At 42.5% G+C, this 51050-nt stretch overlaps 3 protein-coding genes across 6 annotated transcripts; 1 reads left to right on the top strand and 2 right to left on the bottom strand.

The window, feature by feature from the left end:
- Positions 1-1073: 1073 nt before the first annotated feature.
- GPBP1L1 (GC-rich promoter binding protein 1 like 1) lies at positions 1074-36148 on the bottom strand. Of its 4 annotated transcripts, XM_086463102.1 has the most exons (13): positions 36078-36148; positions 34678-34768; positions 18645-19534; positions 17666-17780; positions 16327-16456; positions 15685-15968; positions 12837-12909; positions 11478-11671; positions 7487-7627; positions 4123-4281; positions 3239-3363; positions 2252-2354; positions 1074-1998 (listed from the first exon to the last, which is right to left on the bottom strand). In XM_086463102.1, exons 4-13 carry the CDS (start codon positions 17723-17725, stop codon positions 1852-1854), a joined length of 1416 nt encoding a protein of 471 aa, XP_086319228.1. In that variant the 5' UTR covers positions 17726-17780; positions 18645-19534; positions 34678-34768; positions 36078-36148; the 3' UTR covers positions 1074-1851. The 4 variants fall into 4 exon arrangements, with proteins under 4 accessions (XP_086319228.1, XP_086319225.1, XP_086319226.1 ...); XM_086463099.1 differs by lacking the exon at positions 34678-34768; XM_086463100.1 differs by lacking the exons at positions 34678-34768; positions 36078-36148 and adding an exon at positions 21508-22459.
- Positions 36149-37520: 1372 nt separating this feature from the next.
- Positions 37521-39302, top strand: TMEM69 (transmembrane protein 69). The gene is made up of 2 exons (XM_009951245.2): positions 37521-37572; positions 38183-39302. Exons 1-2 carry the CDS (start codon positions 37528-37530, stop codon positions 38906-38908), a joined length of 771 nt encoding a protein of 256 aa, XP_009949547.2. The 5' UTR covers positions 37521-37527; the 3' UTR covers positions 38909-39302.
- Positions 39303-42834: 3532 nt separating this feature from the next.
- On the bottom strand, positions 42835-50091 carry IPP (intracisternal A particle-promoted polypeptide). Its single transcript, XM_086462031.1, has 8 exons — positions 49797-50091; positions 49247-49678; positions 48768-48923; positions 47864-48031; positions 46940-47077; positions 46510-46632; positions 45606-45826; positions 42835-44662 (listed from the first exon to the last, which is right to left on the bottom strand). Exons 1-8 carry the CDS (start codon positions 50089-50091, stop codon positions 44438-44440), a joined length of 1758 nt encoding a protein of 585 aa, XP_086318157.1. The 3' UTR covers positions 42835-44437.
- Between the last annotated feature and the right edge of the window lie 959 nt (positions 50092-51050).

Below are 51050 nucleotides of genomic sequence, written 5' to 3' on the forward strand. Positions count from 1 at the left end.
CCTTTCTTGACAGCATTGCAAATATATTTCCATAATTTTTCACTTAAATGGATGTAGGAAGGTAAATTTTGAAAACAGGGATAAACTTTTCCAGACCAAAGCCCTGTTTGATGGAACCCAAGTGGCAGGACCTTCAAAAGCAACAAGATGATCAGTGAAGTGTCTCCCAAGAGCCCAAGCACATCCCTCGGCATCCCCAGGTAGACCCAGCACCTGGAGCTTAGCCTCCAGCCAGCAGCAATGAAGAAATTCCCCTCAGCCCCTCTCACGCCAGGGGGTAACCACAGTGCCAGCAAGAACTAAAGGCAGAAGTATGAGTTACTCCCGGTCTCACCAAGTGCATTCCCTGGAGTCCAGGTGCAAAGATTCATGGCCAGACATAAAAATTTTATGACACATCTGCCCTCTCTGCCTGGTCAGGAGGGGATTAGAAAAACCCAAGCAAGACCTCAGGTGAAATTGCCCCAGGTCAGCAAGACCAGGGTTTCGTACTCAATGTGCAATTCCCTCCAACCCACTTGCAAACAGTGCACCACCGTGCGAATACTTTCCAATCCAACACGTTTGTGTACAAGCTGAACTTAAAACAGACACTGAAATAGCTTAGGCCACAACCGAGTTGTTTGTAAAATCCTTTTTAATCTAATAGAAATGTTTTCATGAATTTTTAAAAAAGATTTCAATGAAAACAGCTTTGGATTCAGACATTCCCTTGCCACGTTGTGAACATAAACAGCAGCATTGCACTAGGAACAAGTGACACCGACCAGTCGAGCTTCACGATTTTGTATGAAGCGGAAAAAAAAAAGCAAACTGCTTCAGTGGAAGATAATTCGAATTTTTTTTTTTTTTTTTTTAAAAAAACCAAACATGGGCTGTCATCTCACCGTTGTTCTCCCTCTCCCTTCTTAAAGGAAGAGTTTAGCTCCTGCAGTCTGAGTGCTACAGCAATGTTTGCCAAGTGGAAAAACACAGCGGGAGAAGAAACTCTTTATCCCCAGTGCTATTAAATCCCCAAAGTTGCAGGTCCCTTTAAGAGGAAAGCTTTTCTTACATAAGAACGACAATTAGAATTGGCAAACTGATGCAAAATATTTATTCCAAGTTAGTTATTTTTGATGCAGTAGTTTTTCCCCCTCATACAGACTCAATGTGATAGTCACTTTTTTAAATCTGTAAATAATGTTATCAAAATAATCTTAATCTTTGAAATCTCACAAAAAATTTATATTTTACAATCCACCCTGAATATCAAGGCTGCAAGAAGAAGAACACAAACAATTCCTATATCCAAATATTTTACAGCTGTACCCAAAAAAAGAAAACCACAAACGCCTGGTTAAGTGATGAAGCTCCCCGAGCCGCCAAAAAAAAATAAAATAAAATAAAAAATTCATGTTATTAGCATTAATTTAACATAATTAGAACTTCAATAGCCATTTTGTCATTGACAATGATTGTTTTAGCACACTGTTACCGCACGGCATTATGTAATGCGGGCGGCACTGTTAGAAGCTTGTTGTTGCAAAGATCAGTCAGCCACTTGTATCCTGCTTACAAGACTGAACTTGTGCACTGCCCCACAAGGGATTTCTGTCAAAATTTGCTAGCTGCACAAACTTCTATTAAGCATTAGGGCAAAACCAAAAGAAAAAGCTAAAGAAGCCAATTTCTCTCTTCTTTGGGATACAATTATTTCCCTTGTGCATGAAGTATCAACAACAAAAGAAAAAACTGAACAGACTGGAGACAGAATAAACTGTTTAGTTTATACAACCCCAAACACATGTTGAACTATGAACTGAGTTTATTGGGTTGGTTTTATTTATTTTAGTTTTCTTGTGCCCACTTTCAGGCATCGTCATCTGACGTTTCGCTGCTACTAGTTTCTGTGTCTGAGTCCTCAATCTTTGTCTTAAAAGTGCTTCTCCAGTGGAACAACAGGCTGGAGCCGCGGCCCTGAAGAAATCCATTCTTCCCAAATCCATTTCTTCTTCGCTGTAGGAATGAAAGCAAGTTTTAAAACAAGCAAAAGTGCTGAGAGTAACTGTCACTAACCATCTGTGGACACAATTTACACATTTAACTGCACACACATGCTCTGCACAGATAACGCAGAGTCAGTTGCACCACAGTCTCACTTCAATTCTTTGTCTTCTCCAACATCCTTAAGAATTACACCTCAGAAGACCTGTGCATGAGAAGGGAGGAGGAAAAGAGCAGTCATATGTGGCAAGAGCTGTAAACATACCTGCTCTGATTTAATTTGGAACTCTTTGAGCTCATCCTCCGTGAGGGGAAGATAGTTCTCATCATTTTCAGGATATTCCTGCCATCCCATTTCTTTCAATAACCTGATTTGCAGAGAAAATAAAAGGGTCATGGGAATTAAGCAAGGAAACAATGGCAAAAGAGAGAACATTTTGTCCATGAAGCACAAGGTTTTGTATTAAATCACTCCCAATTCACCAGGGAATCTTCTATATCAGAGATCACTTCAACAATGCTTCATGTTTATCCAACATTTTTAATACTAAGTGTCTTTTGCAAATATTTAATCATCAGCAGTCCTGTACAATGGGTAAATAACTAGATTGGCAGAAGGAAAGCAAGGCAGAGATTTGAAATTCTACCCAAGGACACTGAAAAAGGACATGAGGCAATCAAAACAGTATCACAGCTCGGGATTCTCCTAAAACTTACTATCTGCTTACACCAGACGCTCACACACTGCTTGCTTACTGAACCAAGATGCAGGCTGAGACACTAGGCAAGTATTTTCTTAACTCTCCCTGACTTTTACATTATTTAAAGCAGCACAGGAGTATTTTAAGTGCAAAGTGGTGTGCCCATGTGAGGGCGTATCTCCAGCCTTCAGACCATTCCATTTAGGACACCTGCTTGTAAATTACCCACAATCACATGAGGTTTGTGCTCACCTCTAGCGTGGGCAAGTAAATATCCAGGCAGCATTAACACACAGGGATGTGGCACTAGAGGAGCGCAGGAATTTAATTATAGACCTTGGCAAAGTCTTGGCTCAGCTGTCATCTGTGTCTTGTTTTATTTTCAGTAATGCTCCACCCAGCCCAGCACTAGTCACAAAGCCCACACACCTCTAGCTCAGTACTCACAAAGCTACTGCTGCTTCCCAGAGGCTTCTCTGTGAAAGTTTCCTCACACAGCTCAAGGACTTGCCCTCCTTTACTCCAGAGACTTCATTTTGCCGTTTACTCACCTGTGTTCCGCCTCCAATGAATGAGAGAGGTTTTCTCCCTCCTCTGGCAAAGGGAGAGAAAGGCCATTCTGATGGCAGTTCTCTTCCCAGTTTTCCTTTGGTTCTGGTGTGCTGTTGCTCTCCATCTAAAGAAAAATAAAAGCATCAAAGTGCGCTTGCACAGACCATGACAATAGCACAGTTCCAAGCTCAAGCTCCTGCTTCTGGAAGTAAAGAAAAGCCTTTCACCTTGAGTCGGTGTTTTTTACAAAGCCCGGACCAAAAATGGTTGAAAGCAACTTCCACCTGGCTGTGACAATACTGTACGAACAACATCTGGCAGATGGCACTTGCGTGTTAAGGGAGTAAATGCTGGCATTACAAAGCCACCATCAGTGGCTTCAGAGTGAGGGTAAGAAAACTGTGAGAATGAAATACTCCCGAGGACAGCCTTTACGTACACGTTAAATCACAGACCTATACATTTAGAAGTCTGGTCCAAGCCTCTCAGGCTTGAGCCACTACCCTGCACCTTTCACAGGCACGAACTCAACCTTCCTGTGGATGTAGTTCAACAAGGAAGTTTGAAAGCAAATTAAGATGTCAAAATATGGTATTGTTCCACTCCTTAGAGAATCCTTGCCAAAATCTAGATTACCTTCACCATCTGTGACCTTCCCATCCACCACATTATTACTTATCCATTTGCATTTCAGCATGTTATGTATCTCCCCTCATCATGGTGCTGTGTGCTACTTCTGCTGGCACGTGTGCCAGACCAATGGAAGTCATTCTTTCCTCCTCTACACCCTGAATTATACACATTGCTCTGGTTTTTTTCTAGTACCCAACTCCTTAAATATATAATGTCATACATATATACACAGTAAGGACAGTGATCTTACATCATCCAGCTTGTCACACTCCCTGTTCTCTGTTATCTCCCCATTCCTATCATCCTTCAGTGCCTTCAGGAATTCGCTCTTTTTATCAGTGGTACGGCGCATCAGCTTCGTCAAGCGTGAAGAGCAGATCTCGATGGGAGGGGTGGTGCTGGAAGGACTCTAGACAAGGAAGGCAGAATATAGAGACTTTCAAGCTGTATTGCTGCCAAGATGGGGCCCTCTTCAGTGTCTGTGCTTACACCTTTTAAACACCCATCAGTTCTTTGGCTGGCTCTTAACTCCTCAAAAAAAAGAAAATCTAATGTCAAATTCCCATCAAAATATTGAGTGGTGTTGCACATTCACTTCTTCCCTCACCAGCACATTGTCCTCCCACCTATCATTATCAGCTCTTAATGTTTTTCTTCCCCTAGGAGTCAACTCACACGGCCATGAAAACGTTCATTTTGTTCCTCAGCAATGCAACTCTCAAGCAATGCTGGAGCCTACAACAGAATATTAAGGCAAAGAACTTCATGCAGGACTCTTACCCCCCCAAAAATTAAAGAGTTAAGGAGATTAGGCTCAGTTCAAAGTTGCACCTGAAGCCATCCTGACAAACTCTACCCTGAAATTAAGCTATGGGGGGCAATCTCCTTTCAGGGAGTGGTCACATCCTTAACTAACCACAACTGGATGCGAAATAGGTAACCACAATCTCAGTATCCTCCCCTGGAGAGCATGCTGCCAATTCCTTGCTACGTACACTCACAGCCCAGATGAGACAGTGTGGAGCAGTCACAGACAACCCTGGAGCCTGTGGCAAATCTGCTCAGCTCAATTCATGAACCCAAGGTAACCTCCCACACTCTTCCACAGTGTTTAAGCTTTCTTAACTATCTCAAACACGTGAAACAGGTGTAAGGCACAACAGTTTGCAGATTAGCAGTACCTCAGCCACGATACTGCAATAAAAACATTGCTAAGGAAGATGAGCTTTCAATTTAATCTGGTTCCATCATTTTGACTGGACATACAAGAGACATCTAAGAACATGTTACATGAAAGTTCCTGATATCTTAACCTTCTGCTCATATAAGGAGTTAAGGTCTGGCTGCTCTAAGACAATGAGGAATTTAGTCATCAACATGGACACCTGACACTAGAATCTTGCATGCAAAACTACTGCTTTCCTTCACTTACTCGCTTTGATTTTTTTCCCCCCTCAATATTAGTGTAAAATTTCCTGAAGTCTGTAGTGCTTTTTTTTTTAAGCTAGGGTGGGAAGGTTGCAAATTCAGGCTCTTCAAAATTAAACTCCTTTGCAAGCTATTTTTATCATACAGTGCTCTGAGCAAAGATCAAAGGAAATAAAATATTTAGCAAAACAAAAAACAAGGTGGCAACTGCAGCTTATATTTCTAATGCCTGCTGCACATGAAACACTGGTGTGAAATAATGCCTTTCAGGGAAGTGCCTCCTGAAAGTAATGCCTTACAGCAAACTTTTCTCGGGTGGCCTTTTCAAGTTTTGCCTAATTCAATACAGTAAGGAACAAACCAGCAATTGCAGCAGACTTAACAAGTGACTGTGAATATTAGGATAAAGAGTAATGAAATTAAGCTCTCAACATGGTAACTAGTTTGACTGCAGTGCTGGAAGGTAACAATAAACACCGGAGACTAAAAGTTGGATGTCTTCTGGTAATTTGGAATACTCCACTTGAGCCCTTTGCTAGTGCATTATCCCCATTTCAGAAATAAAAAGGCAGAGATTACTTGTAGCAGGCCTGGGGAGCTAGGATTACAGCAGTATTTACTGGCTGTGGTCCTTTGTTTCCATACTGCAAGTCTCCAATGGATTCAAAGAAAAACGTATTACAAATGTTCCATTCAGTTGCGAAGAATTTTTAAGCCCTTTTTGTTCAGCTGATTGATTCTGGCAATACAAGAAGCATTCAAGGAAGTACTGCTCGTTCTGGGGAAAACCCAGCTGCCTACTCCTGCTGTCAGATTAGTACCCAACATCTCTGCTGACCAAAGTTTCAGGGAAGACCTTCCTGGGGGGCTGGGTGTGGGTGAAGGAGACAACTTGTGTTACTACTGTGTGATATAAAGTGAATGCCCATCTTGCTACCTACCTGGAGGTGAAAGCCTATTTAAATTCACATATTTATGCTGTAAAGGTGTCCATATTGTGCTGTGCATGACACAAAAAGGAAAGCTGTCAGAAGCACAAAGGACTGTCTAAGAACAGATAAAAGCAAGGTAAAGGAAAGGAATAGAGCGTAAGATCTCTTTGTCAGTAACAGGTGCGTGCTTGTTAACCATTGCTTTTGGTGACTGCTTTTATGCTCAGCAGTGGCTAAAGCAGAAAAGTACAGGCTGCTGCAAAGTAAAGCCTGCAAAGCAGAGAATCGTAAAGATGACAAAGGTCTTATTTTAGAAGTAAGATCTGTAAAGGAATGGGACAAAGGCACAATTAGAAAAAAAACCCCAACCACTGTTACACCTGAAACACAAACACACTCATTTAAAATTCTGTGAATATGTCATTTATCACAGTCAGTTTTATTCCTGTTCTTTTTACATGTGATCACAAACCTGCTGAATTTTGATTCCCAGGTGCGGAGAAAAGTTATTCAGTGCCACTTTTCTATTAAGCTTTGTGGAATTTCAAGGTCCAAACCAGCATTTTGTATACAAGCTATGAAGCGAAGCATAGGAATGCTGGCCAAAATGTGTTATGTCACAGTTACTGCTGAAATGTTAACAGACTTACATTCCAAGGTTCTCTCCATACTTCACACCAAAACCAGAGATAAGGCAGTTTCTACCCCAGCAGATTACCTCCTTCCAACACCAAAATTAAAAACAGACACTGCAGCAGAAGACACACGTACACATACTAAACTCCCTCAACCCCCTCGGAGCTCATTGCTTCTGGTGGTGTTCTATAGAAAGGAAATAAGGCAGATCACCCTCCTTCCCTTTCTTTTCCCATACTGAAGAAAGCATGGGAATCAATTTTCCTATCTATTCACATCAGTTCTTGGTATCTGCACTCTGGTAACACCAAGTCTACGCATGTCTAGTTATGCAACATTATTTAAAGCATTAGATTTTTTTTAATTATTATATTGGAGGGAAATTCTAATACGTTTGGACACATTGGTGTTCACCAGTGTCTTTACATCTGGGTAAACCACATTTTTATTTCTTTTAGTGTATCAGAGATGTGGCAGAATAGGCTAAGAATGTACAAGTGAGTCATTCTTCAAGGGTGCAAAGGTAGGTACCATGTACAGAGAGGACCTTATCGTGTTTAAGCAATAGTAGGTGATAGTGGTAAAAGTTCCCACCCTATCCCCAAACCCAACCCTTACCTCTTTGGGAGAGGTGAGGACTGAGCCACTCGCCAGTACCGCTGGTTTGGTTACAGACACTGGACTGGTAAAGGCAGAGTCACGGCTGGAGGAAAGTGAGCCTGGTTTATGTTCATTTCTGTTGGCTTTCCATGGACTTGGCTATATTGAAGAGAACACAAAATACTGGACAGTAAATTGTAACGCACAAGAACGGGTTGCTTGCGACTAGTATAACAAATAAACATTATGTTGGCTGTTTCTTTTTCCCTCCCTCTCCAAGAACAGTCTTAAGTTTACCTTGACATCCATTATTTTTTCCCTGTCTTCTGTTTTTCCCAAACCACACAGAATTCTGCTTCATGGGCACCTTCCTCCAATAAAACACCATTAGAGCTCAAAGAGAAAATCCTTCACTGCTCTTCATTAGTTGGAATCACCAAGTAATGCAATGCATCTTACAGCCACCCACAGATGGAAAGTAAAAAATCCCAATTAAATTAACATTTCATATGGGAACCCTGTATGCCACAAAGGAAAGGTCTGTATTGCTCGAGAGCAACTTCCCGTGTGGGGGAGAAGCACATCAAGGACTATTTCTGTCCAGACTGAGAATGCAAATGATTTATCTCCTAGGGCTCTGAAAACATTCACCATTGCACTAATTTAGCAACACCACCAAAAAAAAAAAGAAAATAAGAAAAAGCAGCCAGTTTATTGAAGTGCATGAGCTCTTGCTGTTTTGCTCTGGACACTTTCTGCAGTATCCCTTCAAACACACTGGCTATTTGGCTGAAAAGCAAAGAATTCAAGGTAAGTTTTCGTTACTTGGAATGTTATTCTTGAGTCTCCCTTATCAACCAAGGGCAAACACTGTGAAGTGACTCTTTACAGAAAGGATCCTAACAGGAAACTTGTATCAAGTAGCGTGAGAAATACAACTCTCGGAGCATTAAAACACACTACTTCCTTTGACCCATTAGACTTCTAAAGCCAACTTCAAATCATTAGCAAAATAACTCATGCACAAGTGGGATCCAGTTAAATCTGAGAGGCAAGAGATCTTGCATTTGCAAGCAATGAGAGCAGAAGCCATCATTTCAGTACTCTCTCACTCTCCATTGGGTCATTCTATTAATTTTTAAATAAATAAATCAGTAGGGGAGGCCGTCAGCATTACTCTTCCACTCCAACTTAAAAACAAGAGCAGTCCACATTATTGAATGGATAACTGCATTCACAGCACACATTCCAAACATCCCCTTCAAACCCAGAAAACACCCTGATCTGCACAATATTACCTGGTACTAAAATTAGGGTGTAGAATTACTACAACAGAGAGTTTCTCTCTGCAGATCCGGTGGTCGCACTGTTTAGGTACCCAGCTCTTAGCTGCTCATTGTTGTTCTCCCAGCTTCAACAAAGGGGAGTTTAGACAGATCCCTATTGCTTTCCTAGGGAGGCTACTAGATTCAAGCACAACTACAGATTAATATCAAAAGGACTCGTTTGCAGATTATGACCATGGATTGCTTGACTGTAAGCAATTAGCCATCTCAATTAGCCAAGAAAGAATGCACTTCCTTCACTGCCACCAGTTCTCTTTCTTTCAACTTACTTGGTAGAACAAAACCATTTTTCATTCAGTTTGCCTGTGACAGCTTTCCAATACCGTTGACTTTGTCAAAAGGAATGTTTTCACCCCTCTAATACTTTATGCACTGCAATTTCTGTACAACTTTCTAGAAGTCTTCAGAATAATGCATCCCACCAGAGCTGCTTTAGGCCTGTACCTTTAAAAAGAGGCATCGTGCACACAGTTTTTCTGGCTAAGGATATGCTGATATCCCACCTTTTAGCTTTGCTAATGGTCACCATTCATTAACAAACGCGCTGTTGATGACATCAACAGACAATTCTTCCCTGTTACAACCCCCACCGCTGAGGAGCACCGTATTCCCCGAACAAGCACAGCACCATGTCAATGCACACACACTTAAAAATTAGTATCTAAATCACCAAGTACATACTTGTATCCTGCTTAACAAGACTGATCTCCCGGGCTACATAACAAAGGTCAATACCTTCTCCACTAGTCAAATAGCTTTTCATGTGTTATCAATACTGTAATACTTCAGGTACGAATCCAGGGGTAATCCAGGCTTACCAACTGGTTCAGTACAGTAAATACTTCATTAAACACAATTTAGGCAGCTAGCACTACATATTGCCATAATCTCTGACTTAAATACAGATACACAATCTGGAATGCAAATGAGCACTACGTAACATCTAAAACAAGCCAACAAAAAAGCCCTAACATTTTTGATGTAAGCTGAACTTCCACAGCACAGTCACAAGGCTGTTTCAGAAAAACAGATCATATTTTTCAAATTATCTATACAAATTAAAGAGATTATTCCAACTTTGAGCTCTTCTAGACAGATTTAATGAAAAACCTCTGACCATGGGCTTCAGAAGTGGCCAAAACAAATACAACAGTGACTGCAGAGCAAGGAATAACGGATAAACAGATTTTTTTATGTCTAAATTCTATGATTTCAAGTAACAGGTATACCACAACCAGCAGTAACAACAGATATTTACATAGCTTTCAGAAGCACATCTCAATCTCCATAGTTGGTACAGCACTAACTTTCAGACCTTGCAAGTTATCTTTGCACATCACAGTAGCCAAGACAGAAAAGCTGTATGCATTCCGGTTCACTAAAATTCTGTTTACTTTGAAGTAATCAAAGAGACAATCTAACAGTCTGGACAGAAACTGTCTCTTTGGCTTTTTGTTTTAAAGACCACTCAAAACATCCAGACTAACACCAGGTAAGACTATATATACATATATATCAATCAAGCTGTACAAGCAAAAATAAAAGCCACAGCACCCTCCGTATCCATGAGAAGCTGCAGCTTGTTTAACTATTCTAAACAAATACGTACATAGACCGAAAACTGTATGTGGAATGAAAAACTTATTAATAACGGGCCGATTTATCCCATCTCGCCAAGAAGGAGATCAGTTGTCAAATTAAGGGTTTACACAAGATTATTTGATAAACATCTTAACCATCAGGATTTTTCCTGTAGTTAGCAGAATTTAGCCTGAATTAAGAGAAACTTACAAAAGGAAAAAAGCTCTAAATTTGCTTTCTTACAAAAAAAGTTGTTAATCTTTCCTATTTTGCTTTTATTTTTGAAGTGTGTAAGACTGATCTACTCTAATCACAGGGAAGACTTTTTGGAAGGTCACAGCCAACATCAGTAATCAGCAAATTTTAGAACTCAAAGTATTTGGAAGCTTTTTTAAAGGAAAAGCTAGCCAATAATTTTCTTTAACTTCTTAAATACTTTCGCTACCAATCCTATAAAGTTTCTAGGCATCTATACATGTAGATTCTCTGGAAAAAAAGGCAAGATAAAGCCTAGAACTAAAAAACTGATTGTTTTTTCAACATTCCTGTATTTCTTTTACTGAAAGAGTTATAGCACAAACCCCATTACTCTTCCAGGTTGCCTTTAAGGCTCAGCTAAATTAGAGCTAAATTGCAGGATGTTACAACCTAATCTGATTTTAGCCTCAACTGTGTTTTACACACATCCAAGTATTGTAACCGAATAAAGATTTTTCAAGGTAGTCATGTGAACAATTAAATGAACAATTCAAGCACATCCTCACACACATTCCATTTCTCTAGCATTGCTTGTTTTGTCTAATTAAGGTAAGGATTTGTCTAATGCATGAGAACACACCCATTCAGATAGATGTTAGTACAGTCAGAAGAAAGGCTAGTTCTCTCTTGTACGGACAAGACCAAACAGCATTTTAACAGGGAACAACAATTTTAGTAGAACATAGACATCTACTGTAAAGACCACTATCCCAGAAACTACTGGATTCCAACTCCTACTATTTGCTAGCGGACTGATTCCCTTGCCAAGGGAGAGAGTTCTCCCTTGATCTGCATTTCACTAACTTTGCTGGAAACCCCTGTACCTTGGAAGGAGGAGCTGCAGGTTTAGGAACCAGATTTTTGTAGACACTTGGGACAATGGTGGTGGCTTTGTTGCCATTTGCCAGGTGAGAAACAGGTGATGTAAATGCAGCTGAGAAGGCAGCAGCAGGATCCTCTTTTGAAACCTTTTTGATGACCAGCATCTTGGTAGGTTGCTTGGCACTAGGGGGATTTTCTGTAAAAATAAACCAAGAGAGATTCTGAGATACAAATGTTCCATTTCTTAATAGCTTCAGTATACTGCTCCAGTTTCTCCCCTCTCAATTTTAGATGCTACACATCCAATTCTGAGTCTGCTATCAGCTGTTCCTTTGTTTCAGCTTTGATCAAAGATACTGGATAAGGATATCAAAGTCCAATCTTTTTTCATTTAACCACAACAGCTCCCTTGACACTGAAGGGAAAATCCTACAGCGGCATCAGCTAACAGCTTTCCATTATACTTCAAGAATCCAAAGGTATATTAGCTTTTTTTTGAGCAATCACAGATCAGCTTTGTTAATTCAACAGCACAGCAAAAATACTTTGCATAACTCAAAAGACAGTGCTTTTACGAACCAGTACAATTAGTATTTCTTAGGTCAAATCAACACATTTGCAAGAGCAGAATAATTTAACAACAGTAATAATATAAACTGCTAAAAGACCCATAAATGCGAATTGCCATTATTTTTTGAGCAGAACAATAGCTACCTGACAAATGTGCAAAAAGCCATAGTACTGGATTGTATTCAAGAAGTGTTTTTGATTTTTTTTTTGTGTATCTGTACTATTTACAGTATCTATCTAACCCAACTAATCCAGCTACATTTAAAATAGAGATAAACAAATCTGTATTTAGTTGCTAGAACTGGTAGTTTCACTTTTTTTTTTTAAAGGCATAGATTTGCATACCACAGTCTCAAAAGCAAGCCTGTTCTGAGTTTAAAGAAATATGAAATAAATCCGAATCACAGAACTATGACAGTTTTGCTGTCTTTCTAATATGAAGATCACAAGTCGGGAACTAACGTCTAGCTCACTCAAATCTGCTCTGCCCTTACCCAAGTGATGTCTGCATGACACTGTAACCACAGTTAAGACAGGAAGCAAACGCAGAACGGTGATGTTACCGCCACCAGCAGGTTTTTTTTATGACAAGATGAGCACAGTTTCAAGTAGGCAAAAAGGTCAAGATTAGTGAAGATTGTTTGAGGAAAACAACAAAGGAAAGAAAGCTGCAAACTATCTGTTTCACTGAAGTCCTTGAGATCTTTTTGAGTGAAAAAACTAGCATTTAAACATCGGTTACAACTTTCTGCTTCAGCATTCTGTACAGTGATGTAATCACCTTTACCTACCCCATACTCCAGAAGGTGTCCCTAAAGGTTTGTTCTGGTTGTTGTGTCTTCCAGCTTCTGGATTCAAAGACGGCTGTAAAAAGACAATGCAAATGAGTACATAATTTATATTGCATACAACAAAAAAATATCAGTATTAATGTAACACTATGCTTCTAGGAACCCAGAGTACAGGTAGATTTCTTTGAACAACACCTGAATTAGAAGAGAGCGCTTTGTCACAAGACATCTAAAAATCAAGTTTGTACTCTCCTTGGCTTCTGCTGTATTTCCAACAGAACTATCAGAGGGTTCAGGATAGGCCCCCTAGTCTTTCTACTACACAAGTAGATTCCACCAACCAATACACACATAAAAAAGGTTCAGGTATTTAATCAGCAGCTCAAAATACAAAACAGAATCCACATAAACGGTATCTGAAGTATCTAGTCTAATTTCCCAAATATTTTTATACAATAATTATGCATTAACCAATTAAAAATACCAAACAACAGCAATACTAGGCTCCTAATGTAAAGGAATAATGAATACATATACATTTACAGACAAGGAAGCTACATGTAAATTTATGTCAAGCTATAGATTCCACTTTCCAGGACAACAGTGCACATAGACTCAGTGCTCTCTGCACTTACCTTTGATTCAGTATCAGAATTCAACTTAGTGGAACCACTAATGACATGCCCAAGCTCAAAACGGGGTACAGAAAGTGTCAGCATTCAACGACAAGTGTTCCTGATCAGCTATTCCTCTTCCCCGTCCCAAATAACTTCAGTTCAAAATAAAGCCATCTTTTTCCTCTTTTTAATGAATCCTTCACATGTTGGTAACTATGGTGACAGTGTAAGTCTCTAATAATGAGCTTCTGAAATAGTAGGCATTCCTGTTCTATAAGACTTACGAAAAAATGTCACACCATAGCATAAATTCCTGCCTCAGACCCTAGAAATTCCTCTGTTTCAGTGCTTCATTTTTTAGTTACAGGTCAGTTTTATAGTAAGGGTGCTCCCACCACAGGAGAACTTAGTCTAACAGCCTGTTTTGCAGACCTTCCAGGAAAAATGTTGCCATCATCAGCCACACAGGCCTAACAGCTACATACTTAATCACAGTATACATCAGTTTCACCACTATGGCAAAGACAATACCCAAATTATTTAGCAAAGCTTCCTACTAGACAGTGTGTGGTATTACCATCTTAAAAAAAAAAAAAGTAATTTGGGGAAGTAATTACAGAAGTAACAGCCATGTAGTGAGGGAAAGGCACACATCAAGGCACTGAAGAAGAGAATGAAGAAGTCCATGGAAGAAAGACACCAAGACAGACCACAACAGTACAGTTGCAAACGTTTCATTAACTTTCTCCATTTCAACAGGCTGTTGACAGTCTAAAGAACAAGCTTATAGAAATCCTGAATTACAAGTATTCTTGAGAGATCAGATTAACTGAAATCTACACACAAGCTTTATCACTGTGCTCCAGGTGTTAACCACCCTGTGATGCAGGCTACCATTCCCAGCAGAAGCAGTTGAACAAGAGCATGCAACCACTCCCCAGGGACTTCACTGAAAAAACCCAGCAGCTTAAATCAAACTGGCTCCTGTGGCAATTTAAATGTAGACTCTAGACTTTCACCTGAAGCAACTGTGGGCTTTCATACATCTTACTCCAACTCCTCACTTCCTGAATAGAAGCAGTGCCATCAAACTGCCACAACAATTTCAGCTGTAAACAGCCTTTTGGAGAGAAAAAGCTGAATAAGAGAGCAAAAACCTCAAGATGGTGATACACTCAAGTGTGCACACTATCACTAGAAATTCTCATTACTGGAGGCAACAATGGCTTTAGCACTGAAGACGAAGTCAGAGGAATGGCGTTAGGTGAAGGGACTGAGTTAACAAAGCCTTACAGACAATATTGACCTCATTTCACTTGTCAAGAGCCTAGAGAGATCAAGAAACAAGATGCAAACAGCAAAATATATGGTCTGATAACAATAAAATCCTCATCATGAGACAGGAGAAAAAAATTAAATTGGAAAGAGAGAGCAGAAAAGGTGCATATCTCTCAAAGCATCATGGAACGCACATATTAAGGATGAAAGACGTAAGTCCCAGTACTATTTGGTAAAGTTTGGAAAACTAAAGACATTCCAGTAAAAATAGAGCCAGGATGTAAGAGACTATTGTACTGATAATGCCGCATGAACCAGAAGGCTGGATAAGAAGTTGATGAATTGGAGATAACTGATTGGAAGAAATGGCTCAAGAAACCCTGATCCCCAGATTAACAAAGAAATAGGAAAATATCTCTGGTAATAAAATACTATTCCAGAAGAATCAAGACAGATGGTTGCAAAGGTCTAAGCACATCATGAACAAACTTGGGAAGGTTATCACAAACACCAACATGTACCGGAACGCAAGAGACAGTAACAGCAGGGAGACCAAAGATAAGCTGAACAGATGTACTTAGGAGAAAAAAAAAAAAAAAAAAAGGCTTTGTAAGCAAAGCCACGAAGTCAATACAACTACTTTCCTTCACCTTACGGGTTTCGCTCAAGATCTGGCTTGTGTGTTACAACGCTGTCTTCTGTTCACAGTAACCACTTAGCAAAATACAGTAATGCACCAAACCCCATAATCCAACAGGTTGCCAAATCCTGAGGACTCTGGGTACCAATTAGCATCCTGTCAGCACTGGAATAATTTTGTTAAGTCTGTTGTGATCTCAAACATGGAATGGAATGCAACTCTAGGTCCTTGCCACCTATCAATGCTAATTAAAATGAGATCTGAAAAGCCACTTCTCACAGCTGCCGCTCCTAGTGAGAAGCTACACACTTACAAAGTCTTCTTCCTCAAATTGCAACTGCTCTTTATCTTCCTTCTTCTCTTCCCTGGAATCAACAGGCAGCTTTTCTTGAAAGGCGGAACTTTTCCGAGAATGGAAGTTGCCATTCCAGTGGCGATGAACTCCAGTTCCTCCTCCACCACGCTGGTTCACACCATCATGGCCCCGTGAGGGACCATGCCAGCCAGGCTGACTGCCAGAAAGCCCAACATGACCTCCTTTAGAAACACCAGAATCTACAGAATCATGGCGGAGAAGGGACGGCTGATGCCAGCAGTCTAAACAAAAGGAGATAAGTATGCAAATAAAAAAAGTCAACACCGTGCAGAATACTGGAAATATCAGGCTGTTTTTCTTGTTGTTAAGTCAGCGTTCACTAACTAACTACTAGGTCAAACTTATTAAGCCACTGTGTGATTATATCAGAAAACAAACCAAGCTACACAATGCGCATACAGCTACTACCGAAAACCCTTAAGGCCTGAGCACACGGCATGGGAGAAGAGAATAGCACAAGTTTCTCACAGGATGTTTTGAAAAGGTACGGTTTTGGAAAACATCATTTATATTCTGCTGAATTCTTCGTTCTGTAGAATACTCCAAAATGTTTGCTGCACTCTGATCCTTCCTACTCACCTCCCGCAGTTCGGAGGGGCCCATTATTGAAAAATCCATCAGAAGAGTTGTGTCTCCTACGGCTCACCCCAAAGCGGCCCTCTCCCCGTGGAAGATGTTCTCCATGTTTCTCAAAGGTGGCTGCAGGGGACTGCAGGAAGTAAAAAGTGATGTAACGAAGCATTCATTAGGGCAGTTCAGGAGCCAGCCAGTCCAACGGTGACACCTCATTAATTGAAAAGAAACCCCCAGATTCTGGTACTGCTCCCCTATCAGCATTGCTTAGCTAATGACGCCAACAATTACGTGAACCTGATCAGAATGGCACACAAATCCATGTATCTTACCCAGAATCAGACAGAACCTAACATATTACCAGAAGCGTTTGCAAACACACACTTTCTGCAAAATTCATTTAAGAAATTCTGTGATGCACAGATGCTCATTCACTCACTCCCTCTAAAGTCAGAAGAGCAGATAGCAATGGGGGGTCCAATCAGTCTGATTAAAACTCAGAGACAATCAAGTAAGTTAAGGCACTTTTGGACTGAAACAACTATCATGCTGTAAAAAGCATTAATGCTTCTAGCATTAAGATTCTAGAGAATCTTTTACTCCTCACTTTCCCTCGTTTATAAAAAAAATCTAGTTTGTTTTAAATGGATCAAAATATCCTGAAATTATTTTTGCCTCCTCACATTAAGCATGAAGGTGAAAGTTACATTCTTTCTTGTTCATTAGAGTTGTCCATCATGATCTGGTTTGCTATTAAAATGTTTTTCTCCACCGCCATGCACAAGTAACACAAATTATTAAAGTCCTAAAACAGACTTCCTGGGTCAACATAAGCTTCTTCTGGAACCAGTTTTAGAAAGAAGGTGACAGGCAAACTGCCCTCATTTTAAGGCTGCAAAAAAATAATGAGTATTTCTAAGTCTGGAGCTAGAGTTCAGAGGCTTATTATCAACCTAATACTCAGCAAGGGTCAGATTATTTTCATAAATCAAACCCAAATTATATTCTGAATTATAAGCGGCAGCTCAAGCCTTGACCTCCACAGACTTAGGGCCATTTCTTTAATGATCTTCTACTTGGGATCTCACTCAAGTCTCAGCACAAAGACACAGAACTACTTCCATGTCTGAATGCAAGTGTTGTCCCTCCTCCGAAATAAAAGGGATACATTTGTTGAAACAAAGGGAAAAAAATTATTTTCACCATAGTAAGTTTTCAAAAGCCTTCTTTAAAAACACAAAAGTAGTTAAAATTAAACATTTTAAGGTCAATGAAACACTGGGGCAATTTTTTGCTTTTTATTATTGTCACAGCTGTAAAAGGAAGTGACCTGTACTAATGTTACCTTGGTTGACTGTGGCGTTGAGAAGTTAAGCCAGGCAGGAACAAAGTCATGCTGCGCCATTTAGGTCCAGTGTCTCCCTTCAATAAAATGAGGCATCAAACCTCATGGCCAGGATCTATAAAAGAAAAGAACATTCCCTGACTGTCATCTTTTCCAAACTGAAATAATAATACAATTCATTTCCCAAAGCTTGGCCTATATGAATAGGCGGGGAAAAGTGCTGCTGTTTTTCATACTACACTTGAGCATTTTTTTTCCTGATGACTTTGTTCCTCTGACCAAAACAGGTAAGAACTTAAACATTCCCAGTTACTTCCTGTTTACAGTTAACACACACATGAAGTTCATGGCAGGATGGGTGTGGAGGTGGGCAGAAAAGAGAACAGCCAGCATACAAAAGCCATACAATGCATAGATGTGTAAATCAAGACATGACAGAATCTGGGGTACGTTCCTTCACTGCTCATTGGATCATAGTCTACTCAGGGGTGATCACTGCATATTTTATTCCAGAAGCTGTAAATCAAATACGACCAGACTGGTGGTGATAAGACATTGACAGCAGACTGGAGACCTTAAAGACAACCGTATGCCAGCTCGTGCGCCTCCAACTTAAAATAGTATCCAGATCCACCAACTTGCATGCACCAGGGAATATCCTATGCTGAAACTGCTTTCATAGCTAAGAAACCAAATGGTTAGGAACAGAACACAAGCTGGTTGAAGGATCTTAACAGAAGTTAACTGAAGACCAGCTGTAGCATCTCACTGAGGAATCTGGAACTGCATTGTTCTCTTCAACATGTCGTAGCAATTTCCACTGCTCAAAATGATGAAAATTTCATTATTGCTCTGTGTAACTGCATTCTGCCTTTTTTGTGGAAAATTCTCCAGTTTACCATTTTGCTTTATTTTTCAAGTTTATCTACGAACAAGTCAACACTATATAAGCAAAGAAAAAGTATATATGATCACTTACTCTGAGTTTGGCCTCTGTAGTCCAATGTCCTCAGTTTCTGTGCTTCACTGACCTTCGGGTTCTCTCCTTCTCCAGTATGCTGTAAGTCCAGCCTTGAGGCAGTAGTGCGTCTCAAAGCTGAGCACGAGAGGCCGCACTTCGTGCCAACTGTGCCCTTCTACCCCTCAGCTGCTCATTTTAACCTCTCTTTGCACTCTCACTACAAAAAAATACCTAAGAAGGATTTATATTTAAAAAAAAAAGCCACGACCACGTTCACCTCATTAAATTTCCCCCAGTCGTGGTAGTACAGAATTCAGCCTTTACATTACAAAAAGGTTTGTCAAGTCTGCATGACAACATTCAGAGCAACACCATGGTTAATACTGAACAGATACACTCAAGTCTGCTGGATAAGTCATGATCTGCAGCAGACCAACCTGAACGCTCTGGAAAAAGGACAATGTTACATAAAAACGTTTGCCCCAAATGCTGAGATCTAAAGACGAAGCATCTGCCCAAGTGCTCTTAAAATATAAACTTCATTTTTATCACATACATCTGCTAAAAAAAGGTATAGTATTTAAAAAAATGAAAGTTAGGATATATTCTGGTCTTCACGTAACTTGGTTAATGCTCCACAGAGCTAAGCGCTACTTGATAAAAAGCTCAAAAGCAGGCACAAATGTTTATCTCCCCCTTTTTCACCATTTACATGCTGAAACATAGGTCACATGAACAAAAAAATGCCAGGTCCAAAAATAATCTCTTCTACTCTATTTTTTGTAGACTGGGTGCTGCTTTTAAAGTGACACAAATTATTCCACAAGAGCTTCTTGTTCTACAGTGGAGAGTTCACTTCTGGGTCATAGTCCTCTTCCATCAAAGAGGTGAGACAGGAACTGTAGTCACTATAAAAAAAACCAAAAAATCCCCATCAATACAAGTGGCATTAAACATGACAAAGTATGACTAGAGGGAAGAACAGAAGGAGAAACTGAGCAATTATGTGCAAGTGTTAAAAGCTATTTGATCTCTGATCAAAATAAAACCTGAAATAATCTAATTTTTTAAAAAAGTCCCTGAAAAAGGGCATTTTTGCTTTTAAATGATCACTTCCCAGATTTAGTTTACAAAAGGGCAATATAAACAAGCTGAATCAGAATAAAGGGAAGAGTGAAGAAACTACACACAGCTGATGAAAGAGATTCCACATTTCATAGCAATTTTAAAACCTGCTGCTAAAATAATAATGCGACTTCAGGCCACAGATAGGCTTGACCATTCCCTGTGCCTCATGTCCTCTATGTGTCCACATCATTGCTCACCTGCTCCAATACAGCCAGACTTCCCTCTCAAGAGACAAATCCTCCACAGAAAATATCAACAACAAAAAAATAAAAGGAGTTTTTCTGTTACGGTCTCTTTTTCCTTGAACCATCTTACCTAACCAGAAGTGAACAGATAGGTTTACTGCTCTTGAAACATCTGAAAAGTTTTACTACAGTTTTCACATCATCAGTTGTTTTTCAGGATCCCTTTAGGCATGCCTTATTATGCTTTTATATTTGACTTATCAAATATGACCTTTTTATCCCTTTGGTTATTCACTTTAATGAAATCCCCCATTTTCATACAATTTTCTTCTTTCTGGAACTAGATGTTATTGTTGTGTAGGGCAGTTTGGAAAGAGGAAAAAAAGGTTTCGTACCTAAGCTGTGAGCCATGATGACATTTCTGGAGGTTGAATAACAGCAAGCAGTCTCACAACCCCTACAAACTACCAGTCAAGCTGAGGCAAAACCAGAGTGGACATGGCCATACACAGTACTGACCTGGGAACTTTACAAGCATTCCACCCTGTACCACAAGCTAGTAAGCATCACACACTGCAAACAACAGAAGTGCTAACCTATCAAGGCCTGGTTTTACATTAAAGGCTAATTTTTCAGTGTGCACAGGAACATGTTGAAACATCTGCAGCAGACAGAACAGTCTTTCTATCATGCTGAACTCAGCACAGGTACAGAACTCCTTTAGATGTGACCTTCTGAGGCTGCTACCAAACATTTGAGTACTAAGTAGAAGATAAAACAGGGACAAAGTCAATGCAGTTGACTATATTTAAATAAGATTCATTACCTTCTGAATAAATATGCTTTTCACAAGAAACTGTTGTGGTGAGTTGACCCTGGCTGGACACCAGATGCCCGCCAAAGCTGCTCTATCACTCCCCTTCCTCAACTGGACAGGGGATAGAAAAACATAACAAAAAGGCTCGTGGGTCAAGATAAGGACAAGGAGAGATCACTCACTAATTACTGTCACAGGCAAAGCAGACTCAACTTGGGGAAATTAGCTTAATTTATTACCAATCAAATCAGAGAAGGGTAATGAGAAATAAAACCAGATCTTAAAAACACCTTCCTCCCACCCCTCCCTTCTTCCCAGGCTTAACTTTATTCCTGATTTCTCTACCTCCTCCCCCCAAGCAGCACAGGAGGACAGGGAATAGGGGTTGCGGTCGGTTCATCACACTGTTGTTTCTGCCGCTCCTTCCTCCTCAGGAGGAGGACTCCTCACACTCTTCCCCTGCTCCAGTGTGGGGTCCCTCTCACAGGAGACAGCCCTCCATGAACTTCTCCAACATAAGTCCTTCCCACAGGCTACAGCTCTTCATGAACTGCTCCAGCGTGGGTCCCTTCCATGGTGTGCAGCCCCTCAGCAACCAATTGCTCCAGTGTGGGTCCCCCACAGGGTCACAACTCCTGCCAGCAAACCTGCTCCAGCTTGAGCTCCTTTGTCGCCACAAGTCCACAGGCCCTGGCAGGAGCCTACTCCAGCACAGAACTCCCACAGGGTCACAGGCCCTTCAGGCACCCACCTGCTCTGATGTGTGGTCCTCCACAGGCTGCAGGTGGGTATCTGCTCCACTGTGGACTCCCATGGGCTGCAGAGGGACAACGTGCCTCACCATGGTCTTCACCATGGGTTGCAGGGGAATCTCCTGCCTGGAGCAGCTTCTTCACTGACCTTGGCGCCTGCAGTTGTTTCTCTCACATATTCTCACTCCTCTCTGGCTGCAATTGCTCCTGCGCAGTAACTTTTCCCCTTTCTTAAACACATTATCACAGAGCCGCTACCACCATTGCTGATGGGCTCAGCCTTGGCCAGCGGCGGGTCTGTCTTGGAGCCGGCTGGCATTGGCTCTATTGGACATAGGGGAAGATTCTAGAAGCTTCTCACAGAAGCCACCCCTGCAACCTCCCTGCTACCAAAACCTTGCCATGCAAACCCACTACACTGTATAGCAATTAAGCCACATCAAACTATTGACAGAAATCACATAATTTAAGAAGTTGATTTAATGAACCTTGAGAATGAATCACAGTGATGTGAAAAATGGACCTAAACAGAGCAAAGCTCAACAGAACTGTTCCCTGGATTTAAGGGTATCTAAATAAGCAAACACCACAGAATTACAGTTTTCAAGTAGGAACTAGGTCTAAGCACACAACAAAAATAAAAGCAGCACAGAAGTACAATACCCAGGTTCCACTTCACAAAGAAGATTCCCAGTACCTTCAGAAAAGGAAATGGAAAAGGAAAGCATGACAACAGTTTGCAAAACTTGCGCTGCTGCATGCATAACCAAAACCAAGGTGAAACTCCAACCACAAATTTAGAAAAGATCTTGCAGAAAAGTCCAGTCTCCTAACCTGCTATTTTGATATCATTGTTAGTATCAGCGACCAGGGCAGCTCATTAAGGAGCAGTATCTAACACTCACATAGACAGTCTAGTGCAACCCCTAGACATGACATTTTGGACTGATGTCCAAGTCTTGCAAACATCATACTTGCACAGTTAGCATCAATTAGGCACTGCTGATTGAAAACTTTACATTTGTTGAAGGAATGACCTCATCTCAAACCTTCTACCAAGTATTCTGATACTTCTGCAACCTTTTTTCTGAAACAATCTCTCCTGTGGTGTCAGTTACTGAGAGGCTCTGCACTGAGGTTGCAGTAAAATAAAGCAAGATGCTTAAATTAATCTCCACCTATACTACTTCAGGTAATGTACAGAAGGCACACTTCAGCTAATAAATCCAAAGTCCTGTCTTGAGCCCTTCCAAAGTTGTCGTCCTGGCATTAGCAAAGTACCGAACACTATAGGCCAATACACCATATCCTGACACAGCCTGCAGTGGGCTCTGTCTTTCAATAGACACAGACACTGCTCTTCAGTCATCACCTTCCTGTGCACGTACTACCAAAAAAGAACAAGGGATGTGTCATTAAAATGCAATACATTTTGTTAAAGCAATGAAACGTGGTAAATTATACTACTGCCAAAACCCTTCAGTCTCTAGGATTAGCCCACGTGCTACGTTTTACAGCCTCCTCTCACACACACTCTGGACCCTGTCCAACATTACACCTTCAACCTACCTAAGACCACTTCCATAACCTGCCATACTACTGACAACAGTAATATAAAATAAATCATAACGGGCAAGACCCAAAGTCTTTCAGTTACCTCCTCTGACAGCAACCTACAATAAATTCTTAAGGGGAAAAAAAACCCCTTCAAGAACAACAGTGATTAGCATCAGGGCTCCCAGGATACTTTCTCAGACTTTTAAGCCAGCATCTGTATTATAGTTTATTACTGGTCACTGCTTCTATGTAAACCTGTTGAATTGTTTTGGTTTTAGACACATTTATACATTTTTGCCTTCCAAATGAGAGGGGGCACAGTTTACTTGTGCTTTGTGTAAAAGCCAATTCATGGCTATAAAAATGTCAGCCTCAATTCAAATGGATGTTTTCTTGTGCTACCAAAGTGCCCAACCACATTCTATTCAGTTTTTCATAATACTCGTAATAATTTTATACATGATGTATGTATTCATCAAGTCATCCCTCTTCCAGGCTAAGTCAGATTGTTTGTGGAAGCTTTCTGAACACCTCTAATCATCCTTACTAGCACTTACCGTATCTTTTATATATAGTATCACCAAAACTGCATAAAGTGTTCAAGATTTGGGAGCATGACCAATTTATGCAGTGACAAAATCGTGCATGTTTTAATCTTTCTTCCTAATATCTAACATTGCTTCTTTTTTTAAATTTTTTTTTTTTAATTACTACGTAGAACTGAAATGACCTTTGCGAACTACTCAATAATGAATGGAGCAAAGAGATTCCTTAAAGTACAGGTGGGGTCTGCTTTTCTCTGGTCATGCACACAAACATGTGTGTGGAACAAACACTCATGCATTCCCTGAAGGCAGTTTCCAATTCTTCTCATATTCCACTTACAGTTCAGTCAAACTGGTCTCTGCTTCGCTATACGTCCTGGTTTGGGCTAAACCAGAACTAATTCTGTTTTAAAGTGCTTAACTTTTCAGTTAAGCCTCTTCTAACTAACTGCACTTTCTGAAACAAACAGCATGTTTTTCCAGACAGTAACTGCTTCTAGCAGTGATAAGGCCTGATGTTTACAGTTAGTACCAAGGAATGGTGTGGAGAGAGGCCCTTGCTTATACTACTTCTTATAGCAACCAAGGTCACTGCTAAATCTCGTACTCTGTGTTGGGGTGCCATAAGTGAAAAGAGTCTCAAGCACATAAAAGGTCAGACCTGTAGGGAAAAACGAACCAGACAGATGATCCCAAACTGACCAAAAGAGTATTCCATCCCATATATGTCATATTCAGTATAAAGCTGAGGGATCACGAGGGTCAATCTCTTCTTTGATGGCCAATATCTGAGGAGGACTCTGTTCTTTTGTCATCGATCCCGATCCGTGCATCCCTGAATCCAGTGTCTGAATCCAGCTCCTGCATCCCGTCCCTGTCTGCTCCCGAGTCCAGCCTGGGACTGCCCCAGTGCCAGCCCTGCAGTGTGGTGGTGACGCATCATCATCAGGGTGGTGGGAGTTGGGTTTGGTATTGGTTTTGTATCTATTTGTATATATTTCATTATTTTCTTATTCTTCTTATTTTTTTTAATTGTTATTGTTTCATTAAAGTTGTTTTAGTTATCTTTTCCAAACCGTAAAGTCTCTCTCCCTTGTTCTCTCTCCTTTTCCCTTTTGGGAGGGGAGAGGGGTTAATAGAGAGCATCTAACATTCTTTAGTGGCCGGCTTAGCCTCAACCTGTGACACTATGGAAAGCAGCAAGGACAAAGATCATCCCTAGTAGCCACTCCCAATTCCAGGAAAAGAGCAAACAAGTGCTTGTCAATGCAAATTTAATTAATTCTCTCTCTCCTTTTAAATGAGTTCAAGTTTGAATTATTTCTGGAAATACAAATCAGAAAAAGAGAAAATAATAATAATATCATCACTGTATTATATGTTCTATAAAGGCTTACCTCCTTTCAGAACAATGAAATCTGCATTAATGAGCTTTGGTAAAGAAAAAAGGTTGTCCGTCAACTATCTCAAAATATTCTTTCACTGATCAAAATGAAGAAGTCTTTGCCAAGTAACATAAGTACATAAAAAAAATAAACTCTGTATTAGCACTTGGGTTCCACCTGTTAACAGTTCTAATTAACCTTTAAAAAAGATTTTCAATTATGCATTTTTACATGTGGCATATTTTAATTGTTACTTCATTTTCATTTCTACCCCTAACAGAGACTTGATCAGACTTAATCTCTAAACTATAGAGTTTCTAAGGCTTTGGTTCTCAAGCAGATGTACATGACAGTAGGAATCAAGGAGGTATTCAGTAGCTAAAGATCTATACTGACCAGAACACAAGACTAGAGACAAAAGCTAATCAAAGCTATTGAGCTATGAAATTACTCATTAGAAATGGATCAAGATGTTTCAAAAGTCCTAAAAAAGCGCATAGATTAGCCTTATCAGCAGTGCATTTTTCCTTTTACTTCTTCCATCTCCTGCCTTGGCCTACAAGATCGCCTGCCGGACTGTTCTAGCACACAACCTCTCTGAGTGTACTTGGAATGAGGGCTTCTAACCTTTGCTCACATTATGCACTGCAGCACATACTTCTGAAATGGACACGTTTTACTGGATGTTTTTTCTGCTCCACTGTAGTCTGCAAACCTCCTCAGATCCCTTCAACCCTGCTGTCTACCTAGAATCCTACTAATTACAGCCACTAATTCCATTTCTCCTCTCCTGCAACAGCAAATCACAAAGACATGGAACCTCTGGAAAACCAGCATAAAAGTAAACTTTTACCCTTCATTATACATTTATTAATCCAGTTAATAGCAGCTGTAAAAGTTCACAAGGACAACATTTGTCTATCCCTGCCACAATTTCAGTTCACTTCACTGCATTTCTATGTATTACTCTAAATAGAACATGTTTACTTTAAAAGAAGTAAAGATTTGTTTTTCTAACTCGCCAAGTCAATCGGGATTTCAGTTAATATTCCTAATGATCAGATGTCAGCTGGGTTGCAAAAGCATTCAGAAAAATTAGTGAACAATTTAATGGATGCATAAGGCAGAATAGAATTTACTTCCCTCATCGGTTTTCTTTCTGTGCAGCTCTTTCAAAGTTATTTAATCAAGCAGATATGCCTAAACATACACAACAGACCTTTCCACTTAGCTGCTCTTCAGACAAGAGTGTCATTCAATAGGTGTGTGTTAATTTATGATAAAGAATTAATACCATATGCATTCACTAAAATATCATCTAACAACTTTTGATTCATCCAACATATTCACAGAAAGAGGGAGTCACAGATTGGAGCCCAACCTAGGAGTCATCGCAAGGATGCTACTGGTTTCCTTAAGGATACCGAAAAGTCACACAAGAAATTTCATTATCTTTTCCAAAAAAGCAGAACATGGCTTGGTCTTACTATTAGAAACATTTTACTGAATAAAATATTCATATTTGGGCACACAGCCCTCTTAAAATAACGTAATTATAAATCTTGCTTCAACCTCACATGCTTTATTCAGCCTTCCTATAAAAGACACAAATGCAGCATCACTGCTTCAATAGTTGTCATAATAACTGGCGAGCTACTTCTTCTCAAGTTGAGATCGTTTATTTGCAGCTCACCTACATAAAGTATCCACAAAACAAACTTATTTTCAGCTTCCATTAATATAATTGTCTAGACACACCTCCAGTCTGTCTACATGACTGAAATATGGCTACCTTTTCAGAAGAGAAACATAGATGTTCCAGAATGGCACATAGAACTGGTAGGGCTCACACACCTGAGGTGCCATGCACCAGAGAAACTATAATACACATCTGCCACCATTACTTGTTTGTTTCCCATTGTATCACTCAGACCCCCAAACCAGTTACTGGAATATAAAGGACAGTTCTATTAATTAAAAACTGTGGAAAACATTGTTTAAATTGTATCTGGCTGCTGAAAAAAAATCTAGCATCCAAAAATGCAAAGCTTCACTCATATCAGATTGTCCAGAATTATGGAAATATGAGCCCATTCAAACACTAAATGACGGATTAAAATTTTAATCATGCACCAAACCAAAATCTTCTGAGATACAGATATTAGAAGTTCTTGTGAAAACCAGCTGTTACTGAAAGATTAACACCTTGTTTTTCAAGTTTAAAGCAAATGAATCCATGTTGCAGAATCATCAAAACTTATTGTGTTGTAGAAACAACACTGCAAATCTATATATTCCAAGATGAAAACATGCCAGAAGCTTGTCCATACAAAAGTTTTTTCCAGAGTAATAGCCTGTGGGTGGGGGAAAAACACATTAACTGTTATATATCTGACCACTTTTGCAAACCAGATGATTAACTTTAGTGAACTGAAAATAGGTTAAGAAAGGTCCATACGGACTTAAAACCTTTTTCTCTATTGACAGTTGTCCCACTGGTGTCCTGTACAACAGTACTACTTCACAAACAACCTGTCCATTTACCTGCCTACTTCCCAGTTCTCTAAGGTCACACTGATCAAATTTTACCTCCTTCAAAATTTCCAGAACAAATACATGCACCCACACAACCACATACCTTGCAAAGCCTTAACAGTCTAGCGTTGTGAATACATACAGACATCTCGAATGCAGTGGGCAAGGAGATGATTTTTTTTCTTTTTTAACAGCACTCAAAGGTACAGGGGAACACAAGAGTAACCTAAGCAAATCACAGAGAAAAGTGACTTCTAGGACTGTGCTGTAGGAAAGATTCTTCATCAAATAAGAAAACACCATTGACAAAAACATCACCTTTAGCAATGCTACTGGTTGACTGATGCCCTTCCAGCCCCAGCTCACCCAAGTTTCTGCCAGCCAGGCAACCACCACATCACTACTGGGTCAACAGTACCGGGTGCGCTGGGGAGCACGGACCCAAAAGCCAGCAAGCTTGTCTTTGGAAGCACGCTGTACTTAACACAAAAGCCTAAAGCACATTTTGGAAAAGAAGGCATCTGGGGAACCTGTACAGAAGCCTGTGTAAGATAAGGCTCTGAACTTCAACCAGCAAGCGTAATACATGGCGACTGAACCGTTCCAGTGTGTTTTGACGAGTTTACTCTGAGAATCAAGATAGGGCCATTTTAAACATGTAAAATCTAAAAGGCTCAACTCCTTATAAGCACCGAATGGGGACAGCACAAACTTTCTAGATATTATGTCTACCAACAATTACTTCTGGATGTTTTATACTCTACAGCCACCAGCAATACTGTCATCCCTTATGCCCCTCTCCTGTGCCACTTAAGATTCCACTTCCCTCTGATGTCCCTTTAACAGTCTTCAGTACTGTTTACGTTAGAGAACTGCAGTATTTACCTGAAATATTAAAACCTGCTCGTTGCTCTGCCCTGCTGCATGGAGTACAGTTCCAGGGATTGTATACACCTCTATTAAACAAGTGTTATCTATTGACACTACTGATACAAAACAAAGAAACTTATTTTAAATAGCATTAGGCTTTAAATGTGAGCAATGTTCTGAACTTTCAGCCAGCTTTAGCATTTTATTAAATAAGGTATTTTAAATCTGGAGAAAGTATTCTGCTAATTTTAATCAAATTCAAAGGTCTCTTTAGCTCTTGAAAGGAGCAAAATTAAACATCTATTTTGTAGCGCACTTTGATCTACAGACCTTTTGAAAGTATATGAAGTCAAGATAAGGCTCTGTGCTGCCCTGAACCTTATAAAGCACACCACTGTGCCATAGCTACCTTTAAAAGTACCACTATCCTCCCCAAAACCTCACAACAGAATGAGTAAAATAGCAACAAAGAGTCTACCTGCATGGTCTGCCCAAAGTCTTAACGAACAAAGTCACTTCTATTGCTCAGTAATTACATCAGGATAATGCTCCCCATCATAAGGAAAGAATTGCAAATATGTAATTACTGGCTTATCCCTGCTGCAAACTACATACCTCCTGCCTACCTGTCTTCCAGAGATGTAGACAGAGCCTAAGCAAAAGTGAAGTAGTTCTCCAGTACCTCAAAAAAAAAAAAAAAAAAAGGGATCGGTGTTTCCCGCTAAGGGTACTTTATAACCCAGTATTTTACTAGGGTTACTACCATTACTATAGCACATTTACATTTAAATATATTCCATTTGGAGCTGAGAAAAACATATTTCCTTTGGAAAAGAGCATCAAATTCAACCAGACTACTCAAACGTTTGTGTCAAGGCAAGAGAGACTACAAAACAAGTACAAGGAAGTACAGATCTGCATTCCAGCTGAAGGATAAGAGTGTAGAAGTCATGTCACTTGCAAATAGGAAAGAAAATTGAGAGTCAACAAAATAAACAGAGAAGGGTATTCGGAAATAAGAGACCATTCTCCTAAGCAATACTATAGTAATTCTTCCCCTCAATACCATTACCCCAGCCCTACAAGACCAGCACCATAAACTGGGAAGGGCAGTACATTCCAGTTATAGATACAACCCGCCCAAGACACCAGGCCAAGAACTGGGGGACTAATCCTACCTTCTCTGCCCCTCCCTCCACTTGGATTATTTCCAAACCATTTTACCTCAAGAGCAGCACAACACAAACTCCACATTTATTTGTCTGTGACTAGGACATGACAAAGACACGTTCACTCAGCACTTTTCAGCATGTGTACAACACCTGCATTACAGTTTGTAAAGTTTACACTGTCTGCTATGCTTTTCATTCCACTAGCTTAACATTTTCAGCACTTTCTCTAATTGAGAAAGTATTATCAAACATCAAGGCAGAAAAGCCATTGAAGACAATTCAGTTTAAAACAAGTCCTGTACATACAAAATATTTATTATTTGCGCAATTTATTTCATTTGCTTGGTCTTGGCTTCAAAAAAACCCCCAACCAAACAAAAAACACACCACCCCCCCCCCCCCCCCCCCAATGATCCTCTAATCCTGTGATCTGATGTTTTGCTGCAGCTGGCAGATATATCCCCTTTGGATGCTCACAATGTTTTGCTGAGCTCTCTCTATGATCCAGTCTGTGAAACTCCTAGAGATAAAATAAAGCAAGGAGTTATGGACAAGGTGTTGTCCATCTGGTTTGAGCTTCGCCTTTAGATCTTGCAGAGAATTACTGTGTTGTTATTCTGCAGGTACACTGCGCAGGCCAAGAGTTAATGTCATTCTTCTATTCTGGAGTCCTACAATAAACTAGGGAATACTAGGAAAACATCACAGGGGGGAATAATCTTCAGATGTTGCATAGTGCATCCCCTTCTCCTGAGATTTAAAAGACTTTAGCTCTACTCTCTTCCATCAGAAGTCTTTGAAAATAAACTAAGCAATTCCCCCCTCCACCAATTTGTACAGCACTCTTCAGGCTGCAGAGCTGCAGGGGTCCAAAAATTAACCCTAAAATGTCTCAAAAATTTTCAGAAAAACGAGTTTGTTATCAGCAGACTGGAATTCATTATGCAGCTATTCATACCTCCACTGGAGTATTTTGTTGGGAGCTGTAAATCAAAAGAGATTAGCATACCAGCATTCTCCAGTGTATCTCTACAATCTGTTATGGTTATTATGGCTTGAAAGCCTGTCCCCACACCTAATGCCTAACCTAAATATATTCTGCTGCAAATTCAACCCATAACTACATGTTTTATTCACGATGGACATGGCAAGCTGACTAACCTTTCTTTGCAGATACCTTTCAAGGCATCTTTTCTCCAGACCAGTACTTCAGTATTCCCTGACTGAAAGGCAACCTTAGCAGGTGGGTTTTTTTGGGGGGGAGGGTTGGGGGGACAGTGTCAGAGGGTGAACTTCCGTACACCACCCTGTATCCCAGCACTGTCTGGCAGCAGAAAAAGGATGTAGTAACATATTCTGAGATCATACATAGTCATGTTTTTAAAAACCAAACGTCTCCCCCACACCCCCCTTCCAATTTTACTGTTGAAGCTGCAAGCTTTTAAGTTCAAAGCACTGACATTGAAAAAACTGATGTGACCCACCTACCAAGCATGACAACTTGCAGGCAGTGACACAATATCAGAGCTGGCTCCCAGTTACACCTGCAGGTAACATTTTAAAGCTGCTTTATAGATCACCTACTGCTGTCTGATAAAACACAAGTCGTATAAAACCATTCTAGAGCTAGAACGATCCATTTTTTTTTTTTCCCCTCAATCCTCACTCTGGGGTTCTCTCTTTTTACAGACTTTTTTCATCTTCTTTAGAGATCTTGTTACCTAGCCATAACTTTCCAAAAGTATGACAGTATCACAAACTGAACGAGATACTTTTAGCTGACGACACACCACTGCATAGCAGAATGGAAAAACTGCTTCATTACCTTATTTACAATGCTCTTTTATATGTTCCAGTATGAGAAGTGAATTTTCATGACAGTGACGCTGCTGACTCACAATAATTTGGGAACCACTACAACCCCTAGATACTCTCCCACAGAACTGCTGCCTACCCAGCTGTTCCTTGTCTGCATAATGTAATATTGCTAAACACAGTAATTTGAACCTGTCTACACCAAAATGGCTGAAATCAATGCTACTGATTTGAGACCACTTCTCATATATGCCAAGATCACATCATCTGTGTGTTCAGTAAGAATATTATTTCAATGTAGGAAAGTGAAAACACCAAACAGTACACAACCCAGGACAGACTTCCTGATGTGAACACTCCTCCCTTGAACATGGCCAAGTCCCGACTTTTTCTAGATGTTGCAAGGGGAAGCGTTCCCCAACTCTTGTCAGTATTCTGAAACTTTTCCCACCCCCACAGCCTCTCAGTTCCCCAAATACTGTAGGATACATTCCATAAGGCCCAACCAACCTGAAGACATTAAAGTCAACATTAACTTGTTTCTCTACTTTAACTAGAGTTCAAAGTAGAGAAAAGAGAGTTTTCCCAAACTAACAGTCAAGATCATAACACTTTCAAAAATTTCAGGGTAAAAGAGTTTCTTTGCTGAGGTTTTTTTTTTTTTTTTTTTTTTTTAAGATTAGCATCAAAGGCCTTTTCAGACCACCTCACGTGAATCCTGATTAATCCCTTGATGGATGACGCATTGGAATACAATGGCAATACACTCCCTTCTGCTGAAAGGCTGGAGACCTGCTGTAATCCTTACCATACAAATTCACCAGCAACTTTGTGAATATCATCAATTTCTGTGCCCAGAATAATACCATATACCTCCATGGCAGACTCAGTCCTTTATTTCCAAGTTAATTGTTCATCAAACTGAAGATGACAGAAGTCCAAGACAGTGATGACCATTGCCACATGCTCGTTATGTTGCAACTATGCTATGAGGGTCACACAGATCTCCAGGAAAGCAGTCCCTGCCACACTAAACCTCTGTCCACACTGCCAGTCACCCTTGGCCATACTATTATTCATCCCAACACTTGTATCTACCTGAACCTAGAACAGATGCTGAAAATAAAACTGCTCAAAGGGAAATTAATTTAAAATTGAACTTCAGTAGCTCCTAGTGAATCCTCTACTGTACAACAGTCCCTGAGACACAAGGTCACACACTGCAAAATATTTATTTCTGAACATCAGAAAAGCTCAGTTATGTTTGGATACACTGGTTCAAAGCATTTTTGAAAAGCCAGACCTTGGAAGCGCAACTATTTCAGATTAGTCATTTTATGGAACTGCACGCACCAACATTTTGCAAAGTCTTTTTACAGTTTAATTACAGAAAGGTCTAAGCAGCATAAAGTGTTAAAATTCTTCTTCTGACATTTTTGAAGGCCAGCTAGAGAAGACAGGAACTGAAATAGTTAAGCACACTTTAATCAAGAAATTCCAGTTTGGAGTGATACAGCCTGATGGCTAATATGTATGATTAATTTAACCAATATGCTTCCCTTCCCACTTACTGCTGTGCTAATGGCCTCCTCTAACCTAGAATATTTAGGTCTGCACAGTGTTTGCACATACACATATGGGGCAGTGGATACTTAGCCACTATCAATCTCTACCTAAATCCACTCCCAAAAATGTAAATTTATCTTCTGATGATACAGTAACTCATTAAAGTTTGGCACATTTTCATAGGAACATATTAACTTAGAGAACACAAGTTAAACAACATCCTGGCATTCATGAAGTATTCTAAGCAGGACCACGTTTCTGCCAACTTCACTGCTTTTCATCAAATCTGACAAGTAAAGAGAACATGCACTTCGATTACTCCTACTGAAACAAAAGCCACATACGATTTAGTTGGTATCCTGGTCACTACGTAAGTGACAATAAAATGTCCACTGACATTGCTGTGTTAGCAGAACAAAATCTAAACCACTCCTCTAAAAATAAACTAACGTAAAACTTAAAAATCCCAAACAAACTTCCTGGTATGCACTACTTGGCCAACTGCAAAATTCAGTAATTATGACCTTTCCCTGTACGAGTTACTGCCACAGTCATCCCATGGTTGTGTTTCGACAAAGCCGTAAGAAAAAGCTGTATGCATGCAAGAGCAGCCAGCGCTTCACTGGAGAGAGGTACTTTACGTTTTAGCTTTACTGAACATAGTTAGCCCTTTTCCAGTCTGTTCATACAGACAAATGAATAAAGCGTGCCCTGAAATACACTTCACAACTAAATCAATTCAGCAGCTACACAACTAACTTCAAACACCTTGTAACTCTGAAATTAAATTTAAAAAGCAATTTTAACTAGAGCCAATAGTTTTTGTTCATTTAGTAAAGGCAAGAACTACATTATCTGACACCCCACACTCTCGAAGGAATTCACAGACCCAGCCACAGTATTTTTCTGTATTAAAAAATGTATCCCACAGCTCTTGAAATATTTTTAAAATTTCATGAAAATGATAGTGAAGTAGATTAAGTCACTACAGAAAAATAGTATCCATTTAAAACAGAAATTTCAAGAGGCAGTAATACCACATACAAAGCAGTCACATCTGTGAAACAAGGTGACCATATCCTGCAAAATGTTCTCAAAGTACTTTTCCTAACAATTCAGAAAGTCTGCACTTCCACTTGATTTGCTATATATCACATCTGCATTCTGCTCCTCTTATTGCTGAGACATCCGCAGAAAAAACAGGACTTTTTTTTTTTAAATGCCATCTGTTCGCTGCATATTTTTGCTTTAAGTCCTAGTATGATATCTGCAATGGAAACTTCTGTGTCATATAGGATTAAGAGTACAGACCAAATGAATATGAAGTGCACAGGCTGCACTTCACTACAAATAGCTGTAAAACAATTAAAAAAAGGAGAAAAAAAAAATTAAAAAAAGAAGGAAGTACCACCTGAGGCTTTTCTATTCCAAATACAAAATGTCAATAAGTTCTTCTTAAGGTACTTTTCTCTAGAAATTATAAGAAAGAATGCAATAGGAAAAACTGCTCTTCTTAAACCTGGTGATTTTATTTCTTCCTACCACTGCTCTACACCTGTTTCCTTCCCGAGTCAGGGACTGGGCGTTTGAAACACCGGTCTCCAAACGTATGAGCACAAGGAACTTTTAAATGGAATACCAGCCATATTCATGCATGAAGAAACATTTGCATAAGCTTTTTTTTCATAACCATAACATTTTTATAGAAGCAATGTCAACTCTACAGTAAACTCAGCTTTGACGGCTCTTCAATTAGCTCAGCTGTTTTCTCATCTCCGCACGTCCCTTTGCAGTTTCCATGCTTCACTCAGTCACCTGCAACGTTTCAGAGTATTATCGACATTACTAACACTTGTGTCACTCAGAACTAGGGGGCGGGGAAAGAAAGGCTGACTTACCTGGTCATGTTAATATAAAAAGATTTTTAAGCAATGCTTTTAAATGATTCTACCATTACTTAAAAGGATTTAAATAGCAACTGTTCCTCTAACGCTGCTTAAAAAACTCGTAACTTGTTCAGACACCCACTAACTGCTCTAAAATCGTTCTAAACCGGCTCATTACTAAACTGAATTCAACTCAAAGCATCAAACGCGTCTTTGAAGTGCTAGGTGCGAACACAGCTGTTCTGATCCAGTCCAACTACAGTCATTTAAGTTAAACCATGCAAGACCTTAGGCCAACGGGGCATAAACTCCCCCGGACACACAGAAATAACTTTCACGAGTGATAAGGCCACCTCACGCTCACGCCAGGCGCTCTTTTCCCGTGAACAGAGAACGATCAACACCTGACAAGTTTCCCAGCCTCCCTTTGCCCCGGCCCCCACACAACTCGGCCGAGGGGATGGCAGCGGGCTGGGGAAGCTCGGGCTCGACTGCCCGCAGCACACGTGTCACAGCTCGGCGCCGACCGCCCCCTCCCGCCAGGGGCTGCCGGAAAGAGCGGCCGTAAATCTCACAGAGGCGAAAGGAAACGGCCCGAGCCAGCACGGTTCACCCAGTTTCGTTTCCAGCTCGCAATCAAAACAGACGGCAGTGGAGTCGCCCCTGCCGCGGGCGCTGCCGCGCAGGAAGCCCCGCGCCCGGCCCGGCTCCCCGTGGACTTCGCCCCGCCGCCCCGGCGGAACGCCGCGTTTCGGCCCGTCCTCCCCCCGCCCCCGGCCGGCCCGCTCCATGACAGGACAAGGCTAAACTCCGCGCGAGAGCCACAGCGGCCGCGGCAGCGCCCAGGCGATGTCAAGCGCTGGGAACTTTCCGGCTAAGCAGGAAACAATAAGCGAGCAGCCTCGGCCCCAGCCGCCCTTCCTCGGCCCGGCCCGGCGGCCCTGCCCCGCAGGGAGCCCCTCGCTGCCGCCTTCGGGAGCGAGTTCCTCGCGGGCCCGCCGCAGCTAAGGGACAGGGGTGGGCGCGCGGCGGGGCCGAAGGAGCCCCCCCGGCGGCCGCACCGCCCCCCGCCGCCGCCGCCAGCGGGCTCCCGGCCTGGCGGGAGGCCGATCCCGGGCCGCTCCAAGGCCGCAGAGCCGGCGGTAGAGCGACGGGCCGGGTCCCGGGCGGCGGACGACGGGGCCGCGCGGGGAGGCGCGGCGGGACGCCGGAAGAAGGGGTGTGGGAGCCGCACTCACCGGCCAGGCCCCTCTCGCTGCCTCCTGCGGCCCCAGAACCATAACAAAGCTCTGCCCAAAATGGCTGCCCGGCCCTGCCCGGCCGGGGGCCGGAGGGGGCGGGGCCTGTGAGCGCGCGGGGCGGGGCCGAGGAGGCGGAAGGGACACGCCCCCCCGGCTTCCCCGGCGGCCACGCTGAGCGCTCCCCACCCCCGCCCTGGACCTGAGAGAGGGGGGCGCGCGCGCGCCCCCCGCCCCACCAATCAGAGCGGTAGCACGCACCGCCCTCGTCTCCTGTCGGGCTCCACCGGAGACTACGCGTCCCAGAAGGCCGCGCGCCCTCCCGCCGCGCCGATCGGCCGTGCGTCGCTCCACGGGGCACGCTGGGATTTGTAGTCCGCCCCAGCCCACTGCCCCTTTCCGCGCGAGCGAGGCTTGCCCGCTGCGGAGATCCCGGAACCGCGAAAGCAGGCGCAGCCCCCCCCGTCCCGCACAGCAACCCCGGCGGCAGCGGAGATCCCTTGTCGCCGCTCTGCCAGCCCGGGAGTGAGCGAGGCTGCCGCAGTGGCAGGGGAAGGAGCGCACCTTTCGGCTCTGCTGCCCCTATCTCAAGCACGCCGGGGACCGGGACCGTCGCCGCTGGTGGGTGCCACGCACACCTGGGCGCTTCCCCGGCCTAGCGGAACGGCAGGGGCCGCGCCTGTTCCCGCCCGGACTGGCGCCGCTGAGCGCCGGGCCCCGTCGGAGCGCTTCCCGGGGCACCGGAAGGCGTCTCAGCGCGGAGGCTGGGGAGGCCGCGGACTGGAGCCGGTGGGTACCGCCGCAGTCGGGGCCCAGCCCACGTCCGGTCGGCAGCGCCGTTTCTCCGTGCCAGCCCGGGGTGACCTTCTGGGGGCCCGCGTCCCTGCCGGATATACAGCCTCTGTTCTCCCCCTTCCCCGCGGGCTGCGGCTTTGGGCGCGCGGAGCCGCCCCACTTCCCTGGAGCAGCACGACTGGGGAGTCCGGTCCACCGGCGGGCCGCCTGCCTTTCCCGGTGGGTTGGTTTTGTCGCCCCTGCGGGTAGCTTACCCGCAGCTTGGGCGGTGACGGTTTCCACTCCTTTATGGTTAAGGATCGTTTTTTCCGCGTGTGAGGAACTGATCGTTCATCAGCCGCGTGCAGCCATTTATCCCATGAAAAGGAGATGATCCATAAACGGGAAGCCATCCCCTGTTTCCTGATACTCGGTTCTTTAATTAGAAATCGTTCTTGTAACAGTTATTAGAACTTCAGTTCACAGAGCTACCTGAAAATAAATATCCTGGAGTAGGTAAATATGGATTGAGTATATGTAGTATTTAGATATACATCTGTAAGAGTCTCGTGTCTGATAAACAAGTCTAGACTGTGACTTAACTTAGGACGAACTCAGCTATTACCAGTTTCAAACCACCTGAATTTTTCTGTTTTAGGGCCTTGATAAAGCAAATATGTTTCCTCTTGTACAACGATGCTGCTTCCACACACCTTTCAAAGTAAGTTTCTGAAGCCTTTTTGGTGTCTGTTTTTCTTTAAAAGTAAAATAGCAGAAGGTATGACTGGAGCATTGAAAATAAAAAAAAAAAGGTGACTTACAAGTTTGGAGTAGCCGTATGCAGCTTTTCTGAAATAATTCTGTTTCTACAGCAGCTTTTAGCCGCAGCCAAGATATTTCTTTTATAAAATCAAATTCTATTGCCTAAAGGTCTTTTTTTCCTCTCTCTTTTTGGTAGAGTAGTGAGGGGATAGTAGCTAATTTCTGGGGTGACCTTGTCCTGTAATCATTTTACATTCTACTCTGAAAAGGACTGCTATATCTTAACTTAAAAATGCCTAAAGAGCACATGCACAGGTGGAAGGATAGGTGGATATAGAAACCTTTTGTAGTGACTAAGGTTTGCCTAGTTGCTCTTTGTCAGCTAGTTTGTGAAAGCTGTATCAGCTTAATTAGTTAAGTTAAAAACACCTGAAAACCAAGAGGAAGGGCAGCTGTGATGTGCCCTGACTTAGAAAACTACTTGGTACAGTATTTCATAGGTAGTTTAGGTAACTGTAGATCTGTAAGCCTGTGTTGTAAGGTATTCAGAACAAGTGTTATACTTGCAGCTCCAGAAGTTAACTGGTCTCAGACTACTACTGTATGGAAAGAATAAGAGAACTTGGTCTCTCGGCCTCCAGAGGGATGTGTGTCTTCTTTCAAGATCTCCAAGCCTCAAGCCAGCATCACTATATGCAATCAAGCTCCAGGCTTTTCACACCTCCCTCCCCTTCTTCAAGAAGAAAACCCCCAAAGACTCTGAGATGAAAGACTCGGGCGTCTTGCGACGAAGTATGAAATTACTAAAGGATTCTCCCAAGCCAGCCCTTTACTTAAGCCTCACAGGGCTAATTCCATTTGTTTCTGTGCCACTGTCAATGGCTATCCAAGGGACCTACTACCCAGAGCTGGCGTTTGCTCAGATTACATATGGTGCTGTAACAGTCTCTTTTCTAGGAGGAATGAGGTGGGGGTTTGCTCTTCCGGAGGACAGCCCAGCCAAGCCAGACTGGCTGAACCTGGCTAACAGTACAGTCCCTCCTCTACTTGCCTGCCAAGCCTTACTTTTTAAAGATATCACTCAGGGTGCAATAGCGCTAGTAATGGCCTTAGGGATAGCACTACATTATGACATTTCCCTTCTTCCTTCTTATCCTAGGTGGTTTAAAGTACTGAGGGTAGTGGGAACAGTGGTGATGGTATTATCACTGTTAGCTACTGCAGCATTGAAGACTATTTCAGAGTATCAGCAGCTACATAATGGCATAAATAAATGGCAGAACACAAAACAATAAATCAATAGGAAAAAGATATTTGTCTGCCAATATCTCAATAATTTGTATTGAGTTCCAGGGGAAATAAAGACTTATTTGTACTTTAGAGTCATAAGATGTCAGGGATCAAGATGCTTATTCTTGAATCAAACAACTTAACTAGTTTAGGAGGGAAGGATTGTAAATAGCAATGACTTCTAAGGCAGGCATGAGTCTGTCCTTATCTGTAGAACAAAGCAGCACTCTTCAATGAGTTATTACTGTCATATTAATTCAAAATGGAGATTGAAGTGACATGGGTATGAATTGCTCTATGCTGAATTATTAAAGTATCTGGTTTAACTATAATGTGTGATAATCTGTGGTGGGGAGAACAACTGTGTAGTCATAAGCAGTAACAAGGTGAAAGCAGTCCTTCTAGTTTAGTGTTTAAAGAAGCAGCAGAGAATTATGCAAAAGTACATACATGTTCAATTCCTATGTTGTGGAACAGAGCTCTTCCCTGCCTTATTTTAGCTGAGAAGGTGCTGAAAATGCTACGTGATTAAGTGTTAATCGGGTAAAAAAGGAGAGGCAAGGTTTGTTTGCAGCCTTGAGGCAAGCCAAGGCCAGCACTCACCTAAAATATGTCACCTAGCTGCTGTGATGGAGTGGGGAAAGCTAGAAGGGGAAGCTTTGTATGTTTGATAAGGCGCCACAAGAGACAGGTTAGCTTCCGCCTCAGGTTTACTTAAATAAAAAAGAATACCTGGGCCATATGTTCCTAGATTTTGTTTGGACTTAGGGCTGGCAAGCCAAGGAAGGTGCATGCAATAAAGATCTGTCATACTCCTAAATTAAAGCACTGCCAGCTGATGATAAGACACATGGACAGATGTATGATACGACACAATTGCTGGCACTAAGGGATCAGGTAATGGGATTGAAAGTAGTTTGTGTTTCTTCCTCATCAAAATTCATTTTATTTGAGCACCCAGGGCAGGTATGAATAGACTTGTAGCCTGCAAATCCTCCATGATGGGCCAGTTACTGAAAACACTGCAGAAGCATATTCTCTTTGTACTTAAGTCTTCCTAAGGCATCATTTAGGGGAAGAAGATATAACCTAAGTCACATAGATTTTCTTTCCTAGCTTTGGCTACCTCAAGAAACCTATGAAATTGTACGTGAGCATGTTTACTGTAGGCTTTATCTTAAGTATTCTTTAAGTACAGTGTAAGATGCAAGGAAAATCTCCATCCTCTATTGGATGTGGAGGGGAACATTGTCACCAAGGATGAGGAAAAGGCTGAGGTACTGACTTCTTTGCCTCTGTCTTTAATAGTCAAAGAATCCGCAAAGTAATCAGCCCCCTGACCTGGAAGATGGGGTCCGAGAGCAGAATAAACCCCCTGTAATTCAGGAGGAATGAGTTAAAGACCTGCTTTGCCATCTGGACATCCACAGGTCTATGGGGCCGGATGGGATCCAGCCAAGAGCACTGAGGGAGCTGGCGGAGGAGCTGGCCAAACCGCTCTTCATCATTTATCAGAAGTCCTGTTCAACAGGGGAGGTCCCAGACAACTGGAGGCTTGCCAGTGTGACACCCATCTACAAGAAAGGCTGGAAGGAGGATCCGGGGAACTGCAGGCCTGTCAGCCTGACCTCGGTGCTGGGGAAGGTTACAGAGCGGTTCATCTTGAGGGCGCTCACATGACAGGTGCAGGACAACCAGGGACTCAGGCCCAGCCAGCATGGGTTCATGAAGGGCAGGTCCTGCTTAACCAGCCTGATCTCCTATGACCAGGTGACCCACCCAGTCGATAAGGGGAAGGCTGTGGATGTCATCTACCTGGACTTCGGTAAAGCCTTTGACACAGTCTCCCACAGCATTCTCCTAAGAAAGCTGACAACTCACAGCCTAGACACCTACACTAAGCTGGGTTAAAAACTGTCTGGACGGCCAAGCACAGACAGTGATGGTGAACGGAGTTCAATCCAGCTGGTGGCTGGTCACAAGTGGTGTCCCCCAGGGCTCAGTATTGGGGCCGGTCTTGTTTAACACCTTTATTGATGATCTGGATGAGGGGATTGGGTGCTCCCTCACTAAGTTTGCAGATGACACTGAATTGGGTAGGAGTGTTGATCTGCTCGAGGGTAGGAGGGCTCTGCAGAGGGACCTGGACCAATGGGCTGAGGCCAATGCTATGAGCTTCAACAAGGCCAAGTGCCAGGTCCTGCACTTGGGTCACAACAACCCCATGCAGTGCTACAGGCTTGGGGATGAGTGGCTGGAAAGCTGCCTGGGGGAAAAGGACCTGGGAGTGCTGGTCAACAGCCGGCTGAACATGAGCCAGCAGTGTGCCCAGGTGGCCTAGAAGGCCAACAGCGTCCTGGCCTGTATCAGAAATAGTGTGGCCAGCAGGAGTAGGGAGGTGATGGTGCCCCTGTACTCAGCATTGGTGAGGCTGCACCTCACCTATGCAGTTTTGAGGCCCCTCACTACGAGAAAGACACTGAGGTGCTGGAGCGAGTCCAGAGAAGGGCAACGAAGCTGGTGAAGGGTCTGGAGAACAGGTCTTATAAGGAGCGGCTGAGGGAACTGGGGTTGTTTAGCCTGGAGGAGGCTGAGGGGAGACCTTATCACTCTCTACAGCTGCCTGAAAGGAAGTTGTAGTGAGGTGGGTGTTGGTCTCTTCTCTTGAGTAACAAGCAACAGGACAAGAGGAAATGGCCTCAAGTTGTGACAGGGGAGGTTTAGACTGGACATTAGGAAAAATTTCTTTACTGCAAAAGTGGTCAAACATTAGACCAGGCTGCCCAGGGAAGTGATGGAGTCACTGTCCCCGGAGGTGTTCAAAAAACGTGTAGATGTAGCACTTAAGGACATGGTTTAGTGGGCAGGGTGGTGTTGGGTTGATGATTGGACTTGATGATTTCAGAGGTCTGTTCCAACCTTATGATTCTATGGTAAGAGAGCTGGAAAGTGTCATCCACACACAGTCTTAGGACCAATTTAGAAATCCTTATAGTTCTCTTAAAGCACTATTCTTCCTTGTTCTATACAGAATAAAGCACATACTGTCACTTAAGATTTTTTCTGTTCATTTTGCAAAGAACAGACATTTAAGAAACCCACCTATCCTGAAGACAGAGCAATCTTTTTTTATGGCATTGCTGAAACAGCAACTATGTGCACAAGCCTCTAACTTTTGTAATCTGTTAACCTTTACACATCAACAGCATCGTACCTCTGAAGCAGTGATGTAGTTCAGTGCTCTCTGAATATAAAGGAAGTAAAACTGAGTTTGTGAATGAAAACAGGTCTTTTACTCTTTCTTACTTAGACATGGTGTTTTTCTAAGATGGGTCTAGAGTACTGCCTTTGGCTTGATTCAGGGAAAGAGGTGCTGAGTATCAGAGACCATTAACTGACTTCAAATTTTCTTTCAAACATGACAGAATCAGCTACAAAAACTGCAGAAGGTAACTTCACACAACAGCAGATTCCCTCATATTCCACTAAACCAGAAAGTTTACAGGTAGGGCTCAGGAGTGAATGTGGTCTAATAAAATAGAGCTGATGTTTCTCAAGTGGTTCACAAGGGATCCTGAATGTAACGAAGCAAGCCTATGAAACATTACCTTTCATGTGATCCTAGAGAGGGCTGCACAGAGCTGGCAAGGCATCCAGACTTTGAAGTTGTCTCAGTGATTTTACACTGAGAAGAGAAATACGTGAGTATTTTAGTACAGAAGTGTGTTACTTGCACCTTTCAAATAGTCAACATTTATAACTGATCTTTTTCTAGTGCCCTACTGGGAAATATGATTTCCAGTAAAAAAAAGCCAAAACAACAAACAAACAAAAAAACCACCCCAAAACCAAACACGTATTGCATCAAAGTGGCAGCGATACAACTCATTATGACAGGAAAGCACCCTATTCAAGAGCATTCCACAATCAGTTCTGAAAATGCATTTTATTACGAAAAACTGTTTAAAACAAGCTTAAACTAAGGAAAAAGACAAAATAATCATTAATTCACACACATAAGAAATCCTTTTGAAGTAAAAGCACACACAAGATTACAGGATGATCAGAAAAACAAATGCTCCATTGTCTAGCATGTTTTAGCCTGGCAGTCTCCCAACCCTATGTTAGAATGCAAGACCTAGATTCTTAAGGTACCTGCAACACTCACCTTGGAGGACTTTATTAATGTATTAATTTGTTAATTTTGCGTAGGGGATATTGACCTACACAGCATGAATGCTCCTTTGTCCTTGTGCAGGCTTCCTGTTTTGTGACATTCCAGTTGTGGTTTTTGTGCTCTAGAATAACACTATCAAAGTTCAAGCAGCCTTATTTCAGACTCCAAATCATCCACAGCTGTGCAGAAAATGCAATCATATTGTGCAAAAAGCAACTTCAAGTACCATAATTAAATGAATCTAGAAATAACTCCAAACTCCTAGTAGTATTGTTCCACTAAGTGTATCCAAGATAAATACAAACTCCTTAAGACAAAACATTAATAGCATCACTTTAATTCTGAATGCAGTTAACTCTATCATGAAACACTCCATCCGCTCAAATTTGGAAGAGGCAGGATACGAGATGTAGCAAGGATGAACATGTGTACCTTGTAGAACAGCATGTATTCCAATGCCAAGTCCCAGCACATGTAATACAGGCTAAAACATATTTAACTAATAAAAGAAAAGGGAAAAAAAAAAGGGCAAAAGGCTTTCCCTGTATTTTTATATTAAGAGCAGTCCTAAAGAGAACAGCTAATCTAATGAATAGCATTTCCATTTAAAATTCATCAGAGCTTACACAAAAAGGAGCTCTACTGTCGTCACTGATACCACTGAGAAGAAAAGCCTATGCTGAAGCAGAACGACATGATTAGAACTGTGAGAATCACCTTCCAGAACAGGAAATTCTCAGCCACTCACCATCCAAATTAGTGGAGTGGCCAGAAAATAAATATCCAATTCATATTTAATGCCCATCATGTTCAGCAACAGAAAAGAGGCTCGAATGCATCAAGGTCATACGTAGAGGTACCAAGTCTTCCCTACCTCTTACCTTCCTTGTTTTATACAAGAAAAGGCCAATTAATGCCACCCAAGTAGCCCATCTGCTCTTATCTACAGGTAACTCCTAGCTATCTATAGTAACCTCCTTCCAGATTGTAAGGCCTGCTAAAGATGCTAGCTTTGGTGCACCTTAAGAGAGTTAACAACCCAATTAATGTCTCTAACGTGTTAGAATGATTTCTTCAGATTTTTATAGGGCAAATTTGCCATTTATTTCAGTGAGCTATATCCAATCATAAGAGGCATTCTTACTCTTAACAGAGTAATTCCCAAGACAGACATTGGATAAGGCAATTTGAAGAGCAAGAGTTTTAATATTTCCTTTTGCTCAGGAAAAGCCCTCTGATCTAATTCTCCACTGTCTCTACTGAAGCTCCTGTGTTATAAGAGGTTTCTGGCCAATGAAACTGGAAACCTGAGGAGACAGGTTTACTCATTCCTTGAATGAGTTGTCTTCTTTGTGTTTTACAGCACAGCTACACCTCCCTCGCAGCGGCTGGTGATCATGTTGGGAATTTCAGTCCAACTGTCCATGTGAGGGTTATAAACTTCAACAGAGTCAGAGGTTACTGGAGCAGCAAAATCATGACTGGGAGCTCGGCCTCCTGAGGCATAAAGAAATCCATTCACAGCCACAACACAGACACCAGCTCTTGGTATCTTCATTGACGCAACTTCAACCCACTTTTCCTAGTGAGAAGGTGAAACAGTCAACACGTACTAAGTCCCAAATACGAGAAAAGTTACTTTTAAAGCTTAAAGACTGAAACATATACAAAGAACATTACACAGGCTCAAACGTGGTATGTGTACAGTATCAAGAGAATTATCAAGACTGTAATGACAACGCTTTTACAAGTGGTCAAAATCATGCTAGTCACTAAAGAACGGATCGCATATTGTCTGTACACAACAACCCTCCTTTTCTTCAGTCACTGCAAGATGCAGTCTGTCTCCAAAACGGAGAAAGGTACAGAGCTTGGGGTGGGAAATAAAGAAAATTAGATTCGACTCCAAAAGCAAACCAGAATGGCACACTGTATTATGCTCTGCTTTTAACACTAGCTACTGTTCCAAAGAGCATCATAGAAACATGAGCAATAATGGCCAGGAATAAATTCTTATCTTATTCAAAAAGTTAAGTGTTCAGAGTGATTTTTCTAGTCATGCTGTAACACCTGCATCAAAATGCATTGAAGACAGATCCTCAACTTTTGCAACAAAGGGCAACTTTTACTTTTTCAGGGATTAATTTTTTTTCTCTCATCAGATTATTGACCATTCTATTGCAGAGGTGGAATCTATCCCCCCATCTTAACCCTAACCAGTATTTACCCAACTACAGTATGTCTATGCATCATCAGTATTGGTTATCTTTCGGTTTCCCAAAAGCATGCATACAATCTTTGTAAACACTCCACTAAGTCAGACAGCAAGATTCTACAGACTGGTTAGGACAGACAGATGCTGAGGTCACTTAAGCTTTGTTTCACTCAGACTACCAGCCAGCAGTGAAAAGGAAATGGAATTTCCAACTTTTTTCTTTCTAAAGAAAGGAAGCAAGCTACCTCTATAGCATCTCACACAAAGTTGATACAATCTACATTTATGAAAGAAAGGGACTATACCATACCTCTTCAAAGGAGTATCTTTCTACAGTAGCGAGTGCATCCTGAGATTCATTCCAGCCTCCCACAGCATAGATACAATCGTTGAGAGCAGCTACACCAAGATATGCTCTTCGAGTGCCCATTGGAGCCAGCTCAGACCAACGTTTTGATATGGGGTTGTAGACTTCAACAGAACGTAGCTCTACTCCTTCATTGCCGATCCCACCAACAATATAAATCAAACCTGTAGAAACAGAGTTTTTCCTCTGTTAGGTTTCATAATAGAAAGGTTTGAAAAAGAGAAAATGTTTGTCACAATACAAGTTTCAGCCTGATATTAAGATAGTTTAAGAATGCCAGATGAAAGTCCTCCACCTGTCTTGTAGTAGCATACATAAAGCTTTTGAATGAGTAACTTGAGGCTCAAGCCCTAGAAGCTCTGATGAAAGCAATAATTAATCAAGTGCAGGGGAGAGAAGGCAGAAGGCTGCAACTGCTGACCAGGATTGGATCAAATGCTTAATCAGCACATTTATAGATCAAGTATTTAGACATGTTTGTCTCAAAATAACCTGTGGCAACTCTTCAGATCGTCACAAAGACACACACTAACCCAAGTATGAGAGGTAAAATCAAAGCAGTATCAGGAAGGATAATCAATTGTTAAAGACTAGCTGGATAACCATACCGGCAGCCATGTAAAAACTGTTTTCATGAGACAAAAGGCAGAAAACAGAGAGAACTTTATAGTTTTAGAGTTCTGTAGGATTAAAAATATGGTATTAGAAGGACAAATAAGTGAGGCACAAGCTTGTGCAACTGACCGCACAATACAAGACAAAGCTAAAAATTCATGCCTGAAACATCAAGGTTCAAAATCCAATGGCTCTTGGAACTGTTTATGGATACAAACCTAACAGTATTCACCTTGCATTTCACAACACCCAAAGCAGTAACGGGGCACAGCCATGCTTCCCACCACATCCCAACTATTTTCTTCAGGATCAAATCTTTCAATTGTGTTGCCAATCTCTGCTCCAACCCAACCTCCTGCAAATACAGGAAAAAATTTAATGGCATGAAGCTGTGTGTTAGCTGCATTTTTAGACACATGGTGTACTGTGCGAGGACAGATTAATTCTGAAACCAGTGATCAATCTACAATGGAAATAAGTTATAACTGAACAACAACTAATCCACAAAGGTTCAGTATACTAATGCTCATGTAAACAGCTGTTTTTCAAAACTTAAGTTTGCAAATTTGCAACACCAAAATGTAATATTTAACATCAAATCAATTTACAAGTTCCATGAATTAACACCTTTACAATTAACTTCACCTAGAAAAAAAACTTACCCAAAGCATAGATAGCACCATAACACGTGCACACTCCCAGTCCACAACGGGGATGGTTCATGGAAGCCACAGTAGTCCACTGCTTAGTAACAGGATCATAACATTCAGTACAGTCAAAAATCATCGAGTTGTCCTCACCTGCGTAATGAGAGCAAGAACAGAGACAGGGGAAACACAATGTTCTGCACTGCAGATACAGAAGCACTCTTCAACGTCTTCCAGGACAGACAATATTTGAATACAAGATCTTTCTTTCAGCTAGCCAAACAGCCAAAGTAGCAAAAGCAAAATCATGACTAGGAACAGCTTTCATCAACAGTTCCCTCAAACATTACTGAAAACATCAGAGGGATGAGAAACCACAGTGCTACACAATTTTTACTCCACAGCACAACTGACAGGGTTTTCAAGACTAAAGAATGTGTTCTGCGGTGACAAAAACAGTATACACATGCATTATTTAATGATGCGCTGGTAGAGCTACTCATCACATCCTTGTGCAAATGCACATAACAAGCCTTTCCAGGTGGGCAGACCACAAGTGGTCTGTCCTGTACTACTGCCTTTTATGCTATAGGCTTCTGCCAGACTACAAATGAGTAAAGAAATGCTATTAGTGGTGGTACACAAAGTCTGCAGAATATCCAACATCTCTTAGTATATCTGCACATGTCCATATGCTTACCTCTGAGTTGCTATACCATGAGGGGAGAGAAGCTTAGTAGAAAATGGCCAACACAGAGCCCAAACAGGCATTCACAGAGCAGTGATGGAAGAAAACCAAGGAATCCTAATTCAATTATTGTATCTAAAAGTTGTCCTATTTACTGTTGGGTTCCTCAGAACCGCTTGCAGGAGGAAAAATTTACAAAATCTCCATCCATGAGTATCCATGTAAGAAAGAAAGCATGTTTCAGTCGTTACCTCCAATGGCATAGACCATTCCTCCCACCACAGCCACACCCAGCCCACTCCGGGCCTGGTGGAGAGAGGACACTGTGGTCCAGTAGTGGCTGAAGGTGTCAAATCGCTCCACACAGCTGAGGGCTCTACTGTCACTCCAGCGTCCTCCTTGCAGTCGAGTGTACCCACCTAGTAAGTGGAAAGGTCATGGCTGAGTAAGAGCTTCCTGCTCATCTCCATGGCTCCTATATCTAACCCATCAAGAACATTACAGTAACAGCCATTAGCCACTTCTAGTAGGAACCAGACTTTTCCAAGTAGCACTGTTTCTCCAGCACACAAGGAAGAATGGTCGCCTTGAGGGTCATGTAACTTGTGCCTGAGCTGACCACTTCACCACAACACTACAAATATTACCATTCATGTTCTTAGTAAAACACAGAAACCACCCAACAGCCTTTGCAATTTTAAGTCGGTGTTACTTCCCACAGGGTGAAACAAGAGCATTCCCTTCCAAAACAAAGCTGCAGCTTTGCTGAAAACTTGCAGTTTCAAGTATCCCTTCACATGAACCAGAATATTCTGGACAGCGAAAACTTTCGGGACGCAGGGAATTCACCATTCCAGCAGTGAACCACGGACAAATCCTCTGCTGATTTGCAGATTTCTACCCAAAGCAAATAATTTCTAAAAGGCAAATCTAGGCTTTGAATGCCATGTCATAATGACATGAAATGTTAACGCTCCCCCTCTGTGCAATTCTAAGCAGAAAGTAGCTAACATGGTAACTCAGCCAGATGAAATATTTTGCTATTTTTGAATCTTTCAATTAAAAAAAAAAAAAATCCAGTTTCTCTTTCAGTACTGTAATATGAAATACTACTTCATAACTTGCTTTACAAGGTTCAAACAGCCACATTCTAACCTACTGCATAAAGGTACTTCCTGGCTTTCCTCCGGGGATGACCTTTAGAAGCTTGCAGAAAACTGCTGACCTTGTTCTCTTTGGGAGATTTACAGACTTCACAATATTCTTTCAACAGAGTTTGCAGGGCCACCCGAAGACTGAAATCTGAAATACCTTGAGGAAATAAGCAGAATAAAAAAGGCACCATGAAAAATTACAACAATACGTAAACTCAGTTACAGAAAAGTTACTAGCTTCTCCTAAAACAGCAGGCAAATCAAGATTGCCTACTTTTGTAAGACTTTTCAAAAGCATGTTTTGAAAGTAAGCTGTGCTTATTTGTTAGAAAATAGAACTTCTTTGCTATAGAGTAAAACTTGTCATTCGTCATGCTATTAATCTAAAAAAAACCCCTATCAAAATCCAGTAACTCTGAAAAACACATGGTTTGCTCATATACAAGCTTCTGATATTCTTTCTTTCCTTCTTTCACTTACTTTCTATGTATTTTAATAGCCTTTGTGCTGGTAGCAGAGGGAATCGAACGGGCTCCAAAACTTCTACGACGTATTTCTTTCTTTTCCCCACATCCTTCAAAATCCATTGCATTGCCGCTATGAAAACCTGGTACTCGTCCTCGATGCTTAGGTCCTCACTTCGCAGGATCTTGATCAGCTGCTCTTTTGTCAGCGCCAGGAACTCCTCCCCGCTCTGCACCTCCAGGAAGTGCGCGTGGATGTAGCTCTCGGTGAACTCCATCAAGTCGTGACAGGCGATCTGCTCGGAGAACTGGAAGAGGCCGATGCAGTTCTGCGGGTCGATCTGCCCCTTCAGGAACTCGCAGCAAAGCTCCACCACCTCGGTGAGCTGCAGCATGTCGGCGGCGACGATCAGCTCCTGAACGTTGTGCTCCCCGATGCTCACCACCCCTGCGGGCACGCACACGACAGCGCGGCTTCGCTCGAGGCTGCGGCCGCCGGGCGACCCCCACCCCACCCCGGCCCGGCCCTCGGGCAACCGTCCCCGCCGCCCCCCGTCAGCCGTTACCTGTGTAGATGAAATCGAGGAGCGTGTGGAAGGTGCCCGCCTCGACGCCCGCGATCCGCACCACGTCCCGGCCGGACTCCTTCATGCCGCCCGCGAAGAGCGCCGCGAAGTAGGGGCTGCTGGCTGCCAGCACCAGGCGGTGCACAGCGAACGCCTCCGGGCCCACCTCCAGCCGCACGTCGCAGAAGCTCTGCCCGGCCCGCAGCCGGTTGATCTGGGCCAGGAGGAGGCGGGCGTGCCGGTCAGAGAAGGAGTTCCCGCCGCCGCCGCCCTTCCCCGCCGCGGCACACGCCATAGCGCTCCCGGAGGTGGCGGCACGGGACCCCCTGCGCCGTCCACGGGGCGGGGTAGCGCGGGTGCATGCGCGCTGGCGCCGACGGGCCCCTCCTCGTCCCGCCCGTGGCGCATGCGCGCGCGGGCGGCGGGGGGTGTGGGGAGGGTTTTGGCGCGCGGGCGTGCTCACCCCGCTGAGGCGGGCGCGGTTGACGACGGCGGGTGCCGTGAAAGGGACTGCTGAGGTGTCCTGTGTGCTGAGCACCCTGCTCCCTCAGCGGGCGTGGGAGGCGGGTCTGCCCCGGTTGTGGTACGTCTATCTGGTCCTTTGTGTGCCTGCCTGATGACTTGGCTCTGTGGAGCCTCTCTGCCCCCACTGGCACCTTTGACCACCGCCCCGTGGGCTCCCTGTCTGATCTGTGCGGAGCTGTCTTGTCTGCGGTTAAAGCTGGTCCCCTGCTAAGTTCGCTCACTGCGCCTGGTGCCGAGGTAACTGGTGAACGGCAAATGTGCCTCCTTATTCATTGCCTGCCCAATCCCCGTGCCTCAGTCACGTTCCCCTAAAGCACGCCTTTGCAAGCTGGATTCCTAGCCACCTTAACCTGTACTTGTGAGAGAGAAACGTTTGTGTTGGGGAGAAACCACAGCTGCGACCTGCCTGGGGGAACCCCAGAGTTGGGAGGTGGGGGGCACTGCCTGTCATTATCTCAGGGCTGCGGCATCGCTGACAGCACTGACTGGCAGCAGAGCCAGTCTGCACACCCTACAGTGCCATGCCATGTTTGGGCCTTCCTCTTCATTCCAGCACCGATGTTTCACCACGGTGGCCTGTAGCAGTACCATGTGGGCTACTGGGGTCAGCACTGATCCTGAGGCAGAGTATGCTTCTGTCTTAGTTTCTGTAATTCACTGAGTCACTGCATGCCTGAGCACTGACCGAGGGATGAGCGTCACATACTGAGTTACACGCACACAGTCACT

Source organism: Leptosomus discolor, chromosome 3 (assembly GCF_034619465.1).
Source record: "Leptosomus discolor isolate bLepDis1 chromosome 3, bLepDis1.hap2, whole genome shotgun sequence".
NCBI classification, from domain to species: Eukaryota; Metazoa; Chordata; class Aves; order Leptosomiformes; family Leptosomidae; genus Leptosomus; species Leptosomus discolor.

Excerpts from the sequence above, each read along its gene's own strand:
- GPBP1L1 (XM_086463099.1), bottom strand. The coding sequence starts at position 17,725 with ATGGCGCAGCATGACTTTGTTCCTGCCTGGCTTAACTTCTCAACGCCA. Across the intron at positions 15,969-16,326 it reads GCCCCTCCGAACTGCGGGAG|ACTGCTGGCATCAGCCGTCC; the intron begins GTGAGTAGGAAG and ends CCTTTTGTTTAG. Across the intron at positions 1,999-2,251 it reads TCCAAATTAAATCAGAGCAG|CGAAGAAGAAATGGATTTGG; the intron begins GTATGTTTACAG and ends TCATTCCTACAG.
- TMEM69 (XM_009951245.2), top strand. The coding sequence starts at position 37,528 with ATGTTTCCTCTTGTACAACGATGCTGCTTCCACACACCTTTCAAA. Across the intron at positions 37,573-38,182 it reads GCTTCCACACACCTTTCAAA|CTCCAGAAGTTAACTGGTCT; the intron begins GTAAGTTTCTGA and ends TTATACTTGCAG.
- IPP (XM_086462031.1), bottom strand. The coding sequence starts at position 50,091 with ATGGCGTGTGCCGCGGCGGGGAAGGGCGGCGGCGGCGGGAACTCCTTC. Across the intron at positions 48,032-48,767 it reads GAAGTACCTTTATGCAGTAG|GTGGGTACACTCGACTGCAA; the intron begins GTTAGAATGTGG and ends TCCACTTACTAG. Across the intron at positions 47,078-47,863 it reads AATGGTCTATGCCATTGGAG|GTGAGGACAACTCGATGATT; the intron begins GTAACGACTGAA and ends CTCATTACGCAG.